General features: G+C 35.9%; 4 protein-coding genes across 7 annotated transcripts in view; all 4 read left to right on the forward strand.

The window, feature by feature from the left end:
• The window catches only part of epha6 (eph receptor A6), a 175,690-nt gene extending 171,613 nt beyond the window's left edge, over window positions 1-4,077 (forward strand). For both annotated transcript variants that reach the window (XM_067405288.1, XM_067405289.1), the window contains exons 15-18: window positions 651-844; window positions 1,069-1,218; window positions 3,582-3,690; window positions 3,952-4,077. In XM_067405288.1, coding sequence (XP_067261389.1) covers window positions 651-844; window positions 1,069-1,218; window positions 3,582-3,690; window positions 3,952-3,987 — 489 coding nt within the window. In that variant the 3' untranslated portion in view covers window positions 3,988-4,077. The remainder of the gene's footprint in view (window positions 1-650; window positions 845-1,068; window positions 1,219-3,581; window positions 3,691-3,951) is intronic.
• A 3,131-nt stretch (window positions 4,078-7,208) lies between these two features.
• On the forward strand, window positions 7,209-15,330 carry arl6 (ADP-ribosylation factor-like 6). 3 transcript variants are annotated; one of them, XM_067405294.1, is made up of 9 exons: window positions 7,236-7,251; window positions 7,340-7,380; window positions 9,932-10,077; window positions 10,195-10,256; window positions 10,383-10,451; window positions 10,987-11,081; window positions 11,195-11,324; window positions 13,243-13,298; window positions 13,910-15,330. In XM_067405294.1, the coding sequence occupies exons 3-9, from the start codon at window positions 9,955-9,957 to the stop codon at window positions 13,933-13,935; spliced, it is 561 nt and encodes a 186-aa protein (XP_067261395.1). In that variant the 5' UTR covers window positions 7,236-7,251; window positions 7,340-7,380; window positions 9,932-9,954; the 3' UTR covers window positions 13,936-15,330. The 3 variants fall into 3 exon arrangements, with proteins under 3 accessions (XP_067261394.1, XP_067261395.1, XP_067261393.1); XM_067405293.1 differs by lacking the exon at window positions 7,340-7,380 and having other exon boundaries at window positions 7,209-7,251; XM_067405292.1 differs by having other exon boundaries at window positions 7,248-7,380.
• A 5,221-nt stretch (window positions 15,331-20,551) lies between these two features.
• On the forward strand, window positions 20,552-36,006 carry slc5a7a (solute carrier family 5 member 7a). Its single transcript, XM_067405290.1, has 9 exons — window positions 20,552-21,085; window positions 21,337-21,587; window positions 22,144-22,257; window positions 22,370-22,525; window positions 22,693-22,841; window positions 23,289-23,438; window positions 23,785-23,938; window positions 32,180-32,397; window positions 33,992-36,006. The coding sequence occupies exons 2-9, from the start codon at window positions 21,404-21,406 to the stop codon at window positions 34,643-34,645; spliced, it is 1,779 nt and encodes a 592-aa protein (XP_067261391.1). The 5' UTR covers window positions 20,552-21,085; window positions 21,337-21,403; the 3' UTR covers window positions 34,646-36,006.
• A 22,974-nt stretch (window positions 36,007-58,980) lies between these two features.
• Window positions 58,981-59,963, forward strand: kctd12.2 (potassium channel tetramerisation domain containing 12.2). Its single transcript, XM_067403849.1, has one exon. It carries the CDS (start codon window positions 59,029-59,031, stop codon window positions 59,842-59,844), a length of 816 nt encoding a protein of 271 aa, XP_067259950.1. The 5' UTR covers window positions 58,981-59,028; the 3' UTR covers window positions 59,845-59,963.
• The last annotated feature ends 12,126 nt before the right edge of the window (window positions 59,964-72,089 follow it).

The raw sequence follows: 72,089 nt of genomic DNA on the forward strand, positions 1-72,089 counted from the left end.
ATCCTAGGTGTATATAACACTCTGAGATATATTTAAAATATCCTTAGTCCTCCAAGGTTTATAATGTTTGTGAAAGTCAAAAATAATGCATCCATGCATTAAAAAAAAAGTAATCTATATGACTCCAGGGTGTTAATAAAGGTCTTCTGAAGCGAAGCAATGCGTTTTTGTAAGAAAAATATCCATATTTAAAACTTTATTCAAATAACTAGCTTCTGGTGGACGACCGTACTCATGGATGCATTATTTTTGTCTTCGAAACGCAGCCCCCCATTCACAACCATTATCATGGGATAATTTTCATTTTTGTTTGAACTGTCCCTTTAATTTCCCAGAATGCTGTTTGCCAAGTTAAATTTCTCTGAAACTGTAATGCTATTTGTTTTAATTCCAATTTTAAATCATCTTCTAACTCAATTATATTCTGTTAAATTATAAAATGTGGAACCTTGTTATAAAAGTTTCCTTGGTATGCCTTTAGTTTATTCATTACTGTTCTCGCTAATTAATTAATACACCCAAACATTGGGGGATCCAGTAATTGGCTAAAGTATTTCAAACTGTACCACTGATGGCATCCCTAAAATTGCATTTATAAAATGGTCTTGTAGAATTTGAATCACAGTAAGGTTCTGTGTGTCTTTCTGCAGGTAATTCTGTCTATAGAGGAGGGCTACAGGCTCCCTGCACCCATGGGCTGCCCCGTGGCCCTGCACCAGCTCATGCTTCTCTGCTGGCAGAAGGAACGCAGTCGACGTCCACGGTTTAGCGATGTAGTCAGCTTCCTGGACAAGCTCATCCGCAATCCCAGCAGCCTGCTCACACTGGTGGAGGATGTAAATAGGTACAATCACAACAACAATATAAAATCTACATTTTACTTAATTGCTTACTAGAATCAGAATGAGTGCCTGTATTGAAATTACCAATGTAAACTGAAATTGTTAGTATTTATGTACAGAAAACTGTCTCTTGCCTGGTGGGAAATGCCTATAAATGAATTTCAGAAATTTCTTGTGTGCCAAATTGTTGTTGTTTCAAATACAGAATGTGTTGTTGTTTAAACAGCTTCCCAGAATCCCCTGAGGATATGCCAGACTACCCTCTTTTCATATCCATCGGTGATTGGTTGGATTCCATTAAAATGAGTCAATACAAGAACAACTTCATAGCAGCAGGGTACACAACCCTGGATTCCATATCCACCATGAGTATTGAGTGAGTGGAGTCAAAACTACTGCATGAACTTCTGTTCATTGCTTTTTTTACCCTCCATTTAGGTACTGTGTGATCACCCTCAGCAGTGGGTTCAAATTCATTTTAGTTAAAATAATCTAGGGTGTGTGGGCTTTTTATATCTGCTGTTTGAAATAATAGTCATTAAAATATTTTAATAGTCTTAATTTAAAAAATGCAGGTTTATTGAACCTTTAGACAAAATAAAAAAGAAAATATGTTTGCATATATGTTTTATGTTTTATATCATACCTCAGGCTTTTATGGCCCATACAGTATGATATAGTGAGAATACGGAACTCATACTTGAGGAAGAAAAGAGGTCCAAATGGAGCAAAATTATCATTGTATTATAACACTGCTTTTAACCCCAGGTAAAGGAACTTTTCACACTTGTAATTTAGAAGCGGGGTTAGCACCACTTTTTACCCAGGGTTATAAAACCCTGCTCCAGAACAAGGTTAGCACCACTTTTGTGGTGTTAACCCCGCATTTTGGTGCCAAATTTGTACAGTGTAAAACAATGTGGTGTTAGAATGTCACAACTAGATGATTAGCAACCGATAACAATTGCGTACTCATATTTGCCTGCTTTGGACAGTTACGGAAACTCTGCACACTGTATATAAACAAATTCAGCGTTTACGAAGAAAAATGTCAAATGCTGACAGAAAAGGCAGTAATTTGAGATAAGAAGAGACCGTATCATTCTTACCTTTATAGTCCGAAATGTCCAATCAGTATAAACTCAATACTACAGGATGCGCAATGCTAGAGCTACTGTATGTAAACAAGTCGCGTGCTGCGTTTATCCAATCAATGATATTGACACCGCAAATATGCTAATATACCCAGAGTTTAGAAATGAACAATGTGAAACATAATCTTGTGAATACCCAGGATTACCCCGTAGCACTGTGAAACTTGAAGCAAGATATCCCAGGATTCCGTTTACCCGAGGTCTAAAATGACCCAGGGTTAACTATTTCAAGTGTGAAAAGCCCATATCTCCCAATGACATGTCTTAATAAGATGATATTCAAGTCCTTAGTTTTATGTTCAAACAAAGCTCTGTAGTTTTGTTATGGGGGGCACAACATATAATGCAATGCAATACAAGAATGATTGAGAGATGTGCAAATAAATGTCCTCAAAAGCCTAATGCATTATCTTTGATGCATACATTTAATCAGTCTTATGAGCCTTAGAAATACATGTATTAAATGACGCAGTAGGGTTTTATAGGATTAAAATAATAGTATATATAATAATTTATTTACAATGAATTATTAAAATAATAATGTGAATGGTTAACCGGAAAATAACCTAACACAAGCTAATTTTCATTAGTTCTTTCCATATTTCCACATTTTACTCACCCTTAAGTTCTTTCTTCTGTTGAACATAAAAGAAGAAATTGTGAAGAATGTTGGAAACGCAACAGTTGCTCGTCCCCAAAGAGTGGTGCAGGTATGATGTCACTTTGTAGGCCAATCAGCAGTTAGCATCACCTTGGTTCCCTCGACAAAAACCCAGTAGGATTTTTCCATAGGCTTTTGGATTATCGCAAAAAAATGATGACGTTCGGCGTGATGGCATTTAATGTTCTTGACAGCTGCTGTAGTCCCATTTTAGCCACTTGTTAGCAACTGCCTTTTTCAAGACACATAACAGCTTAAAACAGTTACGTTAATACTGATGTATTTTATGTTGTAGAATAAAACATGAAAGTGTCTTGAGCTTGTGTTAACCACAGACCTTATTTCAGCCATTTAACCAAAATCCTGTTAAAAATAAATAAATAAAATACTTTTGGACGATGGAATCAGAAGTGCTAACTCATTTCCATGTTTTTCCATGACAAATTGATGTCATAACTGCACCACTCTATTGACTTCCACAGTAAAGAAAAAAATATGAATATATATAAATGTATATATATATATATATATATATATATATATATATATATATATATATATATATATATATATATATATATATATATATATATATATATATATAAATGTAATACATGGGAAAAAAGTTAATGGGGACCAGAATATGGTCCCACATTCTTCAGAATAACTTCCTTTGTGTTCAGCACAGGAAAGAAATTAATACCAGGTTTGAAACAACTTAAGAGTGAGTAAATGATGACAGAAGTTTTTAGGTGAACTATCCCTTTGATCTCCCTTTCTTCTCACTAGAATTCACAAATTTGAAATTTAAAAAATGTTTGTTGGTTTTAAATGGCTTAAATTACACCTTTTATAATCACCTCATGAACTTGCCAATTATGTAGCCCAGTTTGAAATGTCTCCCACCCTTTGTTTTCTAAACAGTGATGTAAGAAGAATCGGCGTGTCTCTGATTGGCCACCAGAGGAGGATAGTGAGCAGCATACAAGCACTACGACTGCAGTTCCTCCACGTTCAACAGAGTGGCTTCCATGTATGAAAGTACACATATACACTTACACATACACATACACTCATTCAAACGCTAGACCCCCAAAACACATGCGCACACACACACCTCAGAGGTCTGGACTGACTGACTGTCACGAGAAGTGCTCCACAGCGTCAGTTTCTATCAAAATCCAATGAAGATTTCCAGTTGAAACACATACATGAGAAAGCAATCTCAAAGACCCTGAAGAAACATGCTAAATGTCATGAATTGTTTGTCTTCTTGATGAACTGTGTGTAACAGGAAAATTGGACCATTTACCCAGAGGAACCACAGTAAACAATGGAACAATGGCACCATTCTATTGTTATGAAGATGTCATCTGTCAATCATCCTGCAAGTTCTGTGATTGACTGGACTCCAAATCTGAGAACTTTGAATAGTATATTTGCTATTTTAATGTATTAAATTATGTGTCTTAAGAGATTTTTCTGGTTTATTCATCAAGCTTCTTCCTGAGCCTCTAAAACGAGACTGTGGATCCTGTTGAATGTCTTCAGCTATAAATGGCTATTATACATTGTTTATCACATCTGATATTTATCCTGATATTTATATGTACATGTGACTTTGTTTCTTTTTTCGTTGCCTTTTGTTTAGTTCTTTTTCTAAGCAATATGTGCAGTCTTTAGATAACCAAGAAAAGAGCCAAGGTAGGGAGTTGAGAGCTTTATCTTGCTCTGTTTAAAAAAAAAAGAAAAAAAAAAAAATGCCACACAAACCATTGACTTCCTCAGGCTGTCAGCGAGGTGGTAAAAGTCTGACCTTTCAGAAGACTGTAAGCCATTTTCTTACTCCTGTGCACCACAGTCAAATTGAACAAACTTATACAAATCCACTCAGACCGAGATTTGAGAACTGCACACATTTGTTCAGTCTGCTATGGTGTACAGTATCTATAGACACCTCTGATATTTTATCAGTTTGCCTTGCGACTATGAAACATTGAGGTAACAGGTTGCAGTAAAATGTTCTCATATAGAGAGCATGACAATATAGCACTCTGCATGTTGGCAAGTATTTTTTTCCCAACGCAGCAGGCCTACATACACACATAACTTCAATGGCAACACATTTGCAGTCTCCTTCGCTTCCACCAGACAAACAAACGCACAATACTCTATCATGTTCATTAGCTGACATACAGTATGCCCCCATTCTTTGGCTGGCTCTTTGTACCTGAACACATGTTCGGGACACTGAGGCCACTTGACAAACTTCAAGTTGCAATGTGCAAATGTCAAAAGCGCAAGAGAACAGAGTGCTTACTTCAAGCAGGGCAAGGGAAATCTCTGGGTAATCAGGTCATAATGTATTGTTCATAGTAAACTAATTGTACATTATTTTTTATAATTTATAAAGAGTACAGAGAGATAAAGGTGATATAGGTTGAATGTTTGTAAAAATAAATGATAACAGATATTTTTGTGTTTTTATGAGTCTATCACAATCAAAACATTATTAAAATATGGACTGCGGGTTTGCTTTCCGGTAGCAATTCAAAAAGATTCCGTTTGTTAACATTAGTTGACTACATTAGTTAACATGAACTAATAATGAACAGTACTTCAACAGCATTTAATAATATTAGTTCATGTTAATGTAGACATTTAATACATTTTAAAACTCAAATGTTGGAATGCACTATGAACAAACAATGAACAATAGTATTTTATTTATTAACATCAATAAAGGTTCATCAATTCTGTAAAACACATATTGCTCATTGTAAATTCAGCTAATGCATTAAATAATGTTAACAAATGAGACTATATTGTAAAGTGTTACCAGTATCACAATACAAAATCATAAAGATGCTATACAAGTTAGTTGGTAATGTGTACCAAGAAGCAAACATCTAATACAGTTTCCATTTGGACATTTAAGCCTACAAAGATTTTCTCTTTCCATTGTTGTAAATATTTGTTACGTGCCCAATCTGACAGAGCAAATGGCCCAGGTTATAACAACAGATTTTACTGTCTTCAACAGCAGCCGTTTCAAAATATCTGCTGAAACTCAATTGAGACACAAAATAATGAGTGCACTGGTTTTCAAAAACGTATTCTCTCTCTACCCCTTTCAGTTAGCCCAACTATTTTGTGGGCTGTTATAAAATAATGATATGAGATTATCATGAATAAAACGCACACCATGAAAAAAGAAATCTTTAATTTATTTATATTAATAACAATAATAATAAATATATTAATGCAAATCAAAATATTAACTTGTAATATTGTATTCCTAAATGTTTCCTGTTAAGAATGCATGGGGTAATGGGCTTCATGCAAGGGAATGCAAAATCTGATCAAATGACTACTGTACTTTTGGCAACAAGTATTGTTTCGGTATTATTATTATTTTTTTTTTAATAAACCAAACTTAACATTTTAACACAACTCTCAGAAGATTAGCCCTGTAGACTTAGAATTTTGGGGAAAAAACAAACTATATTAAAACACTTGTTTATGTTTAATTTGTCTATAATGCCCAACCGGATATACAATACAGCATAAGTATTGTAATTTTCTTTTAAAGGGATAGTTCACCCAAAAATGAAAAGTCTGTCATCATTTATGCACCCTCAGGTTGTTCCAAACCTGTATATTTTTTTTTTTTTTTTTTTTTTTTTTTTTTTTTTAATGTTGAACACAAAGGAACATATTTTGAAGAATGTGTTAAACTGAACAGTTCTGGGGCACCATTGACTTCCATAGTATTTTTTTCCCTACTATGGAAGTCAATGGTGCCCCAAAGCAGCCCGGTTACAAACTTTCTTCAAAATATGTTCAACAGAACAAATACATTTTCACAGGTTTGGAACACCTTGAGGGTGAGTAAATTATGACAGAATTTGCATTTTTTGGGTGAACTTTAAAGTCATGAACATTATGAATTTCCCTTCCATTATATTTGCTTAGGCTCATTTAAACAGCTCATATTTTATGCATCCTAAATGCAATTAAATACTATTTTCAAACTTAAACATGTTTTTCAACTCTGTCTTGAGTTACAATTGAATTGTTGGGTGCACATAGCAGACAAAAATATAAATATAGTTTATGTTCACTCTATCCTAGTTTAAAAAGTAAATTATTTTTTGTAATAGAAAACCTGGGTATTGGACAAGGGTAAAACAAAATCATAAAAGGCATTTTTAGTACAACTACTCATAGTATAGAAAGAAAAGAAAGAAAGAAAGAAAGAAAGAAAGAAAGAAAGAAAGAAAGAAAGAAAGAAAGAAAGAAAGAAAGAAAGAAAGAAAGAAAGAAAGAAAGAAAGAAAGAAAGAAAGAAAGAAAGAAAGAAAGAAAGAAAGAAAGAAAGAAAGAAAGGTCTTATATATTTTTTTAATAGAAATAACCCCCTGCTGCGTGGAAAATAAAAGTGCTAAAAGATCAAGAAACCTAGGTATATATTTAACACAAAGCTACTGTTCTGACACTGTCCATCGGATGGCGCTATTAAGTAAACATTGAGTCCAGCCAAAAAGCGTCATCGGTCTCCTAGCAGCGGCGTGTGAGAGTTTCCACGACTCCAGGTTAGTGTTTACGTCTCTCCATCTGCACTGGACATAACATCAATCAGATGAGTGAGACTTTTGTATGCGAAATTACTTTTTAACCAAGACGCAGTCAACATACGACTTGAGCCGAGCCGGAGGAGAAAAGTAAGCAGCTCTTTCCATGTAACTTACAGCCGACTGATAGAGCAGGTTAGCCAGCCAGACAGCTAGTCGTCATCCGCAGCGGATATGTAAACAATAACCTTAAATTATAAGAAAATATGTCAACCTTGTGTTGTGTTTATGTGTATTTTTTTCAGTGTTTAACGGAACAGACGTCAGAAGACAGAAATGTTTGAATTATTTTAGCATACTCGTACATGTGAAGCGCTAGCCCGTGTGCTAATGAGCTCAGAGGATTACAGGCTCTTGTCGTAGATTACGCTTTTACTCTTGTCCGTTCATGTGTTTCTGACATAACGTTACGACACTGTGAGAGATACGGATAAATACGTTAAACAGTGTCAGTTTCGCTGCTGTCATTTGACCGATTGATTGATTGATTGATTGATGAATGGATGCTTGTTTAACGCTATGTTATGCGACTGAAATGTCGTTTTCATTTAGCCTGACACAACAGGTGGTTGTTTTCTTTAGAGCCAAGATACGGGCATACAAATAACGTTACCCCGAATTTACAAATTCGAGTAATATCTCCACGTAAATAATTGGGTTCATGTACTATAGATTTTAGTGCATGTTGCTAGCTGTGTGTGTCTGCTCGCAGCTCAAGTTAATTCACTTAAATCCGATTATTAAAAAAGAAGCAAATAAGCTTATTTTCTTATCAGACCTCTGGCCCCTGAGAGCCAATACTACTCTACCATCTCCATCAAATTTGTGAACACTTTCAGATTATAACAGCCTTTATTATTAAAACAATAAATCACTGTTATTGTTAAATTGTTTACAAGTAGGTCTATACTGTATAAAAAAAAGCCATTCTTTTCATCAAATAATCGTGGGTGAATGATTTCTGAGGGATCATGAAACTGGAGTAATGATGCTGAAAATTAAGCTTTGCCATCACAGGAATAAATTACATTTTAAAATATTTTAAATAGAAAAACAGTTTTAATTTAATTTTTAAAATGAATGCTCTACAGTCTTTGTAAGCATAAAAGAATGGTAACACTTTACAATAAGGTTCATTAGTAAACTACATTAGGTAACATGAACTAATAATGAACTGCACTAATATAGCTTTTATTATGTTAATTTCAACATTTACCAATATATTATTCAAACCAAGAGTTGTATTTGTTACTATTGGTTAATGAATTGTGAACAAACTATGTATTTTTATTAACTAACAAATGTTATTAACAAATACAGTAAAAAAATGTATTGCTCATGGTTAGATCATGTTAGTTAATACATAACAAATTAATCTTATTGTAAAGTGTTAATTAATAGCATAATAGTCTCCCAGCTACATTATATATATATATATATATATATATATATATATATATATATATATATATATATATATATATATATATACACACACAGTACAGTCCAAAAGTTTGGACCCACTAAGATTTTTAATGTTTTTAAAAGAAGTTTCGTCTGCTCACCAAGGCTACATTTATTTAATTAAAAATACAGTAAAAACAGTAATATTGGGAAATATTATTACAATTTAAAATAACTGTTTTCTATTTGAATATATTTTACAAAGTAATTTATTCTCGTGATGGCAAAGCTGAATTTTCAGCATCGTTACTCCAGTCTTCAGTGTCACATGATCCTTCAGAAATCATTCTATTATGCTGATTTGCTGCTCAAGAAACATTTAATGTGTACAGTTGTACAAAATATTTGTGTACAATATTTTTTTTCAGGATTATTTGATGAATAGAAAGTTCAAAAGAACAGTGTTATCTGAAATCTAATCTTTTGTAACATTATAAATGTCTTTACTGCCACTTTTGATTGATTTAATGCATCCTTGCTGAATAAAAGTATTCATTTCTTTCATTTCTTTTCAAAAAAATAAAAATAAAAATTCTTACTGACCCCAAACGTTTGAGCGGTAGTGTATAATGCTACAGAAGCTTTGTATTTCAGATAAGTGCTTTTCTTTTGAACTTTCTATTCATCAAGGAATCCTTAAAAAAAAGTACACAACTGTTTTCAACATTGAAAATAATCATAAATGTTTATTGAGCAGAAAATCAGCATATTAGAATGATTTCTGAAGGATCATGTGACACTGAAGACTGGAGTAACGATGCTGAAAATTCAGCTTTGCATCACAGGAATAAATTACTTTGTCAAATATATTTAAATAGTACACAGTTATTTTAAATTGTAATAATATTTCCCAATATTACTGTTTTTTACTGTATTTTTAATTAAATAAATGTAGCCTTGGTGAGCAGACGAAACTTCTTTTAAAAACATTAAAAATCTTAGTGGTTCCAAACTTTTGGACTGTATATATATATATATATATATATATAATTTTTTTATTTATTTATTTATTTATTTATTTTTTCTTTCATTTGAGCAACTGAGATCTTGCCACAGCAGTTGTTGTAGACTGTGAAAAAAAAAGAGATGTTTCTGTTGTCCCAAGTGTTTATCGGCCTCTGGATGCATCTAATGAATGCATCTAATCAAGCTTGTCTTTGATGTGGTCTCTTTCCAGAAGCGCCCCATCCAACTAGGCAAATGGGGCTTTTTGACAAGCTTGCAGGGTGGCTGGGTCTGAAGAAAAAGGAAGTGAACGTGCTGTGTTTAGGTCTGGACAACAGTGGAAAAACTACCATCATCAACCAGCTAAAGCCATCCAATGTATGTTACTGTCCTGTCTGTACACCCAATGTTTTTGTATTTTCCTTTCTCTTCTTTGTTTTCTGTTTTGTGTGTGAGCTCACAGTTGTGATATAGCTTATTTTTTTACCCTTGCAGGCTCAGGCTCAAGACATTGTCCCAACCATAGGCTTCAGCATAGAAAAGTTTAGGACCTCAAGGTGAATATTTTAAAAAGCTAGCTATATATTGTGTTTGGGGTTAGTCTCTGAAAACCAGTTGTCTTTTTTTTTCTTTTTTTTTTTTTTAAATCTTACTAACACAGTAACTCCCTCCTCTCCCCAAAGTCTTTCTTTCACAGTGTTTGACATGTCAGGGCAGGGAAGATACAGAAATCTGTGGGAACACTATTACAAGTGAGTTTCTCCTATTCAAGCTTATTTTATTATATTTACTGAGCTAAAGGAGTATGGAAGCTTGTTTCTGCCATGAAATAAAAAATAAAAAAAAAGGTATTTGGGACTTTGTATCTTACAATTCTCACAATTGCAACTTATGAAGTCAGAATTGCATGATATAAAGTGAGATATAAACTCGCAATGGCGCAATGTCCAATTGTGAGGGAAAAAAGAGGGAAATGCAAGTTTATATCTCATAATTCTGACTTTATAATTTGCAATTGCATTTTATAAAATAAGAATTGTGAGATATAAACTCACAATTCTGAGAAAAAAAGTCAGTTGCAATTCTGACTTTATAGGAAGCAATTGTGAGTTTATATCTTACAATTCTGAGGGGGGAAAAAATAGAATTGTGAGATATTAGAGTCAGAATTACTTTTTAATTTTTTTATTTAGTGGTCGGAAACAAGCTTCCATAATGGAGTGCCATCGCCCACTTTGGAATCGAGCTGTGTGTGGTTTGTGTTTATCAGTGTTATGTTGTTTTCAGGGAGGGTCAGGCCATCATTTTTGTGATTGACAGTGGAGATAAACTAAGAATGGTGGTGGCAAAAGAGGAATTGGACACCCTTTTGAATCACCCTGGTATATCTTTCTTTCCTTCAGTCTGTTGCATTCATCTACATTTTAGTCCTCTTTTTCAAATCTGAATTATAAGCACCCTAATACCCATATATGTTTTTTCTGGGTGTATGCAGATATTAAGCACAGAAGAATACCTATACTTTTTTTCGCCAACAAGATGGACCTCAGGGATGCTTTGTCAGCAGTAAAGGTCTCTCAGCTCTTGTGTCTGGAAAACATTAAAGACAAGCCATGGCATATCTGGTAAAAAAACTACATTTTTTTCAGTACAAATTTTCTGCTTGCATTGAAATAATTTATAGGTCCAAAGCTCTGTTCTGACAGGATTTGTTTTCTAAACAGTATTTGAATTAGGGCTGTCAATCGATTAATCGCGTACAAAATAAAAGTTTGAGTTTGTATAATATATGTGTGAGTAATGTGTGTAATTAATATGTATATATAAATACACACAAATTAATGTATAAGAGAAATATGTTATTTATGTACAAACAATTTATTTACATATATACATAACATATATTACATATACATAAATACATATACTTTAAATATTTCTCAATGTGTTTGTATTTTTATATATACATAATAATTACACACAGAACACCCACATATATTAGGCAAACTCAAACATTTATTTTGTATGCGATTAATCGTGATTAATCGCCGTTTGACAGCCCATCTGTAGTTCAGAGGGTCCATTTGTTTGAATGGGGGTGAAATGGAAGGTCATGTGAAATAAACAAGGTTTATATAAGTGAAATGATTCTAACATTATGTATGTAATTAAGGGAACTCTTTAATTACATTACACAATTAAGGGACTCTAATCATTGATTTAATTTTCTTTGTACATTGGATGGGAAGTCAGAAGTACATAAATCACCAAGCTAATGCACCAGGCAGCACATTAAGAGATTTAGCTTTAGTTACAGTATTCAATAAATGTCAAAATAAATGAGGAAAGGTCTAGCATACCACAGTGACAAGCATTCCTATCCGGACAGAATTAGATTTCTCAGAGGAACCCTGAGCTAACCTGGATAGGCAATTTGCTTTTTAATTTTTACAAAGGTTGCATGAGGTTTTTACAGACGTGTTCAATTCAGATGGGCATAACACAATCACAAAGTACATCTGTGATCTCCTCAGGGTAAACCTGCCCCATCCGAATAGAGCTGTGTGTGTGTGTGTGTGTGTGTGTGTGTGTGCGCGCCTGTGTGCATGTTTTTGTGACATATCAGGACACAAATTTGTATAATGACATGGGTATGATATAAGTATTACAAGGAGAGGGTGACTTATGAGGACATTACCCCATGTCCCCATTTTTCAAAAGGCCTATAAATCATACAGAATGAGTTTTTGTGAGAAAGTACAAATGTTTCCTGTGATGGGTATGTTTAGGTGTAGGGTTGGTGTAGGGCGATAGAAAATACGGTTTGTAAAAACCGTTACGCCTATGAAATGCCCCCACAATTCACAAAAACAAATGTGTGTGTGCGGTCCTGGTAAAGATGGAAATATAATCGAAATCCATGTGGTGACTTTTTTGGTCCCAATAAGGAAAACGGCTTATAAATTATACTAAGTGATGTTTTTTGAAAATGTAAAAAAGTTACTATTCACTCCCATTATAAAGCTTTGAAAAACCAGGATATTTTTTAATATATCTCTGATTGTGTTTGACTAAAAGAAAATGTCATATACATCTAGGATGGCTTAAGGGTGAGTAAATTATGGGATACTTTTCATTTTTGAGTAAACTAACCCTTTAAACCCTAAAAAAAAAAAAATCATACTGACCCCTAAATTATGAATGGTATTGCGTGTATATATATATATATATATATATATATATATATATATATATATATATATTTATTTATATATATATATGAAGACTTAAGATGCAAAAACCTCTAAGTGACATCTGAAATTTTAGAAGAAAACTGAGCATTTTTATCAAGCTTGTATGTTTAGGGTCAGTAATTTCACTCTAATGGCAATGAAAAGGACTTATTAATTGCCATTAGAATGAAGCTTGATAAAAATGCTCATTTTAGAAGAAAATTTCAAATGGCACTTAGAGGCTTTTGCATCTGAAGTCTTCATATATATTATAAGTATACATAAAATTAATATTAAATTAATTTTACAGTGCTAGCGATGCAGTGAAAGGAGAAGGTCTTCAGGAGGGTGTAGACTGGCTGCAAGGTAAATACACATTCCATGGTTTGTCTGATTTTCTGTTTGTCTTTAAATTGTTTGTTTGTTCAGAGATAAGCTCAAATGCTGTTTAAGAAGGGTTTCAAAAGAACTGTGCCATTTAAAACATTCAATGCCATTTCTATTCTTGTGTTCCGTTTCATCCATAGAACAAATTGCACAGTAAGTACTGCAGTTGAAATTACCAGATGTGTTGTGATTCTTAGTTAATTGTTCAGTTACGTTTAACTGGTAGAACTCACTTTTGGGCTGTATTTATTCTTGTAGCTTTTTACATTTCATTTTGGCCTTTTGGGAGAAATTCAAAGGCAAATAATCCTTTAAAATGTATATCTCAAAGATGGAATACAGCCCAAATTGATGCTAAACTATTTCAGACCCCCTCTCCTTCTTGTTGTTTGAGGTGCATTAGAATATTCTGTCAAGTCAGTAATGATTAAATGAAGTTCACAAACGTCTGTTCTCCTCTACCCAGTTGTTCATCCCAATCAATCCAGCAATTCAGGGTCTTACCTTTATTTGAAACTTTATATATTTAACTTTATATATAAAGTTAAATCATTCTTCTGTTTTTTTTTTTTTTCCCCTCTCATTTACAGATCAAATCAGAGCGATGAAAACGTAAAACCCTCCTGAAAAATAAACAATGGCGGAGCCAGACAAAACAGATCTTCACACAATAACGGTGTCTGTGCTGACTTTAAAATCAGTTCGAGTGGTAGAGTAATAAACTGTTTGGCTTTGATTCTGGCCATGTTTGCACTAGGTTTGAACATCTGTTTCTGTTGCTCAGTGGCCGGTTGCATAAACTGCTTTGACTAGTCTTGCAAGTTAGTCATCTTTTTTTTTCTTCAAAAGTCAGTAACTTTTTTTACTCAACTTTTAATAGTCAGTTACATAATTGTGTAGATTGGTCTAATTTGAATCCAAAAAGTAGGGCTGATTATCCCCTAACTAACTGCTAGTGAGTCAGACTAGTTCTTAAGACACAATCTAAACATAGTAGCTCTACCTTTATGCAACTGGCCACTGATCGAGACTTTGATCGATCACTGTCAGTCGAGACTTTTCTTTTGAAATCTCGCCACAAACATTATTCGGACAGTTGTTTTCTTTTAAAACCTATTAGCACAACGATTGATTGGCAGGTTCCCTGTTGTACAGGATGCATAAAAACTCTTTAGAATCTACACTAAAAATGCAATGTGGCCATATGCATTTCTGACTACCTCCAAATTAGCGATCAAATCACAAAACATTTTGACCCCACTTATACCTGCATTTAGTGCTGACCACTTCTGATCACCTGAGCTATGATGTTAATATCAGGTGCAAAATGGTCTGTGACATTTCGTCTAGTATTTGGTCATTGTACCTTCTTGATGAATTTACTTTCAGAAATATTCCACAACAATAAATATACTATATACATTAAATTTGTCACAGTACAACATTTTAAACTATAAATTTTTACACTACTCCTCTTGGCTGCCAATGCTGTAGAATATTTCTGTTGAGAAACTTACTGTTTCTCAGACAGCAAAGCATAGTAGCTAATATTTTATGTATGTTTATCAATAGATAGAAATCATTCCTGAGCAGTGTTTGTCATTGCTCTGTAATGTAAAATTGGTCAAAGCTTGTTACTGTAGTAATGTAGGAATGTACTGACTATTTTGCTATGATTCACTTTTTCATGCATTCCATGCATGTTGCCTCTGAAACCGTATAAAAAGGACAGTGTTTTTTTTTTTTTTGTTTTTTTCAAAAAGTATATGACACCTCAGACCGTCACAAAGGAAACATTTCCTTATTTTCCATAAACGTTTTGTTTTAAAAGTATATGTAAAGAAATTGTTGCTGCATTTTTTTTTTTCTTGTGTTTTGTCTAGATGGTACATTTTTACCAAATTATTTATTTTCTAAACATTTGAATGATATTTAGCAATGTTTTTTCCTTGCTGTTTTTATTCATCATCAAGGGATCTTGTAATAGAATGTTTAAAGAATAAACAGAAACTCTGGGGCTTAGTCTCTGTATGAAGGGAGTCTCTCTCTGTCTATATAATCTCTCTCTCTCTCTTTCTCTATCTTTTATATTTATTATATATATATATATATATATATATATATATATATATATATATATATATATATATATATATATATATATATATATATATATATATATATATATATATATTACACACACATAGATTTGTTTTGCTATCTTAGTGAGGACATTTCATAGGCATAATGGTTTTTATACTGTACAAACTGTACATTGTATCCCTCTACACTATACCCCTACTCCTAAACCTACCCATCACAGAAAACATTCTGCATTTTTACATTGTTTAGTATATTTTTTAAAGCTATTTTAAATATGATGACTCATGAAATGTCCTCATATTTCATGTTTACATCGTAATGCAGTGTAATACCCAACATTATACAAATTTGTGTCCTCATAAATCACAAAACTGCGCGCGCACACACACTCACTCACACTGCCGTTCAAAAGTTAGGGATTGGTAAGATTTTTAATGTTTTTAAAATAAGTCTCTTAAGCTTAGCAAGGCTGCTTTTATTTTATTTAATTTAAAAACTGAAAAATAATAATAATATTGTGAAATATTATTACAATTTAAAATAACTGTTTTCTTTGTGAATATATTGAAAAATGTAATTTATTCCTGTGATCAAATCTGAATTTTCAGCATCGTTACTCCAGTCTTCAGTGTCACATGATCCTTCAGAAATCATTCTAATATGCTGATCTGCTGCTCAACAAACATTTATTATTATTATCAATGTTTTTCACGATTATTTTATGAGTAGAAAGCATTTATTTGAAATAGAATCTTTTGTAACATTATAAATGTCTTTACTGCCGCTTTTGATCAATTCCATGCATCCTTGCTGAATAAAAGTATTACTTTCTTCAATTTCCTTAAAAAATAAATTCTTACTGACCCCTAACTTTTTAATGGTAGTGAATAATATTACAAAAGCTTTCTGTTTTCAATAAATGCTGTTCTTCTGAACTTTCTATTTATTTCAATTATTTCTTTAATCAAATAAATGCAGCCTTGGTGAGCATTAGAGACTTTTTTTAAAAATAGTAAAAATCTTACTGATCCCAAACTTTTGAATGGCAGTGTATATAAATTATTATTAGTATTATTAGTATTTGTTCAGTAGTCAACTGACCAGTCAATGCCAGAGCGTGGCACAGAGCTCTTTGAATCTGAGCCGTGTGAGGGACAGCTGTTATGAGGTGGCTGAACCATGTCCATGCAATGCCCTTGCTCATTAAGACCACAGCATCAGCTCGGTCATGTAGGCTACTGAAATCTCATCTAATCAGAGGGCCATCTGCCGTTTTTATGGAATCACACACATTTATGTCTTTCCCAGTCACTGAAGTGCCAAGACATTGCTGTGCTGTCATTGGAGACTTCAGCTGGAGTTTCATCTCATTTAATTATGTTTATGTAAATGATTTATTTAAGTGTTACCAACCGCATGATTGCGAGTGTGATATTGCTGTGGCTCTGTATACAAAAAGATAATGAGCAGCTTACTTTTTAGACACAATATTAGCAGTTACTTTGGCTTCTCTTTTTGACAGAAAAACAGACAAAGCAGGGTCAACACTGCACATCACAGTGTTTCCTTTCTGAATGAGTCAGTTGAAGGAATGATTCAATGATGCTCACATTGTCGCCACCTACTGGTGTAACCATGTCAACTGCAGAAACGGCTTTGAAAAATCCTCACCACTAATGTACAGAGTGACAGCCTGTCCGAACGCCACAAACACAGAAAAGCGAAGTGATATAAACTCAAATTTCCAGTGCTGTATATACAGTATCATCACTCTTGGAACACCACTTAAACACCTGAAATAACTTTAAATTATTACGCCTAATTATAGGCCATAGAGTGCCGCAGGGATGACGCTTTTATAGGCAAAACCCGGAAGCGAGTTAGCATTTTAGGACTTCTGGTTCCAACGCTGTAAAGTCTATGGGTTTTTTTAATGGGTTTTTGCTAAATCGCCTGAAATAAGGTCTGTGGTTAACAAAACCTCTAAATACTTTCACGTTTTGATCAATGACATAAAACATGCCATTTATAAGCCAATTGTGATTTTTTTTTTTACTTTACTGTGTCTTAAAATCAGCGGTTGTTAACAAATTGCTAAAAGGGACTACTTCCTTTGGCGGGGACTTTAGACGTCATCATTAAAAACGGGACATTTGGACAGCATTTCTCATGAAAAAGTTGATAAGTACTCATACACGACGCAGATCATAATCAGTGAACATGTTTTTAAATAGAGTTGTTTTCTAAATAAAGTTTGAGGACGCTTGGTGGTGACGTTGATCCGCGACCATGGTGTGCTGTAGTCCGTTTATAGCCTACTGTTAGCTTTTTATATCTGATGACTTTATTTAGGCTTCAAAATCTATAAATGTTGTGTTAACTTGTAAAGATTGTCGTGATAGACAAAACGTGTAAGTGTCATAACCCTTTGTTAAACACAGAGCTTATTTTCTGCGATTTTCCAAAAGTCTATGGGAAAATGGCTTTTAGGTTGGCCTACAAAAAACACGTCATCCCTGGGGTACTCTATTACATGTTGTATCTAAAAAAAATAAAAATAAAGCGTAATCATAGGACAACCACTTTTGGTGCTATGTGGCACCATATCTTCAAAGGTGCTCTACAGCACCATTGTCAAATGATGCTATGTAGAACCCATAAGAGGTGCATATCACATTTTATTTCTTCATCAAAAATGGTGCTAAACAGCACCAACAGTGGTTCTTTGGCTCATGAAGAACCTTTAAACGGGCTTAACAGGTTCTTTGTACAGCAGTGGTGATATATAGCACCTTAACCACCCCAAAGAACCACTGAAGAACCGCTGAAGAACCATACAGGGGCTTAACCGGTTCTGTAGCGGATCTGGCATCTTTTTTTTTTTTTTGTACCTATTGTAAAATGCCAGTAAAAAGAAAGCAGCTCTTTAAGTTTATGTTTAACGTATGTTTGTTGAGTCCAGGTTGAATTCGTATGAGCGGAGGAGAGTCTTCCTAGCAAACAATATTTACAAAAGTAGATCCCAAACACCATAGCTGTCTGTGTGCACTGCAAAGTCCATGTTGCATAGTTCATAATTAATTCTAAGTTCATTAAAAAAAAATTGAAAATTGAAAATGATGTCATTTATTCACTCTCATGCCATCCCAAACCTGTATGGCTTTCTTTCTCTATCTCTTTAATCTAACTGCAAAGGGAAAATGCTGCATCTGGTGCCAGTGAAGTGTAGGGACAACACCAGAGACAGATCCCCGAGACGAAGTGACAGCAGATATAAACCAAAGTGGAGACTCTGCTCTGACTCCGAGCTTCCGTGCGCAGTGTCAGAGCTTCTCGTTTAGCCATGCGTAACAGACGTGACGCTGATGCGGGACCCTGTAGCTTACAAGTGCCCATTGCATGCCAGTTACCATCTCTCTTGGCACATACCGAGTTTTTCTGCTTCAGCAACAGTCCCTTAACAGAAGTAAGCTATAGTTTCTTTTTCGTCGAACTTTCCACTGAACGATAGCCATATTACAGACGGACAAATGAAATTAGCACCCGCTCACGTTGCAGCTACATTCTCCCGCTAGGTGGCAGCAGCAGTCTACTCTGTAATTCACTTTTGAAAGCCACAACAGGTAGGTGAACAGGCGATGAAATACACACAATATTAATTAATTTACCTTCTTAGATTATTTTTCTTTTAAACTATTTAGTTTATGTTTCCTTCACAAATGTAGGCCTATCACCCGAGTCGCATTTCGTAGATAATACCATTTATCAGTTCACTGCACGTTGTTGTAGCTATAGACCTAGGTGTAGCCTGCATTTTAACGTTTAAAAACACCCTTGCTTTGCTGTTCGTTATCATTATTGCTGACAGTTTTGTCAAATCTGCTGTTCATTTGTCCATGAAAAACTACATGTTCATCTCTCGGTGACACACTTCAAAGAACACGAAACAGATGTGAAGTAAGCTCATTAGCTGAGCAAAATCTGCGCGCCATGACTGTTCCATGCACCAAGGGATCTAGAAGAAAACATCAAGATACAACTGTTTATTTCAAGTGATTCCAGATAAACATTTTAAGAAACTGAAATTTAAAGCCTATAGGCATCCTCCTTATCTGACTTTTTAACTTGTCTCTTCGGACAAGTAACTTTTTCTGAAAAATGCCATTACTTTTTTTAGAACCTGTGCCACATTTGCTGTTGAAAAGGGATCTTGACCAGGCCTTTTCTAAACTACAAAGAACTTCAACATCTGTACAGGAAGTATACCGTCTGCTTATAATTGGGACTCACTTGGCAAGCTGTCAAAATGTTACCAGTTAAATTAGTCGACTTCTCTGATAGCCTATAGGTAGAAGCTATCTGGCTTGGTTTTTCCATTAAATTGGCTCGTTTGGAGAGTCGCATTCTCTCTCTCTCTTATTTCTCATGGAAATTAATAAGACTTTATTTAGAATAGCCTGCTGTCAAACGTACAATTAGCGTCGAAAAAGTCTCAAATTTCTGGAGTTTTATCCGCGGAATGCATGACCAAACTGGATACTACCACAAAAACGTGAATGTTAATAGAAATCTTGTAGCTATATATGACTTAAAAGGGTGATTTTGAAGTCCTGTAGGCTACTCAAAGTTTCATTCGTTCATTTTATGCAGGCTGTGTTTTTCTTTTGCCATTTTTACTCCATTTTTCCTCGGAATATTCTCTCTTCCTTGATGGAACAATGCATTAAAGCTAGCTAACATTAGCATCATTTTAAGCCACTCGGAAAGCGGCCAACAGCGTAAAATTTATCCACTGGGTGGCAGAATGTCAGAATTTTAGTTCTTTGCCAATTTTAATTAAAAGAACCCAGAAAAACAGAGCATTCCTACAAAAAAAGAGTAAAACAGTCCTAAATGCTAAGTCTTTTAATAATTTGAATAGGCTACCTAAATTTTATTAATTCGTTGATTGGTTAATCTCTAGGCCCTACTTGCAAAATTCTCTACGAAACAAAATTAACAAAAATGCAGTTGTATTAAACGCTTTAGCATGTGTAGTCTAAAGAGAACATGTGAAAATACAGCAGAAAAAGGCTACACTATTAGGCGCGCTGTTGTGTTGGATTACAGTCGTGTTCAGCGTTAATTAGTGTACCAGTGCTATTCAGTTTAAGTATACACAAGCCTCTTGACTTGTTTATTTTGTCTTCTCAATACACTTGAATTTGGGTGGCGTCTGAAAGCCCTTTTCTGAGTGTGAGCTGGTTGGGTCCTCAGCACTCTGGACAGCGCCTGACTTCTGCTTGCTCCGCTGCTGAGAGAGAGTGCACTTATACTCAAACAGGCTGCCATAAAATACCAGTCAAGAAAAACATGAATGGAACCGATATATTTCACTACACTTGATTTACAGCGGTTTCCCCCCCGTCTCGCGATTTTCAGTTGACTTGATAACCTCCAGTGACGCGCGGCTCATTTGCACGATCTGACATCTTTATTCATAAATAGCCCCCATTCACATCTCTCTGACGTTCATCGACCCTCTGACGAAACCTGCTCTTATAAGATTCACAGTAAGTTTGGCTCACTCTGAAATGTGCTGTAGTGCTCCTCTCCTGAGGCGACAGTTGGGCTCTTTTCGCACTGTTGGTGGCAGTTGAGTGGCTGGTGGCTTATTCACAAAGGTGAGGCACTTTTCATATGATTTTCAATTATTAAAGTAGTTGTCTTTTATTTCCCCGACCTAAACAAGTAACATGAAATCCTTTAATTGAGCATGAAAAGCTTGGAGTGACTGAATAACCTGCTGATTTAGACTACGCATTTCAAATCTGTCTGAATCCTGCATCTTCTTTGTTTTGAGAAGCAAAATAGACTGTTTGATTAGGCTATATATATAGTTTAATTCTCCTTGTTTTCTTACATACCTCTTTAGGTCTCTTTTCCTTAGGTCTCAATGTATTTCGGTTCTTTAGAGATACAACGACTTTAGCAGAGAGAAGATGAACATCCATGTGGAGGGGTTGGTGGCGATTGTCATCTTCTACCTGCTGATCCTTGTAGTGGGAATCTGGGCAGCATGGAAAAACAAGAATTCCGGAGTGGTGGAGGGAACTGATCGCAGTGAGACTATTATGGTCGGCGGAAGGGACATTGGATTATTTGTCGGCGCATTTACCATGACTGGTGAGTTTCAGAGAGAAATTAATAGAAAAGCCTTTACTGTAGGCTTATGTGATAGGCTATAAAATGAATGCCGTTTAATGTTTAAATTCTTTAGAGATGACAAGCAAATAATATATAATGTTTACAAAAGTTTTCTGGATGTCTTTCTACATTAAAGTAGACGAAATAAAGACGGGCGTTTCCTTTTACTTTATTTTTTTAATAAAATCGTTTGTTTTATGATTTGTTTTTGTTTTTTGTTTTTTCAGTTAAATAATAATGGTTCTGTTTGGGTCTGTTTTATAACCTTTCAATTAAATATAAAAATAAATATTCCATTGAGCATGTATTGTGTAGTGTTACTATTAATGTGATCAAATATGGTATCTCCACATATACAACCATTTGCATTTAGGCTATGTAGGCTATATGTGTGTGTGTGTGTGTGTGTGTGTGTATATATATATATATATATATATATATATATATAGAGAGAGAGAGAGAGAGAGAGAGAGAGAGAGAGAGAGAACAATATTCTTTCAAGACCAGTCCATTTTAAAATCCACTTTCATTCCAGCGACTTGGGTCGGAGGGGGTTATATCAACGGCACAGCAGAGAATGTATATCTTCCCGGGTACGGCTTGGCATGGGCACAGGCTCCCTTTGGATACGCGCTCAGCCTTGTATTGGGTATGTTGTGTACATATGCAGATTTGATAAATGGTGAAAGGCATTTTTCAGTGTTTAGAAATAGTAACATATCTGTCAATCATATCATTTCTATGAATTGATTCATGTCAAGGTGGCCTTTTCTTTGCTAAACCCATGCGCTCCCGGGGTTACGTCACCATGCTTGACCCCTTCCAGCAACTGTATGGAAAAAGGATGGGTGGTCTGCTATTCATCCCTGCTCTAATGGGGGAAATGTTCTGGTCAGCCGCCATCTTATCTGCCCTTGGTAAGAAAAGGAGGGAAATTATATCTTAGACAGACCTTTTCTCAAACAATCAGTACCTTTTGCAAGCTCTTCCATCATTTTAATAGGACAAATTCTACAAATACATTTTAAATACTGCAGTAAAGGTTGCTTAAACGTAATGAAAGATATCTTTCTTTATGTCACAGGGGCCACACTGAGTGTGATCATTGACATCGACATCAATATGTCTGTGATTATTTCGGCTCTTATTGCCATTTTCTACACGCTGGTGGGAGGACTCTACTCAGTGGCCTACACTGATGTTGTCCAGCTCTTCTGCATTTTTTTAGGACTGGTAAGGATTCACAGAGCCACATGATGAAGTCATCGCGGTGATGTCATTTACTTCAGGACTGCATGTCTTCAGCAGCATATAACACAGTGATTGATCAAAGGGGCTGTCAGCTGTGCAGTTTTAGGAGGAACGACTCATCAATCACCCTTCGTAGATACAACTTATTGGAATAAATACATTTATTTATCATTGCGTCATTTATTTAATAACATTTCTAATATAACATTAGCAACTAAATAGCAATTGCATGGCTGTGTAAATTAAAATTAAATGATTTAATAATTTTTATTAAAATAAAAATACATATATTACATTTCACAACACTTAAAAATGTATAATGCATAAAAGCTAATCTATTTACTAGCTTCACTAAGTTAAATATGATGTGTTACAATGTCATAAATAGTCTATTACATGGTAATAGAGTGGGAAATGTTCTCTCCATAGTGGGTGAGCGTCCCTTTTGCACTATCAAACCCAGCTGTGTCTGACATCGGAGTGACAGCAGTGAAGCAGCTCCATGCTAATCAGACTGCATGGCTTGGGAAGATAGAAAGCCCTGACAAATGGATGTGGGCTGACAACTTCTGCCTTCTGGTGAGTGGACAACTCACTGTAGCATGATGGAATGGAGACACAATAATTTTGCCAATGGAGGATTGTTGATTCTGAAGGGCCAAACCTAATTTCTCACTTTATTGAACAATGCAATCATTCGTAGGGAGGAAAACTAAATAAGGCCAAAAAAAATGGAGAAAGAGAGAGAGAGTGGATAAAGTGTAATACTGACCCAGCTATGTCACTCTTCTCTTGTAGGTTGGCTTATTTAGATTAGCTTTAATGTTTATAGTGTAATTTTTCCCTAATTTATAACACTCTTGATGTAATGCATCTGTATCATGATGTCTGGTGTCTGTATTTACAATGACATTTCTGTTTTTAGATGTTGGGGGGGATTCCCTGGCAGGTGTATTTTCAAAGGGTTCTTTCTGCCTCTTCAGCTACCTATGCTCAAGTCCTCTCATTCCTGGCTGCCTTTGGATGTATCATCATGGCTATTCCCTCCGTCCTGATCGGAGCAATAGGGGCTTCCACAGGTAAGACAAACCTCCATCAGAAACCTGATATTTTATCAACAATATCATGATTGAATGAGAGTGGAATGATTAACAGGCGCAAATGTGTGGGTAAATAAATACATCTATACATATATACAATACATATATGAAGTAATGTGCCTTCATAATGTTTAAACAACATTAAACCTAACAGTTTGTTTCCGGAAGTAAAAATTCCATTAATTTTCTCCATAAAAAAAATTATTTTGAACAATTACTTATAAACCTTTAAAGACAGACCTACTGTGAGCTACGAGGTTGCTAATCCATGGTATTTGCTTCTGCTGAAGCCGTCAGCCTGCATTATTTGAGCTTTATTTGAGCAATACACTCCAAAATAGCTCTTTAGCTCCACCCACTCCCATGAAGCACTGCAAATGATGTAATTGGGCTGATCTCCCTATACACTTTCAAAATACTGAAATGTTTGTTTTATATATATATATATATATATATATATATATATATATATATATATATATATATGTGTGTGTGTGTGTGTGTGTGTACATATTTATGCATATTTTGCAATAAACTTAAAATATACTGTTTTTATACATATAATCAACATTTGTAAATGCGTAGTATATACAATATTTCACAGAAGTGAGTATACACCCCTCACACTTTTGTAAATATTTTATTATATATTTTCTTGTGACAACACTGAAGAAATGTCACTTTGCTGCAGTGTAAAGTAGTGAGTGTACAGCTTGTATAACAGTGTAAATTTGCTGTCCCCTCAAAATAACTCAACACAGCCATTAATGTCTAAACCGCTGGCCACAAAAGTGAAAATGTCCAAATTGGGCCCAAAGTGTCAATATTTTGTGTGGCCACCATTATTTTCCAGCGCTGCCTTAACCCTCTTGGGCATGGAGTTCACCACTGGAGTCCTCTTCCACTCCTTCATGAGGACATCACGTAGCTGGTGGATGTTAGAGACCTTGCGCTCCTCCACCTTTCGTTTGAGGATGCCCCACAGATACTCAATGGGGTTTAGGTCTGGAGACATGCTTGGCCAGTCCATCACCTTCACCCTCAGCTTCTTTAGCAAGGCAGTGGTCGTCTTGGAGGTGTGTTTGGGGTCGTTATCATGTTGGAATACTGCCCTGTGGCCCAGTCTCCAAAGGGAGGGGATCATGCTCTGCTCATTCATGGTTCCCTCAATGAACTGTAGCTCCCCAGTGCCGGCAGCACTCATGCAGCCCCAGACCATGACACTCCCACCACCACGCTTGACTGTAGGCAAGATACACTTGTCTTTGTACTCCTCACCTGGTTGCCTGGTTGAACCAAATAAGTTTAGGTTATGGTTCCAGTAATCCATGTCCTTAGTCTGTTTGTCTTCAGCAAACTGTTTGCAGGCTTTCTTGTGCATCTTCTTTAGAAGAGGCTTTCTTCTGGGACGACAGCCATGCAAACCAATTTGATGCAGTGTGCGGCGTATGGTCTGAGCACTGACAGGCTGACCCCCACCACCACCCCTTCAACCTCTGCAGCAATGCTGGAAGTACATCTATTTCCCAAACACAACCTCTGGATATGACGCTGAGCACGTGCTCTCAACTTCTTTGGTCGACCATGGCGAGGCCTGTTCTGAGTGGAACCTGTCCTGTTAAACCGCTGTATGGTCTTGGCCACCGTGCTGCAGCTCAGTTTCAGGGTCTTGGCAATCTTCTTATAGCCTACGACATCTTTATGTAGAGCAGCAATTCTTTTTAGCAGATCCTCAGAAAGTTCTTTGCAATGAGGTGCCATGTTGAACTTCCAGTGACCAGTATGAGAGAGTGAGAGCGATTAACAACAAATTTAACACACCTGCTCCCCATTCACACCTGAGACCTTGTAACACTAATGAGTCACATGACACCGGGGAGAGAAAATGGGTTATTGGGCTCAATTTGGTCATTTCCACTTAGGGGTGTACTCACTTTTATGGCCAGCGGACAATAATGGCTGTGTGCAGGTGCGGATTAATGCACAGGCTTGCCTAGGCTGCAGCCTAGGGGCCCCACGTGTGCAGGGGCCCCGGATAGGCTAGACTATTATTTTTTTATCATTTTAAATTTACTTCAGCGCAAACAAAAAAAACCCCTCATTGGCCCATAAGAGACAAAAACAAAACAAAAAAAAAAGCAGGTGATTGGATAGATGTGACATTTGGCTCAAATCTGTCCAATCAGCTGCTGATCAAATCATGTCAATCATTTTAATTTACATCACTGCTATTGCTAGACAGCATTGCGGCAAAATGTCCGAAAGAAATTACGACAGTGAAGCACAAAAAAATGAACAACGTGAACAATATATACTGAAAAAAATCCTAAAATTGGCTTCATACTTCAAGGCATTGGATACATCAAGACAGAAGTGGCGAAGTTACGCAGTTCATGAGGGAGAGATCATTAACGGCAGGAAATTCAAACATTCGCCTATCATTCATCAACCTCAAATATGGTTTATCACTTGAAACATGTAAGTAGTAGCAACTTAACAAGTCCGCTAATGTTAGCCTAATCCTGGATAAATGTGCGCTATTATTAGGTGCTAATCCATGTTTGATTGCGCTTATTACTGCATGACATGAAGGCGCCTGTGCAATCACTTGAAATAGGCTAGGGGAGAGTGGGTTAAGATGAGCCAGTGAGTAAGTTGACCCACCCCCTGTATCTTGGCAACCATACCATTTTATTGTCATGTGACCATATATTTCAGAACCACCCATCATTTCTCCCAGACTGTGAAATGTAGAAGCACATGGAAGGAGTGGAAGTCACAACAGTTTTTGGCTTGTCAAAGTAAAATTTGAACAAAACAGATGGAATGGCTGTTTCATCAAAGTAAATTTGTCCAGGTCTAAAATATTTATGATGCATATTGGTGATTTAGCAACGTATAAAACCATACAAGTCATTTAGCTAAATATTATTCTGAATTGGTAAGCTAGCTAGCTTTTCCTAAAATGGCAGCTATATGGGGCAAAGTGAGCCAAATGTTGTGGGGTAAATTGAGCCAGCGTTTTAAAGGTGCCCAAGAACGTTCTTTCACAAGATGTAATATAAGTCTAAGGTGTCTCCTGAATGTGTCTGTGAAGTTTCAGCTCAAAATACTACCCCATAGATTTTTTTTAAATTAATTTTTTTAACTGCCTATTTTGGGGCATCATTAACAATGCACTGATTTACACTCGGCGCCGCCCCCTTAAATCGCGTGCTGTCTGCCACACCAGTTGTCGAGTATATTACAGCGCATTTACAAAGTTCACACAGCTAATATAACCCTTAAATGGATCTTTACAAGATGTCCGTCATGCATTCTGCATGCATGCTTCGAATTATGTGAGTAAAGTATTTATTTGGATGTTAAAGTTTTATTCTGAGTGAATTTGAGGCTGTCCTCCGTGGCTAACCGCTAATGCTACACTGTTGGAGAGATTTATAAAGAATGAAGTTGTGTTTATGAATTATACAGACTGCAAGTGTTTAAAAAATGAAAATAGCGACGGCTCTTGTCTCCGTGAATACAGTAAGAAACGATGATAACTTTAACCACATTTAACAGTACATTAGCAACATGCTAACAAAACTTTTAGAAAGACAATTTACAAATATCAGTAAAAATATCATGCTATCATGGATTATGTCAGTTATTATTGCTCCATCTGCCATTTTTCGCTATTGTTCTTGCTTACCTAGTCTGATGATTCGGCTGTGTGCAGCTCCAGACGTTAACTGGCTGCCCTTGTCTAATTACATAACAGTCGTGTTATATTGAGATTCACCTGTTCTTCGGAGGTCGTTTAAACAAATGAGATTTATATAAGAAGGAGGAAACAATGGTGTTTGATACTCACTGTATGTCTTTTCCATGTACTGAACTCTTGTTATTTAACTATGCCAAGATAAATTACATTTTTGAATCAAGGGCACCTTTAACTTACCCCACCAAAAGGCATTGAATTTAAGTTAAATTTGAAGTATAAACTGATGTCATTTCAATGTAATATTACGCAACTGGTTTAGTTTATCTTTATTTTCGAGTTTATTTGATTGGAATAGTGTACAAGTACACCAAAACCTTCTCTGATACAAACCAGAGGATGTTTAATCAAATATATCTTTCCACCTGTAGTCTCTAATGGCTTAACATGGTCGACATTGCAGAAAAACTACCATGTCAAGAACCTTTTGACTAAAATGTTTATTAGTTTCAGTGACATTTATTCATTCTTATTTAGTTTTTATTTAATTTTACTCTACAAACTCTCTGTTTAGTCTGTTTATGGGAAGGTTACAACTTTGATGTTCAACATATTGTTTCAAAAATGCAAACAATTAAAGATACTGAAATTTCAACTTCATTTGGTTGGTTTTATGTTGTTTAATTTAGCTTTAAAAAATAAATATTTGTAAAATAGTTTTTAAATAGGTACATTATCTTAAAAAATTCACATGGGTTTGATTCAGATTCAGTTAGATGGTCAGTTTTCACCCACCTACTGACTTGGCTCAACTTACCCCTAACCTGGGGTAAATTAAGCCAGAGGAACACTTTTTTTTACAAGAAACCATATTTTTAGAACCCTTTGTCATAGATGTATTCTGATCATTTAAAAATTATAGGAAACATCCTGAAATTACTTTAAATACTTTCATTGTACTTCTGCCTCATTTTCCCTTATCTTGAGGACCACATAAGTAAAAAATGGCCCATCTTACCCCACTCTCCCCTTCTCCGTCATTTTGGTCATACAGATAAGAAAACTCTAAAGGGTCTACTTTCATTTATGTGAACTCACAATAACAGAAAACGTTGTGCTTTTGTAAAATGAAAACAACCAGGATGCGCGTTCTGTCGTCTCTGTGAACTTGAGCACGTAACAAACATGAACTGTACTTCCCTCACAGACATGAGAAATATATCTATATAAAAATTGAAATGTCTAATTTTATTCAAACCAATTCAAATGGAAAATACATAATCTCAGATTATGTAATCTGTATGAAACCTGCATATAGGCGCGTCCACTACTGCGGATATATGACGAATCAGCATCGTAGTCTTCATCTTTGTAGCCGAAAACAGAAAACATCAATAAACTATTAAGATGTTTAGAAAGTCTCCTTGCTGTTTTTTCACTACACATTCATGATCATTACGTTTGCCAGTGCGATGTGGCAAGTTTTATGCATGCGCTTGAGCGCTGATTAGGCTATGTATTATATATTGGTTTATCATATGATTTATTATGATTTTCAATTTCCCATTTTACCTATGCGGTGTGGTGGTAATTTTCTTACTGTGGTGGTCCACCACTTGAAGGAATGTAGAAGAAAAACTGTAGTATTGTCTCAATGTGTGTGTGTATGCCACTTAACCTTAATATTTGTGTGTGGAAACACTTTGGGGGGGTGGGGGTGGGGTGTATATATATATATATATATATATATATAATATATATATATGTGTGTGTGTGTGTGTAAGCAATAAGGTTCTCGAGGCTAGTGCTGTATCGTGAATAAGTCACGGCTGAAGGGCGTTGTTAGGCACGATGCGAAGTGGAGCCCCTTCAGCCATGACTTACTCACAATACAGCACTAGCCTCGAGAACCTTATCGCTTTTATAAAACAGTTACCACACAATACAAATATTAAAGCCAAAAATACATAACAATGCAACTTTCATGAAGTAAATTCTTACTAAAAGCCTTCCTTCCACCGGAAAAAATAGTCCCTGACCAAGTTACATTATTAAGCCATTAGATGGTGGCAAAGACTGTCTTTATGAGTGTCTCAGTCAGTAGCGAAGACTTTTACATTGAAAAGACTGAATTGTTGTGAACATGGAACAAGACACAACTGACAAATGCTTAGACTAGTGCTGTCAGTCACGGGAAAACCCTTTAACTGTTAAAAGGACAAGATAATACATCTGACATTTAAACAGTTTTTTATTATGAACATAGGACTGACCTGAAGGAAAATGCTAAATCAGAATGCAGGTAATAAACTTGTTCACTCGATCTTTTTATCACAATACTCTTTTACATAATACAGTAAGCTTCAATGAACAATATCAACTGAGAACATACAGTTAACTTTGCTAAGAGTGGTTGCTGAGGGTGTTGTGTAGTGATACACAGAACTGTTGTGTGAAGTAGTCATAGCCGTGCTTTATCGTGAATACACAGCTATTGACCAATCAGAATCAAGGACAGGAACTAATATATATATATATATATATATATATATATATATATATATATATATATATATATATATATATCTTATAACAGATCACTCTAAATTGCAATGTTGACATGCATTTTCTGTAAAAGCAGCTTTATCTATATATATATATATATATATATATATATATATATATATATATATATATATCTTATAACAGATCACTCTAAATTGCAATGTTGACATGCATTTTCTGTAAAGCTGCTTTGAAACGATATGTATTGTGAAACGCGATATACAAATAAATGTGAATTTAATTATATTTCTCCATTGTTTTTAATTTTACTATGCTGTTTGCAATGCTTTATGGGATTGTAGTTATTTCGCTCACTAAAACCGTTGAGTACACAGTCTTGTACCTTTGTCTTTTTGTCAAATTTTCAAAACCCCATAGCTGATTGGCTTGGTTCATGGCTTATAACTCTTTAACAAAGACTATTTTAAAATCCCTATGGGAAAAAAGAAAAAGAAAAAAAAAAGAAAAAAAAAATCCTTCCAAAACCAGTGCTGCTGAAAAAGGGGCTTTGTTCAACTTTGTTCCATGCTGACTTTAAAAAAGTTAATTTATTGCATATATAGTTTTGCATTAAAGGGATAGTTTACCCAAAAATGATCAGATGAACACAATCAAAGATATATTTAAAAATATCCTTAGTTCTCCAAGGTTTATAATACAGTAGTAGTGAGTCAAATAGTTTATTTGACTTTAAAAAGTTTTTAAATATGGATATTATTCTTACAAAATCACATCTTCAGAAGGCCTTTATTAACCCCCTGGAGCTGTATGGATTACTTTGATTATGGATGGATGCGGGCCCCCATTCACAACCATTATAAACCTTGGAGGACTAAGGATATTTTCAAAAATATCTCAGATTGTGTGATGTACACCTAAGATGGCTTGAGGGTGAGTAAATCATGGGATAATTTTCATTTTCTGGGTGAACTAACCCTTTTAATAAACAACAGATGCAAACAAATTCACCCCAGCAGTTTAATTAGTCTGATTTACAGGCTGTATCCACTTACAGATCGCTAGACTGTGACTTTGGAGTGCAAAAAAAAAAAAAAAAAAAAAAAAGAAGAAGAAAAAAGGGAAGGCTCACTATTTAAGTTAAACAAGCTTCTTAATATGGCTTCAACATTCAACTTTTTAGATCTAAGTCAGAAATCTTTCCTAAAACAGATAATACAAAAGTGCTGTTAATTACACTCTAATTCTGTTGTTTTTTCTCCTCCATAACATGCCACATACCCTTGCCCTGAATAATTATTCACAGCTCATCCAAATTAAAAATGTGCATCAAAGCACTTTTCATATTGTTTCCTGCATATAATGTTTCCTTGTCCTAAAGCCCTTTTCCCTTTGAGCATGTACTGTATTTAGTACATACAGTCAGTAATTCTAATTATATAATCACTTTTTTCTCTTTATTGGGGGGAACAGTCTGATTTGCTGTGGTGTGTTGTGGAAGGTGTTCCCCAGGCTGTATCAGCCCCGGGTGGAAACCATGTTCCCTTCAGATCACTAAAGAAACGAGTAAATAACAACAGCTGGTCTCCCTCATACATTATTAACAGATTATCCGTTTAACGATGTGAACCCTGTAAATATTACATCTGAGGGAGGCACACAGCACCCAGATTTAATCAACAGACTTTCAGCATCAAAGACACAGCCAGTCACTTAAATTACTTAACTTATTGGGAATAGCAGTCTAATCAAGCACAAGGCATGTTGCTTTTGGATTGGAAGTAAAAAGAATTTGAAATAGAACCTTATGAATAATATTTAGTTTCCTTTAATATGTATTCACCTCATGTATGATGCAATATATTTATATTTATATATATATATATATATATATATATATATATATATATATATATATATATATATATATATATATATAAAATATATAGTGTTTTTTACACAAAGTATGCAGTAAGTACGTTCTACCTCCACAGACTGGAACATGACAACGTATGGGCCAATTCCTCCCATGCAGAGGGACCAGTCCGACATGATCTTACCGATCGTGCTACAGCACCTGTGCCCAGCCTATATCTCCTTTTTTGGTCTGGGGGCAGTTTCTGCTGCAGTGATGTCATCCGCTGACTCATCCATCCTATCGGCCAGCTCCATGTTCGCTAGGAACATCTACCAGCTCGCTTTCCGGCAATCGGTGAGAGCCAGTCTAATTTAATTCACTGCAAAGTCATTCACTGCAAAAATGGCTTAGTATTTTTGTCTTGATTTCCAGTACAAATATCTAAATATTTTTAAATCAAGATGTTTGAAGCAAAATGATCAAAATTAAGTAAGTTTATACTTAAGAAAAAAATCTGCCAAAAAAACTTATTAATTAAAGTTTTTTTTTTTTTTTTTTTTCATTTAATTTTGATAATTTTTTAGAGGACAACACTTTATATCTTAAGTTATTTTGCTTCTTAAGCAAACTTATCTTTAGGGCATTATATACTTTAATAAAAAGAAACTTTCCGTATTGATTTTTCAAAGGTGTTTTACCCATATTTTGATTTACGCATTGCATTGTGTTGTGTTTTAGGATTAAAGAAAATCAGAAAAACTTAACGGATAATGTCCTGACAGAAAACTACAAGTATCTTTTCCATTTTGTAGGGTTTTTTTTTTTTCTTTTCTCTTCTCACAGTGTTGATTTAAAGGATTAGTTCACTTTAAAATGAAAATTACCCCAAGTTTACTCACCCTCAAGCCATCCTAGGTGTATATGACTTTCTTCTTTCTGATGAACACAATCAGAGTAATATTAATAAATATCCTTACGCATCCAAGCGTTATAATGGCAGTGAATGGGAAACGAGTATGAAGCTCAAGAAAGTGCATCCATCCATCATAAACATACTCCACATGGCTCTTAATAAAGACCTCCTGAAGCGAAGCGATGCATTTATGTAAAAAAAAAAGTTAAGTAAAATATCTAGCTTCCACCAGACCGCCTTCCATATTCAACTTAGGAAGAAAGTGTAATGCCTCTCGCAGTTCAAAACGCTTACACTATGTCCCACGCCTTCCATTTTCAACTTACGAAAAATGTTTACTTACAAACGCTTTTATCATAATTTTTTATCATTTAAACGCATAGCTTCACTTCAGAAGGCCTTTATTAACCACCCAGAGCCACGTGGAGTATGTTTTTGATGGATAGATGCACTTTCTTGAGCTTCATACTCATGGTTTCCAATTCACTGCCATTATAAAGCTTGGACGCATCAGGATATGTATTAATTTTACTCCAATTGTGTTCATCAGAAAGAAGAAATTCATATACACCTAGGGTAGCTTGAGGGTGAGTAAAGCTTGGGGTAATTTTTCATTTTAAAATGAACTAATCCTTAAGAATATTTAAATATTTATACTGGAAAACATGACCAAAATACTGAGAAAAAAATCATTCTCTAATGATTTCTCTAAAAATGATAAATATGCATACTTGCTAATGCAGTAATAAAATAATTAAAAGGAATGTTCACTCAATAATAATAATAATAATAATAATCGGTCATCATTTACCATGTCTTTCAAAATCTGAATGACTCATTCTTGTGCAAGACACAAAAGAAGATATTTTGCATAATGTCTCATCTGTTGAAAATAAAACTGTATGAAAAAAGCACCAATATCAAATGATTAAAAACTGCATATTAATCAACTTAATCAAACAGAAATGCCTAGTTTTCTCAGTAATCATTTTATTTCCTCTCTAACTCTCATCTCATCTTTGTACTGACCTCAAGGCTTCCGACCGTGAGATTGTGTGGGTCATGCGGATCACTATTTTTGTGTTCGGGGCTCTTGCGACAGCCATGGCTCTCCTGACTGGGACCGTCTACGGTTTATGGTACCTGAGCTCTGACCTGGTCTACGTCATCATCTTCCCCCAACTCATCTGTGTTCTTTTTGTCCGTGGCACGAACACCTATGGCGCAGTGGCTGGATACGTTTTTGGAATGATCCTGCGCATTGGCGGAGGGGAACCTTATCTCAAACTGCCTCCCTTTATCTACTACCCTGGATGGACCATTGAGGAGAAGGTCCATCATGTGACCAATGAGGTGGAATACCTGGTGTTGCAAAGGTTTCCCTTTAAGACAGTTTCCATGCTGGCCTCGTTCCTAAGCAACATAGCCGTCTCACACCTGTTTAAGTACCTGTTTGAGAGTGGCACTTTGTCGGCTAAATATGATTTCTTGGATGCGGTTGTGGCCAAGCACAGTGCTGAAATAATGGACAAGACCACACTGGTGAACAAGAACATCATTGGACTGAATGAAATGGCCCCGGTCAAGCCAAGACTTAGTGTTACATTAGCAGCTACCTTCACCAGGAAAGAAACCCTGACCGAAGAGGAAGACTCCAGCCCAGAGTCACCAAGTCATGAGATCAAGTAGAGGCTTTATGCCCAATCCTGAGACTCTCTAGTGGCTCCATAATGTGAAGAATGGTGCTTCACTCAATAAGTAAAGAAATATCAGATTTTAATTACATAATTAATTCACTCCACATCATTTTCTGGAATTTCCATCACTTCTTTCAGAAGGGAACTGGATAGCAACTGAAACTCTATTAAAAATGGCAAAGAGAGAAGAAAACAGCAGAGATTTGTGTGGTTTGAGTAATATTAGGAAAAAAAACTGACTTGATGGTGTTACTTACCTTGAGAAGCTCTTCGACTCCTGTTGGTATGTACGATCCTTAGTGACTCCCCTTTCCCTTCTAAAGAAAATGTTGAGATACTGTGATAATCCTGGAGAAATAATAATATTAAAGGGACTGTTCACCCAAAAATGTTCTGTCATCATTTACTCAACCTCATGTGGTCAAACAATTAAAGTCAGTGGGCTGTTTTGGACCCTATTGACTTTTGTATGGAAAAAAAGCATTCTTCAAAGTATCTTTTTTGTTTTCCAGCATTGAAAATGATGACAAAATTTTCATTTTTGGGAGAAATATTCCTTTAATTCCACTGAATCTGGACACAGATCAGTCCAGATTTTAAAAAAAGAAAGAAAATGTAACAGTGATTATAGTATATCAAATTATAGCTATATATGAATAGATAATAGGTGTAAATTCATGCGTCATGCCATTATGTACGTCAAACTCCCATGATAGATATTAATACAGATTATCCTATCGTCCTATCATAAAAGTCAAATGTAGCTAAACAGTTATATGCTGTTCCATAAATACGTAATTATATAACAAGTGATGTGCTTCCCATCTACAAAATACCTTTAACAACTGTGACATAAGTGCACATGTGGCAAATGTATTTTTCATGTTCATAGTGCAATATTAAGGTGAGCGGGAAAACAAAGAACATGGAAATATATATATATATATAATCTTAAATCGCCTTAATTAGCTACAGTACATTGATTAAATGGGGGTGATTGGACATTATGCAAACCCGGTTGGTCACTTTGTTGTACTTGAAAATGAATGTAGCTGCAAATGATTCACCAGATGTAATAATAACCTGTTCGGGTCTGTGCTGTGTTATATTTTGTGATTTGATGTCAAAAGAAGTCATTGTACCTGGTTCCAGGATGAGCCAGCTGCTGTGTTATTTTGTTGGCTTTAGCAATACAGAAATTTGTGTGATGTGTGTATTTATATTCCAATGAATATAACTGTCTAGTATTCCACTCATGTAAAGTATCACTTTACCGTTCTATATATAAGTACATATATATTTATTTGGATCGGTTGGAGCCAGCTACACAAATCTATATTTATTTATGAATTAATTGTGGCCTACAGATTAAACATAGGATTATTAAAAGATAATAAATTTTATTGTTAAAACTTTCATCGTTGTGTATTATTACTAGGCAAGTAATCCAGTCCACGAAAAACTCTGAGTTTTCTGTTTAAATTCATCAAACTTGACAAAGTGTGTTTAAATGCATTGTGTTTATTCCCGTTTGTCACGCCAAACCCATTTTCTAAGTCTAATGCCTTTTCGAAAGCCAAAACGGTCTGCGGACTGCTGTAGGATCGGCGGGCAGTTACGAAAACGTGACAATTTATGGCATTAACTCTCTTCAACTTCCAATGTCACCGTTAAGAGACGGCATTCTAAAAATAGCCAGTACGTTATTTACATTACTCTAAGTGCTCTGCTGGTCTTAGTAGGGCGGGGCAGGGGTAGTTGGGTGAATAAGGAGGAGGGAAGTAAAGGCGGGGGTTGGGCCGGGTCTCTTATGCGTCTTTTCATATACTGCGTCAATGTCCTGGGGGTGGGCGATGACGCTGTTTTCGCCCCACCCAACCGTGTCCCGAGCTTGTCCTCCATTTTGTCCTTGCTGTCCAAAATTTAATCCCATTACATCGTCAAGGCTGGATATGCCAGAGATCCCATTCACAAAAGAACAGCGAAGAGCACTTGTGGTGATTAATAATCACCGCAATGGGGCGGTACTGTTAGCTTAGCCAAAAGTCAAGCCATTTTTATCCTTCCTGATGAGGTGTTTGTGGCCATCTAAGGTGTCTGGAAAAACCTCAAAGACTGCTTACTCGCCAAAAGATACAGTCATGGTTAGCAGTTTAGTTATATCCTGATGTCTTCTGGAAGAGGAAATACTCATCAGGGATATTAATTTTTAAATTGCTAGCTTACTTCATATGTGGGCAGTCTCTGGTTTTCTTGGTGATCACGTCTCCCCTCACAAATCCGTAATGAAATGCTTGAGGTTCAAGAATCTCAGCTGAAATATGGTGCATCTAATTGAATCAGCCTAAGTGAGGGACATTTGTCCTCTCTCATGCTTCAATCGATCAAATCTCCCACAACGACTGTTAGAAGCACAGCCTGTGACTGAAGCTAGCAGGCAGCATTCATTTGTATTCACGCCCGTCATTATTTATTTGAACAATTTCCTTTTCTGCAAAGCTGTAACGGATACAGATCATGTTGTACCAACTGCACCCAGTGAGAATTTCCTTTCTATTCTTTGTTAAGTGGCTACATAGTCCCCAGTGTGCTGTAGAAGACAGTCTTAGGACATGCCTTCTCTGCAGCCTCAGCTGTACTTCTCTTAATGCCAGGGTCTTCATGTATCTGTCAAGAAATCATCTCCCTATTGAAGGAGGCAGGTGTAATTAGATTGGCTCTCATTAAACCTAGGGGAATAATTGGGCATGCTGGGAAATATAGTTTTGGGCCTTACCAGAAGATGTAATGAGAAAGATAAGAGACTACAGATGAGGTAAAATATTATCTGCAAAGAATTACTTACTTTTTGACTTTCCTGAAAAGCAATAGAATATTTTGAGCACTGAAAGAAAATGTATTGTATTTTGTATTTAAGTGACAATAAAAGACTTGGTAACGCTTTATTGTACAATGACCTTGTTACATGTTACAAGTACTTACTATATTAATAACAGTAAGTTATGCATAATTACAAGCAACTGACTTTATACCCCAAGTACTAATATTGCTCATTACTTTTGTGTAATTACAATTTAACAAGAACACCTTAAAATAAATTGTAATCAAAGATTCTTCTTTGTTTTGTTTAATTTATTTTTTTTTTTTATGAAATCCAAGGGGTTTTTTTTATCCCCCACTAGAAAGGTCCACAAAAGTAGTAAAGACATTGTTAAAATCAATGTGACTTCAGTGGTTCAACCTTAATGTTATGAAGAGACTAGAATACTTTTTGTGTGCAAAAACAAAATAATGGCTTTATTCAACAGTTTCTTCTCTATCCTGTCAGTCTCGTACACAATTGACGCAGTGCAGCGCTTCTGTGTTTACATCCAAACGGCGGCTCAGTATTGGCCGACGCTGTTCACGTGAGCACCACGACGCATGTGTTCGGACATAAACGTATTTTTGTTTTGTTTTTGCGCAAAAAAAACAAAACATTTCATAACATTAAAGGTGATAAAGAGGATCTTTTCGTCGACTGAGAAACCAAATACTGTTACTGAGTTTTTGAACTCATAATCTGCAGTTGTTACTCCCGTCTCCTGACAAAAACATCGCATGCGGCGCCTGTGGAGTGTGGAAAGTTACTGGAGCACGCAGCCGCGCTCTTCTCTCACAAGGAACGTCATGGCAGTGATTGACAAGCCAGAGGGCCAATAGTTTATGCGATGATCGCGTAAACGATTGGCTGATGTTTTTAAGGCCCTACCTCGTGCACAGATGATGTATATTAATATTATTACTTTCAGTGCACCTAATAAAGTCTTTTATCAGTTAGTAAAGACAGTTTCAAGTAATATTGCAAAAATGTATAAAACAGAACATCCTCTTTAGCACCTTTAAAGGATTAGTTCACTTTCAAATAAAAAATTCCTGATAATTTACTCACCCCCATGTCATCCAAGATGTCCATGTCCTTCAAAGGGCTTTAAATGATACCAGACAAGGAATAAGGGTCTTCAACTTATGGAAAAAACAGAACTTCCGCCGCGTTCATTCCATAAGTTGAATAGGGAAGGTGTAGGACATACAGCGTAAGCTTTATGAAGAATACTGAAGGCGGTCTGGCGGAAGCACTTGCAAGGCGATCATTTGTGTTTATAAAGCATATACATTTTTTTTTTATTTTTAGAAAATGACAGATCGTTTTGCTAGATAAGACCCTTATTCCTGGTCTGGTATCATTTAAATCCCTTTAAAGCTGCACTGAAACTGTCATTTTGACCTTCAACAGTTTGGGGCCAACTGAAGTCCACTATAAGGAGAATAATTCTGAAACGTTTTCATCACAAACCTTAATTTCTTTTCTACTGAAGAAAGAAGGACATGGACATCTTGGATGACATGGGGGTGAGTAAATTTTCAGGAAATTTTTTATTTTAAAGTGAACTAATCCTTTAAGGTTGAACGACTGTAGTTGATTATTTTAATGATGTCTTTACTTTTCTGGACCTTGGATGTTACTTTCTATTGGGGAATAAAAAAAAATAAAAAAATAAAAAACTTGGATTTCATCAAAAATATCTTAATTTGTGTTCCAAAGATGAACAAAGGTCTTTGACATGAAGGCGAAATGAAGGTGAGTAATTAATGACAAAAAGTGACAATAAAAAAGCTAAATATTTTATGAAATGTAAGATTAAAGTTCACATCACTCATTCATGAAACTTTCATAAATATCAGACAAATTAGAGTCATTTGTGCATAAAAATTGACCTTTCCGCAAACTTTATAATTATTTTTTTTATTATTATTATGGTGAATAGTGTTATCAAAGTGTGTCTTCAGCTTGCCTTAACAAAATGCTTAGGTGCTTTATTTACACGGTTGGGAACAGATTTAATTTTTTTTCATTAATTTAAAAATTACTCAGAAAGGCTTTACAAACTATTTACACACACACACACACAAAAAAAAAAAAAAATATTATGTAATATTATTTGTATATTTTTCTAATACTAAAATTTCTGCATAAAGTTTACCCTAAATTAGGGATGGGGTGGCACTGAAAAAAAAAAAAAAATACACCAATGGAAAAGGAAAAATAAATATAAATATTTGGACATCTGCTTGTTGAGAATGTTTGAAAATAATTTGTAATTGGCCATAAAGCAGTGCCGTGACTGTTTGCAGAGTGGTTTCTCATCACAGTATTTTCTCCCTGAAGATCTAGAATGTCATCATAACACGTTTTATATGGGTGCGTCCTGTTCTCACAGACCAAACATCCTTCTTTTTCCCACTCACTCTTTCTCTTTTTTGACAGCAAAGTCATCGGTGTTGACAAGGAACCATTTTTTGACATGGGGTGACTAGAACAAGTGACCTTGAGGGCACATCAGTATCAGACATGACTGTCAGCGATAGAAGCATCTGCTTCGTGTCCTGCTGGCCATATACTGCACCATTTAAAAAAAAACAGGCTTGATTTAGCAAGTGGATTAGATCTTGTAAAGTCAATCTCAATCATTAGCTTTCCAATAGTCTTGGTCACTTAGCTGGTGCATTCAGATCAGTTCAAACAGGTTGATGTCCCTAAAAAGCTGGTGTATGTGACTGTTTTGAAGGATCAATATTTGAAAAAACGGCTATGAATTTAAAGGACCCAAAGGAGGAATACAGACATTAAAGTGTATTACTCCTCAGGGATCACTTTATTGACTTACACTTCCTCTCTCTTCCTCCATGTCTCTCCTCTCTCATATCTCTGCCAACCAAACTATTGTATGATAAAACCAGTCACAACCTCTTCCGCTGTCATTCTGATGATGCAGTTACTCAGTCACGTACGCTTTTCACCACAGTCCTCCCTGCGGACAATCACATGGGACTGTCCTACATGACTTGTGTTATATAAAACACCAACAACAAAAAAAAAAAAATCACAGACACTCTTTCACAAACCGTGCAAATCCTTGGGAAGATTTCCAAAGGGGAAAGCATGGATATTGTAAAAAATAATATACAATCTTAGAAAAAAAAGGTATATATAGAACCCTAGGGTTCTTGACTTTTAAAGAACGCTTTATGCCAAAAAGGCTCTATACTAGAAGAAATGTCTTAATGATTGCATAATACTTTCATGTTTGAAGGGTTATGTCATTTTTTTTTTCTAGTGATAAAGCTGCTAAATTGATAAAAAATTTAATCAAAATTAAAAAATTAGATAAAACAAAATTAATTAATTAATTAAAACTAATGATCCCATGCTGGGAACCCCTAAAAGACTCTATTTATAAAGCATCTGACTGAATCATTTAAGGTTTTATATAGCCATTTTTCAAGAGAGCTTTTCAAGTCAAACAGGTCTGGAACGACATGAGGGTGAGTAAATGAAGACAATTTTAGTTTTTAGATAAACAATTTCTTTAAAACAGCACACACAAATATACTTTCATTAGATCCTTTATCCGGCATCTATTAACTTGGCGAATGACAATTATGGGCAACAATGGGTAGATATTGATAATAGTGTGTAATTTATTATATTTATTGATTTTTTTTTTTTAATAGTCTCATAGTTATTTTTAGTTCATTTGTGTTATTTATGGCATTTAAATCATATTTAAGTGCATAACATGATGATAACCCAAATTGTTATGATGCAGCAGATTCCTTCCATCTCTGACGTGAAAGTGTTTTATCTCATCTCTTTCTTTTACTCTCAGCCAGCAGGGCGACTCAGGACTATTTATGTGTTCCTTAAGTGATGGCCTCTGTAATGTAATTGCTGGACATCTAATTGAAAAATGGAGGCAGCCAAAGAGAGAGAAGGGGCGGAGGGGAGGGAGGGAAAACAAAGAAAGAAAGGGATGAGGGGATGGAGGGATAAGAGAGAGGGACTAATGTAGAAAGACAGAACGAGACAGCAAGTTAGACAAACGAATATGAAGGCACGTGCACGCACACACCACCGACTCTATTTCTCTCAGTAAGTCTCAGTGGTTCTAGATTAGATGAGTGGGCCTTTATCTCATCCCCTTTAGCCAAGCCAATAATTGCAGTGTGTGAGACATACAGCGCGACACAGTCCCAGCAGTACATGGCAAAGAAATGAGACAGGGTCAATTCCACAGTGCTCAGAAATGGCCTCAGAGAAACAGAATCTGACATTAGATCTATAAGAGCCATTTTGTATAGCTGAATGAACCTGATTTATCAAAATCTTGTATACTTGTTAAACTCTTTATTAATGACACTGAGATGGCATGTTTGATTTAATGTCACATCCCTTATTATAGCCTAATTCTTATTTTTATATATATATGACCCGTGCTGGCAAAATGAGTCAGAACGCGCACAAGCTAATTTCGAGCAAAAGAAGTGAAAAATATCAATTTTTTTCAGAATTGAGGTTTTCACAAAAACGAGTTCATTAAGCCCTCGTCTAGCAATCTTAATGCTCCTAATAGCAATTAAACATCTAAAAGTATATTTATTTGTATGTTTTCTGAGAGGAGTAGGCTATACCTTTCTTTTGTCCATGAAAAATGCCATCTGCTCGCTTCTCGATGGCATGGCGCTTCCCTCAACAGTTTGGTATCGTTTTAAAGCGCAGCATTCCAACTTTGTGAATATTCATAGCAAATTCTCAATGGCATGAGTCTGAACCAATGAAATGTGATTTTCAAGCTCAAGCTGACGTAAATAAAGTGATCTTCACGCTGACTGACACTTTGGAAGTATGCGCACAGAGACACCTCAGACAGTGCGTGATCCCGATATACACATACACAGAATTACAATAATAAAAAAAAAAAAAAAAAAAATCGATCTTGGCGAGTATTCATGCAAACATTATCTGTTATGTCTTAAGTGAACGTTTGGTTAACTGTTGAAGAAAAACATCTGATTTGTGTGATACAGTAGGTCTTAATTTATAGGCTGTCTGTTTCATTAATGTTAATCAAACAATTGTGGAATCGTGAAAAAATTGTTGAATATATATATATCCCTTAAATGCATACCTCGGCGTCATTCACTACCCTCCTCCTCATTCATTTTTTAAAGTTAGACATCTTGGTATTCCTCAATCAATTCATTATAAAGAATATAACAAGCAAAAAAAAATCATAAAATTATTATTACTATTTTTGTATTATGTTTTTTGTAAAACTTGTATAGGGTCACTAACGACCCGAGGTATGTATGAGTGTACATATATTTTTTTCTGCACAACAATAATTAAATCTTAGATGACGGAATAAGTGGAATTTACCTTTATTCCACAAGGTGGCAGTGTCTGATACACAATGCTGAAGTGACGACTCTTTCAGACAGAAAACGAAAGAATAAGAAAAACATGAAATGGCTCAGTAATTTACTGCAGAGCAAGTACTGAACGCAATCAAATATGACTGTAACTGTCACTGGATGGAACTGGTGAAGCTGTTAGCGATCGAAATATTGATTTTGAAGATGCTGAAAATTATAGTTTAGAGAATACATTTGAGATCACAAATGTGCTCCTTTTCGTGACCTCAAACATAAAACTGGCCCATTATTTGCTGAATTTACTGGGAAATGAGCTCTGACGAGGACAGTGATGATGGCATAAAACATCTGCTCAAACTGAGCCCTTTCAAGCTCCAAAAGGTAACAAAATATGATTTATTTTATTCTTCTGTAATTGATACTTTAATATCAGAGGAGTTTTATATTATCATAACAGGTAGAGATCCTTCCGTGTTAGATATAGATCCGGGTCGATAAAGACCCGAATATGTAAGAATGATTGGCGAAACAGTCATGCATTTAAGGGTTAAAGATGTTTGACTTGGTTTGTGCCAAATTTGGTGGTATTACCAGGGATTTTAAGGTATGGTTGCTAGGTGATTTTGTTTTAGAACCTTCAGAAAACTTGAACTCAATTTTTTCTCAAAATTGACTCTATATCAACTTCAAACAACCACTTTATTAAGTACACCAAGTACTGTGATGGGCATCCTTTCACCTTCAGAACTGCCTTAATTCTTCGTGGCATAGATTCAACAAGGTGTTGGAAACATTCCTCAGAGATTTTGGTCCATATTGTCATGATAGCATCGCTCAATTGCTGCAGATTTGTCGGCTGCGAATCTCCCGTTGAACCACATCCCAAAGGCGCTCTATTGAATTGAGATCTGGTGACTGTGGAGGCCATTTGAGTATACTGAACTCATGATCAAGAAAACAGTTTGAGATGATTTGAGATTTGTGACACGGCACGTTATCCTGCTGGAAGTAGCTATTAGAAGATGAAGATGGACATGGTCAGAAACAATACTCAGGTAAGCTGTGGCATTTAAACAGTGCTTAATTGGGGCCCAAAGTGCACCCCAAAGGGCCCCTACTACACCCCCAGCACCAGCCTGAACTGCTGATATCCATGCTTTCATGTTGTTTATGCCAAATTCTGACCCTACCAGCAGAAGAAATCAAGGTTTGTCAGACCAGGCAACAATTTTTCTATTCTTCTGTCCAATTTTGGTGAGCCCATGCAAACTGTAGCCTCAGTTTCCTGTTCTTAGCTGACAGTTAGTGGCACTCAGGGTGGTCTTCTGCTGCTGTAGCCAGGCACGTGCACAGGTAGGGCTCAACCTGTGCAGAGCACATGCCCTTTTTGTCCTTACACTCCGAAGTGCCCTTTTTTTTTGGAGGTGTTTTATTTTATTTATTTATTTTCTTGAATAAATCAATGAATTTTCTTGAAAGAAAAATCAATAAATTTACAAATATATTTAGCCTAATAAAGGTATTAAAAAGAGCTTGTGACAAAATCAAAATCTTTTTGGATCCGCTCAAACTGTCAGTCAAACCTCTTAACTCCGCCCCCTGAGTGCAGCGAACTGGAGTTCCACAGCAGTCAGAGCAGCTGAACGTCTTGCTACGGTAAATAAATATCTTGTTGTTTGAATAAGTAGGCTACAACGTTGTCTTTACGAAAGAAACATTAGTATGTCTATAAAGTTTCATATTTTATGCATTTGAGGCCTGAGACCGGCGGCTAGCATTTGCCATCTAAGTCATAGCCAATACCAATAGCCTACAAATAGCCTGTGCATAATTGAGATTTTGGCCAAACGTATTTTACCACAGGAAAAATTAAGCGCTCATAACCTATTGATGACGACGTAACACGTAACGTTAGCCTAATGTGATGCCATCGTTTTAATGACGGACAAATTGCACATTTGCACATATTCGCTGGTCAAAAACCCGGCGTAACTGCATTTGAGTTTGACAAAAAAGCGACTGAATGATCCCCGTCGTCAGCTAGGTAAAATATATTTCTAAGGAATTTCTTTTTTTGATTTATGATGGCTATCTGCATACACTTAATTCATTGACATTTAATCGTATTATATATGGTCACACAGTATGGTTAATGTTTACGATATTAATATGTATTTGCTCGCTAGATAATGTTTTTAATCTAGTATTGTATACTCCCCGCTCTTCACATGTATAAACATAGTAAAACATGGTTTTACTACAGTAATGTTGTAGGAACTAAAACACATTACAGAATCATCAGGTCACTGTGCTTCTGTATATTTTATAATGCAGAATGTAATGTGTGTGTATTAATGTGTTGAGAGGGACATCCCTGGATCACAGTGAAGTCAAACATCTTCAAACACATGGCTCACAGAAGATTGCTGTTGTAATTATTTTTAAAGAAGCCCTGAAACCCTGTGTATATATATATATATATATATATATATATATATATATATATATATATCGTGCCCTTTTTTTTCAGTTTCATCACATGCCCCTCAAAAGGTCTGTGCACGGCCCTGGCTGTAGCCCATCTTCTTCAAGGTTTGATGTGTTGTTTGTTCGAGGTGGTCTGTACTACTGTAATCTGAGGGAAATTATGTTTGGATATCAGTTCCATTAACACAAATATATTTGAATAATCCAGCTGGAAGCCAATTATATAGCTCAAAAAAGGATCAAAATGTGATTTCCAGCAAGATTATATTTGAGCTAGAGGAACTGATATCCAACCATTAATTCCCGTTCATCTGTTATATCAGCCCTGTCGGCTGTCTTTGAATGGAGCTAAATCTTTAAGACTGCAAGTCTCTTTCATAAGATGAAATGTCCTGCGAGGCCAGTACTGCCTCTTGCTCATGCACACACACACACACACACACACACACACACACACACACACACACACACACACACACACACACACACACACACACATTGCTTAATTCAATAGTAGCAGTACTCTTGCCATATTCTTGTGAGATCCCTGTTCTGGGACCACAAAGAAAGCCCCTAAGGGCAACAAGCAGTGTCCATGTGTCGCTATTCAACACTCTGTAGCATATCACTCAAAAGGGAGGGGGTGGGACGTATGAGGATATTCCAGTCAAATGTAACCAACAAGCTTTTGTGCTGTTTGAATGCTACAAACTTTGACCACTGTAGAACGGTCAAGACCTTCTACCAGTGATTGGCACTTTCTACTCAAAAGACACTGTAGGCAGGCTTCCATAATATTTACAACCAGCAAAACTTATTTCTAAAATTGCTAACGTACCTTGACGTTGTTGTTTTTTTTTTTTTCAGGAGTAGGGGAAATGACGTACTGAGATAGAACACTTAATGAGAACATCCTTAGGGTTATCTCCCTTCATTGGCATGCTAGCCCACTCTCTCGGGGCAGAGAAAGCGTCTTGGAGTGTGTATGAATGTGCGTATGTGTGTACAGAAGCTTTTTACTGAGCTGTACGCAGGCCAGCAGATCCATTAGCACTGATTGAAAAGTGAAGGGGTACAGCTGTAACCCTGAGAGAAGGTGAACTGCTCAACCATTAACAATGTCTATGAGAATGAAGACATTGGGCATGGGAAAAGATGGAGGAAGCAGGAAGTCAGGGTTCAAATGTGCTAAAGGTCAAGACTAGCTGAAATGTTACATTAGATAAATTGTTTAAGTATTGATCTTTATTGATGGAACGTTGGGAATATTATGGAACATTTCATGTATATTTATCATTATATCTTCATGTATTGTATGGCTTTAATTTCTGTTAGTAGCATCTCTGATTTCAGGCAGAATTACTGTACACAATGATTGCGTCGCCAATAAAGATCGACTCCCCTCAGCTCCCTTGGGCATGAGGAATGACATCTTCTAAATATAGCTCAAATACTTGCACCACTCATTGCCATCAGTCTCACTGTGATTACCCCGTTCTAAAGGGGAGGATTTAAAGACATCTAATGTTAGACACAATCAGATGTTGTTCATTTAAAGGGATAATCCAAAAACAAACAGTATTGTCATCATTTACTCATCCACATGTTGTTTCAAAACTGTACACTTTTCTCTCTTCCATAGACTAAATTAGAAGTCAGGACGCATGTTCCTGCTGCTCTTTTCCATAAAATGAAGTGAATTGTAACCTGGAACTGTCAATGCAAAAATGATAACAAACACCATAAATGTATCATAAAACTATGACTCTCGCACTATATTCCAAGTCTTCTGAAGCCATATCACTTAACTTGATCTTAAATGAAGGCAAGACACCCCAGGTGAAAAGGATAAAAAAAATATCTATTTACAATAAGGTCCCATTTGTTAATATTAGTTATATACACAAAAAAAAAAAAATACTTCTAAAGCATTTATCAATCTTAGTTGATGTTAATATTAGTTAATGAACCTGAACTGACATGAGCTAACAATGAACAGCTGTAATAAATGTATTGCTCATTGGTATTAATGTAAGTTAATGTATTAACTTACTAATGGAACATTATTGTATTAAAGGTGCTAAAGAGGATCTTTTCGTTGACTGAGAAACCAAAGACTGTTAGTGAGGTTTTGAAATGAGCGCATGCGTAAGAACAGCCCCCTCCTCCACAGCTCGCTTCAATGGGAACGCCTCCCAAAACTTGTGCACGAGTATAGGAACACGAGTGTTTACCACCGGCATTCGCTGTGTCGTGTTAGTGGATTCATTATGTCGGACTCACCGCAGGTAACTCAATCTGCAGTTGTTACTCCTGTCTCCTGACAAAAACATTGCATGCGGCGTGGAAAGTTACTGGAGCGTGCAGCCGCGCTCGTCTCGCACAAGGAACGTCACGGCAGTGATTGACAAGCCAGAGGGCCAATCATTTACGTGATGATCGCGTAAACGATTGGCTGATGTTTTTAAGGCCCTACCTCGTGCACAGATGATGTATATTAATATTATTCCTTTCAGTGCACCTAATAAATAGTCTTTTATCAGTTAGTAAAGACAGTTTCAAGACATATTGCAAAAATGTATAAAACAAAACATCCTCTTTAGCACCTTTAACTATTATCACCATACTGAATTCCTTTTTTTTTTTTGTATTTCAAGGTTTTTTTTTTTTTTTTTCAAAAACTGTTATGTTTAAATATACAAATTAGGCATTATATTATTAAATATGCGCTAATTTGCAAAAATTCCAGAACAGAAATCTGAACATTAGAAAAAGCCAGGTTCAAAATTCATGTTGTATATCGTTGAGATATTAGAGTCAGAAGGGATTTTTTATTTTTTATCTCTTTTTATCATCCCATAAACCAGAAAAAGCTGTCAATAGCCAGAAGAATTAATAAATAAATAAATACAAATCACAATTTTCTTTAAGAGTAAAATGTATAAAATCAGGCAAATGATATACGAACAAACCCCTCTGTAAAACCTTCAGAATATAGATACCGTAGGAATAAAACTGGGAAGTTTGGAGAATGTAAGCGCTGCTAAATTTGAGATTTCGTCAGTGCAGGAGAAAAAAAAAAGTAATTCGAAATCTACAGACGCAAACAGATAAAGTGTAATAACATAAATACTTAAAGGGATAGTTCACCCAAAACTGAAAATTATCCCAAGATTTATTCACCCTCAAGGCCTTCTGAAGCAGTTTTGTAAGAAAAAATATCTATATTTAAAACTTTATAAAACTTTATAAAACTTTATGCCGGCGGACGACAGTATACAGAATGCGCAACTTGACTTGCGGCAAATGAGTAACCCTCTGACGCGATGCATGAAGCAGGATGTAGGAGCATTGTAAGCTTAGACACCTTTTCTCCAACATTTCTCTTTAAAAATGATCATTTTAGACTTATAATCCGTGCCGGTGAATTGTTTTGCTCTATCCTCTGCTCCTCCGTGTTCGTCAGTAGTTGTGCGTCAGGTCAAAGGATACTCTTCTGCCACAAATCAACTTGTGCATTCTGCATACGGTCGTCAAATTTATATGGATATTTTTCTTACATAAATGCATCGCTTTTTTTCAGAAGGCCTTTATTAAAGGATTAGTTCACTTTTAAATAAACTTTTCCTGATAATTTACTCACCCCCATGTCATCCAAGATGTCCATGTCTTTCTTTCTTCAGTCGAAAAGAAATTAAGGTTTTTGATGAAAACATTCCAGGATTATTCTCCTTAGACTTGAATGGGCACCAAACGGTTGAAGGTCATAATTAGTTTAACTGCAGCTTCAAATTGTTCAAAACAATCCCAGATGAGAAATAAGGGTCTTATCTAGTGAAACCATCGCTCATTTTCTGAAAAAAATTGAAAATTATATAAGTTTTAACCAGAAATGTTCATCTTGAACTAGCTCTCTTCTTCTCTATTATAATTCCAGCAGTGTAGACACTGCTAAGCGTAATACTGCCCTCCACAGGCCAAAGTTTGAACTCATTTTTATATGCAATATGCTAGTTCAATAGTATATAACAATTAGTTCAAACTTTGACCTGTGGAGGGCAGTAATACACTTAGCAGTGTCTACACTGCTGGAATTCTAATAGAGAAGAAGAAGAGAGGTAGTTCAAGATGAGCATTTAAGGTTAAAACTTAAATAATTTTCAATTTTTTTCAGAAAATGAGCGATGGTTTCACTAGATAAGACCCTTATTTCTCATCTGGGATCATCTAGAACAATTTGAAGCTGCAATGAAACTAATTTTGACCCTCAACCGTTTGGTGCCCATTAAAGTCTAATATAAGGAGAATAATCCTGGAATGTTTTCATCAAAAACTTTAATTTCTTTTCGACTGAAGAAAGAAAGACATGGACATCTTGGATGACATGGGGGTGACTAAATTATCAGGAAAAGTTTATTTAAAAGTGAACTAATCCTTTAACCCACTGGAGTCATATGGATTACATTTTTTGCATTATGTATGTATTATTTTTTACTTCAAAATGCGGATCCCCCATTCACTGCCATAAACCTTGAAGGACTAAGGATATTTTTAAATATATCTCTGATTGTGTTCATCTGAAAGAAGATAGTCATATACACCTTGGATTGCTTGAGGGTGAGTAAATCATATGATCATGTTCATTTTTGGTTGAACTATGCATTTTAAAGTGTATTTTTGGATGTTTTCTTTCCACTAGTCTGAAACAACACATTAGGAAATGCCAAATAACCCAAAATCTCAAAACTGACCAGTGCATGAAAAAACAATGTTTTTGCCTAGTCTTGCCTTTAAGTCATTATTCACTGGAAATCTTTGGCTAAACCAGGCTTCCAAAGTCATGAATCTGAATATGCACAAATGGACATTTGGTACATTGTTACTGGCTATCAAAAACAAAAAGACGTTTGGTATCTTTGTTGTCAAACCTGGCATGAGAAGTCTTCGCATATACACAAAAGTGAAAGATTTGAGAGCTGTAGAGGAGGAAAAGATGATTAAAAAATAACACACATTTTGTGAATTCTCATTTGCAAAATTCATCCATGCAATTGAGAATTTCAAAAGAAGATATTTTGGGCAATATAAATATATTTAGATTTAATGTAATTTAAAGTAAATTATATAATGTAATGTAAATTATATTTTTTCACACTTTTTTAATATATTTAAAAACATATCTAGTACTTTAAATATCTCAGAAGAAAGAAAACATTTTGGGTGTAATATGGGTCATTTTTCAGTGAACTATTCTTTAAAGATTATCTTTAAGATTAGCTTTAGAGGAACTATAAGGTTTCTGCTGTTTTTTGTGTGTTGTTGTTTTAATCACTGTGTTGCTTCAGCAATTTAGACTCTGAAATGCCAAGATTCTCCTGAGAAGTGATGGAAGCTAATGTTGTGTGACTAACATCTCCCAGAGAGAGAAAAGGAAGGTATGAAAACACAACCTAATATACTGCAGGAAAGCGACTGAAAGCTAAAAGCCATATTTTAAGCTTCACGAGGGACTTTCTTGTCACCTTTTCTCAAATCTGACAGTTTGTGTAACGGAAAACACATTTATAATGTGGTTTGCTTTTCGTTGAGATCCTACCTCAGGGTGTACTTGCTTATTAGTCATGAGACTATACATCAAATTATGTTCTCTTCTTTTATGCTGTGCTCTCAACCAGCCGAAGCAAAACTAAATGGTATACTGGCAAAGACATAACTTAGCCCAACCAAAACACAAACACACACACACTATTGACTTAATGAGGACTCATTTACCTTCACGCCACTGCAGCAGACAGATAGAGGAGATGCAAAAGAGGAAAGACAGATAAAGAACTGAAAATGTCAAGACTGATTAGACTTTCATATGTCTGCAGTAACACATCTTGACTGAGACTCTCTGTGCTGAAATTAACAGGCATCTTCAAATGGCAGACATCAGGGGGAAAGGCTCTTTTCTCAAAGGTCAGAGGTCAATATGACTTAAAGCCAACAACAAAGGCTGAAGACACTGTCAGATTAAAATAGTACGATGATATTTGTAACCGAGTGAGCTGTAACTCAAAGGGGTTCACCGAACTTCAGTTCTTTTCTTGGCTTGTAGTGAGGCTTCATTTGACAAGCACACACAGCTGATCAATGCTGCCCTCTGGTTTATGAGCATAGAATATAAAAGGATGATATTTCACACATACACTGGCATGGCGAACATACTTAAATCTTCCATATAAAACCAGGATAGGTCCAGCTGAGCCCTTCTTAGTATTTTATGGCTTCAGATACTGTCAAAACAATAGAATAGAATAGAATAGAATAGAATAGAATAGAATAGAATAGAATAGAATAGAATAGAAAATATTATGAAATATTCAGAATATCATTGAATATGACAAATGCACGTCACAATCTGTGGTTTCTCAAGCCTTGGAACATGTAAACATCATGACTGTTTCTGTCTTAAGAAGCACACCATGACACAAGGCAGTGATTGCTTATGCATGACAAGGCTAGACAGGAAATAACAAACAAATTTATGGGATTTTTTGCATTTAAATGACAAGGGTTTGACTGGGAAAAACAAACCGTGACGAGCAGAGAGGAAAAGACTGACATGTTGATATATCAGGGCAAAGAGTTCCATTAAAATTCAGCCCACAGTCCTATGTGTCACCTGACAAAAGGGTTTGATAGACAGTTTAGAGAAAGAGGGCATTCTGGGAGTTTTTATAAGACTGCTTTGCTGATCTCCAGTAGGTTGCTGCTGACCAGGCAGAGAGCACTCTGTACCTTTTTTTTTTTTTTTTTTGCAGGCAAATATCAAATAATGTGAATATTTGATTTAAAACATGGGTTCCACATTATTTTACAGTGCCGTAGTTACATTGTAATTACACAAATAAGTACTGAGTAGTATAAATTAACTACATGTACTTACTATAGAGTTACAGTTAGGGTTTGGTTTAGGGTTAGTTACTAGTAATTATGCATGATTATATATATATATATACACAGTGGGGAAAATAATTATTTGATCCCCTGCTGATTTTGTAAGTTTGCCCACTTACAAAGAAATGAGGAGTCTATATTTTTTATGGTCGGTTTATTTTAATGGATAGAGACAGAATATCAACCAAAAAATCCAGAAAAAAACACATTATATAAAGGTTATAAATTGATTTGCATTCGATCAAGTGAAATAAGTATTTGATCCCCAACCAACCTGCAAGAATTCTGTCTCCTACAGATGTGTTTATGTGCCCATGTCAAACACAGATTAGTCCTGTCACTTTAAGAAAGTCCTCCTAATGTTAGCTTGTTACAAGTATAAAAGACGCCTGTCCAAAGAATCTGTATCTTCCATTTAAACCCAAAGAGCTGTCAAAGGATGACAGAGACAAGATTGTAGACCTGCACAAGGCTGGAATGGGCTACAAGACCATCAGCAAGAAGCTTGGTGAGGAGGAGACAACTGTTGGTGCGATTACTTGGAAATGGAAGAAATACAAAATAACCATCAATCGCCCTCTGGAGCTCCATGCAAGATCTCGCCTCATGGGGTAAGGATGATGATGAGAAAGGTGAGGGATCAGCCCAGAACTACAGCTTGTAGAGCTTGTAAATAATCTCAAGGCAGTTGGGACCACATTCACCAAGAAAACCATTGGTAACACACTACGACACAATAGATGGAAATCCTGCAGTGCCGGCAAGGTCCCTTTGCTCGAAAAGGCACATGTACAGGCCGTCTGAAGTTTGCCAATGAACATCTAAATGATTCAGAGAAGGCTTGGGAGAAAGTGCTGTGGTCAGATGAGACCAAAATTGAGCTCTTTGGCATCAACTAGACTCGAAATGCTGACTATGACCCCAAGAACACCATCCCTACAGTTAAGCACGGAGAAACATGGAAACATTATGCTTTGGGGCTGTTTCTCTGCTAAGGACGACTTCACCGCATTGAGGTGCTGATGAACAGGACCATATTTCCATAAAATCTTGGACAAGAACCTCCTTCCCTCAGCCAGAACACTGAAGATGGGTCGTGGATGGGTCTTCCAGCATGACAATGACCCATATTATTCCACCAAACCAAGGCATCAAAAGAGTAGCTCAAGAAGAAGCACATTAAGGTCATGGGGTGGCCTAGCCAGTACCCAGACCTTAATTCTATAGAAAATCTGTGGAGTGGAGCCAAGCGATAGCCAAGAAACCTTAAATATTTAGAGAAGATCTGTAAAGAGGAGTGGACCAAAATCCCTCCTGAGATGTGTGCAAACCTGAAACGTCTTACTTCTGTGCTTGCCAACAAAAGTTTGTCCACCAAGTACTAAGTCATGTTTTGCTTGGGGATCAAATAATTATTTGACTCACTGAAATGCAAATCAGTTTATAACTCTGGATTTTTTGTTTGATATTCTCTATCCATTAAAATAAATCTAAAAATTATAGAACCTACCATAGAAATGTATATGTGGGCAAACTAACAAAATCAGCAGGGGATCAAATAATTATTTTCCCCACTGTATTAGTTTTTTTTTAAGGGCTATTAGTTAAAGACTACTAAATGTTATGTCTAACACTCTGACTCTAAGACTCCAAATCATTGTGTTCCTTTTATTTTGCATTGTTTCGGTTAAAATAAACTCCAGAATCCATCATTGACTAAACTGTATGAAAAGCCAGATTGGTAGAAGGTGATTCATTGACTTATCATTATGTTTACAAATGAGGCTGTCAGTCTGTATGGAACAAACCAGCTGCTGAGAAATGAAATCAATTAGAAAACAGTACAGGAGTCTTGCGGCTCATTTGATGAATTGCCCTAATTATATATATTGCATATAATACTTCAGTATACGGACCTTCTTTAAAAAAGGTAACTTGTCAGTACACTTGTTGTGTCAATATGATTACATTAGAAAGCCATACATAATTAAATTCCAGTCAAAATAACTGACCATCAGGTTTTAGCTGTTAAACTTTTAAAATATTAAGGTCTGTCACCAAGCTTAAATGATTTAATCATATGAGTAATGTACCACTATATCAAATAGCTAATCTGAAGATGACCTTCATTATTTCCGGCTAACTGAACAGCTTTTTTCCCCTCCACTCCAATACAGGAAATGATGTGAAGGCGGAACATGGGGAAATTTAAAGTTTAAGTGCTACATGCTCAATCTATCCACCTTACCGGACACTATTCAGTGAACAAAAAACATGACTGTGATATTCATCTACACTGATGCCCAATTATCTGATTCTCCCAACAGTGCCTGACCTTTCCTAATAGACAGAAAGACATTGGATCAATACTGCAACTCACACACAGATGCCCTGGTAACATGCTTCATGAAATTACTCCACTCTTGAGTCAGTCTCACCAGAATGACACCATGCATATCTGAGATGAAGGCAGCTGTCTAATTAAGTGTGCTTTCTTCAGACATCTCAGGGTTACATGCTCCATTTTGAACCGTCGGTGGTTAAATTCTGACACGGTGTGTGGAGTCTCAAAATTGCCTCGCTGAATCAAAAAAGATCTGCAAGTGAGCAATGATGTGTTTGCGCAAGTGATAGAAAGAGGACAGAAATGTAGCTAAATGTACTTTACAGTGCACGTGAGACCAGTGTTAACATGTGCATCGCAATGTACCACATCAGCCACAAGGGGGTGAACTTGTACTGGTTTACCTTGCATGATCCATGAGACTGTCAATTAATAAAAAATAACAAAACAGAGACAAAAACCAAGTGTACCTTAACAGCAAATACAAGTTACAAGTCACCAATTCCAATATAACTTAAGTAAAATACTTAAGTATTGTTAAAAATCAGATAGGCCTACTGTAAGACTTTTACTCATTTTGCTGAATGTAGGCTGGATGTAGGCTACTAGACTTCAACACCTAAGAGACATGCCAGCAAAAAACAAGAATCTGTTGATGTTGGAGGAGAGCATTCACATGTTTATTTTCAAAAATCAAAATAGAACTAAACACCTCAAAATTGCGATGAATCAATGTTGACACAACAGCCTCTTAAACGTCTACAATCACAGTCTCTCTCGGTTAAGCTCAAGTGCTTTAAAAGGGTAAACCAATATCCTTCAAAAAGTTCTCTTTAATATGACAGTTGAATAAAAAAATGTTAAGTAAAATTAAATACTCAAAGCCTGCATTCGCATTCGTTAAAAGTAGCTTTGTTGACGACTGTGGGTGAGTAAGGGCAAAACGCAAAAGCCTTCAATGCCCTGTAGATGGCGATATCACCTAAATAAACTGCTGCAGAAAAAATTAAATGCCATTCAAAATGTAACTGGAAACTGCATCACTCATTACAAATGTACTGTAGTAAAGAGCACATACTTGTTCAAAAATGCAGTCAAGTAGAGAGTAAAAAGTATCTTTAATACAAAGTAGCAAAAAAGATGAATAGTAACATTACATTTACACCACTGATAAAAAAAAGCTACAAACTGCAACATGTCAGAATTGCTTCATATGTTCTGCTCACTGAAATCTCAATTTGTTTTGACAATTGTTACTGAAAGGAAGAAAATATTCTGCCATTTTGAGATATTTTTCTAATGAATTGGTAGAAAATGAAAATGAAGAGGATAAAGTAGGCTGTAACAGAAAAAAAAAAAAATCCAGAGCACATAATAACCTATTAGTTTTTGAGTAGCCTAACTAAACCTGACAGTTTCTGTTCTTCATTTACATGCAAAATTGAAAATGAAAATATGTCTAAATAAAATAAAAAGGCTTTTTTTTTTCTTTTAGTCATGCTTAAAGGCATAAACTGTAGCAAACTGAGAAGAAAGGAAATGGTTTATAAACAAAAAGTGGTTTCCCATCTGCCCACAGTCATAAGAGCGTCTCAGTGGTCTTATGATGGAGGACTATTCCCACACTCCAGCACACTGAATGGGCCTTCTGGGAAATTTAAGAGGAGGTTTTGTATTTTTGTTTTTAGGAGTCAATGATGTGTGTGGACCGTTCTCTAGACAGCATTTTGTTTATAAAATGTTTTGCTTACAGGAGACAATATGGCTAAGCATCATATGTGTTGTATTTCCTGAATCTGAGATTTTTTTCCCCCTGAGATTTTAGAGCTTTGATCCAATGTGCTACATTACTGCCCGGGTTCACAGACAAGGCTTAAACTAGTCCCAGACTAAAATGCATGTTTGAGCTGTTTTAACTAAAAGCAACTTGCACTGACATATCTTAAAATATGTCAGTGCCATTGTTTTGTCTCAAGATGTACACCAGTAATGTTTTTTTCTTAGGCGTGTTTATAAAAGCTACTTAAATGTCCTAATTGAACTAAAGCCTAATCCTGGTTTAAACCCTGTCTGTGAAGCCAGGCCTATGGATTGCATCTGTGTACACTGTATGTGTTTTTGTTGTTACATTTTAAAATGTTTTATTTTTAAAATATGATGTAGCCTACATACGTGTATATTATTTTAAGCTTTCGGTTACGTTTTCCTTTATAAAATTTCAAAATCTCAATCAGATGTGAGCTAAAAATGAAGATAGTCTACAACAGTATAGTAGGCCTAAATTAAAAACTTGATAAAAGAAGACAAACGTCAATACTGATACTTAAGTTAATAAGGATGGTGAATAAGAGTCCAATAAAAAAGTCTATAAAACACAAGCTGGGCATTATTTACGATGCAGCACCCTTGAGAAAAATAAACTATCTGGGGCCTTTGTTTAAAAAGGGAGCTCCCCCTACTGGACAGTAAAACATTTTTACCTCTACAGGTTTTACATGTCTTGTATGACTGTTAGAAGTAACATTTCAGAACTGTAACTTTGTTTTCGCATTTTTTATTACACAATCTAATTTATGCTACTATTATTTCATAATGTCTGTTACTAAACGAGAATATAACGATGTGCTTAATTCAGTATTTTCAATGTCGGATGCAGTTTGCATAATCCATGAACTGCTTCTTCTTGCCCACTAGATGTCGTTAGAAGAAATGTTGTTATAGACATTGAGCTACCTGTTTCCACTATCTAGAAGAATTAGCTACGTAAACAGCAAAATTATATCAACCAAAGTTCTACTTTTTTAGTTAATGATAAATGAAGAGTTAAAGAGTTAAAGGAAATAGAGTATTTCCTCCTTTTGTCACAGCCAGTTGCACATAGGCCTGTGTGGCCTTACCCTATTTGTTATTAGGCCTATTATTATTTTACATTATATTTTCTTTTCTTAAGTTGATTATGTTTAAAACAGCAAAAGTAACTAAAACCGTAGTTATATGCATATTGCTGAAATGGACCAGAAAACCAATTGGCAAAGAAAACAACAACAACAAAAAAAACAAACAAACAAAAAAAAAAACATGCGTTTCTGGCTTTTTATTTTTTATTTTTTTTTATTTTACTGGTTCAAAGGTTAGTATATGTAGTGAATTAGTATATGTAGTGAATGTTTAATGGAAATACAAACTAATATCCGGAAAATAAATTCCAATGTTGTTCACAATAATGCATCTATGTGTGCATTAAGTACACACTTTATTTGGTAACACTTTAATTTACAGTGCCGTTACTACACGTGCTTATAGTAGGCTAATAACAGTAAATTATGCATAATTACAAGTAACTAACCCTACAAACTGTAACTGTAACTCTATAGTACGTACATGTAGTTAATTAATAGTACTCAGTACTTATTTGAGTAATTGCAATGTAACTACAGTCCAGTAAAATAAAGTGTAACCCTTTATTTTAGTGTCCTTGTTACACATACATGTACTTATACACTATATTTGGTAACACTTTATTTTACAGTGCCATTGTTAAGAATGTTACATGTAGTTACTATAGTAATAACAGTAAATTATGCATAGTTGCATGCAACTAACCCTAAACCAAACCAAACCAAACCAAACCCTAATCTTTCATCAGTAGCCTACTCAAACATAATTACACTGTAACAAAGACACCTTAATATAAAGTGTAACCCTTTATTTTAAGGTGTCCGTGTTACAGTGTAATTATACATTTCAGCAAGCTACTGAGTAATAATAATTAACTACACGTAGTCTACTTACTATGGGGTATAGTTATTACTGCAGCAACTAGCTTACATGTGACACGTGATGACACTGTAAAATAGTGTTACCGTAACAAGAGTAAATTATGCAACTAGCCCTAATTATAACATTATAATAAGTGCATGTTGTTAGTTGGGCTAATATTTCTCTTTGCTTATCTTAAAATCTTAACATAAGAATTTTAGATTTGTGACGCTGAATCCACTTAAAAGATCAGATATTAGCCTCTCTTGGTACAGTAAATTCCCTGATCTTTGGAACTTCCTAAAAGCATACTGGATTAGTGTTTTCACTAATGCCAGCATGTATGCAAAAAGGAGACAGTATGCTCTAAAAATATTTCATCACAAAGCAAATAAAATAAATAATTAAGAACATTTCTAGCAGCTTTTTTTTTTTTTTTTACATTCTGGTAGTAAAGAGTTAATACAGCCGTCAGATTCCTCCTCCTACGTAACTGTGTTTAGCCTACATAAACAAAGCTGAAATATTTCTTTCCACTCTTCTTCAGTCCCGTGATTGCACCGGAGGTCTCGCGCAGTTGTGCAGAGATGGATAAAAGTCGCGCGGACGCTTCACAGCGATTCTCCGAAATTATTGAGCTCAATGTCGGAGGGCAAGTTTACGTTACGCGGCACTCAACTTTACTCTCCGTGCCCAATTCTTTGCTCTGGACCATGTTCAGTCAGAAGAAACCCGCGGAACTTACCACCGACAGCAAAGGACGCTTCTTTTTGGACAGGGACGGCTTTTTGTTCAGATATATTTTGGATTACTTGCGGGACCAGACTCTGGTTTTGCCCGATTACTTCAAAGAGAAGGCGAGCCTTCTTAAAGAGGCAGAATATTTTCAACTTCAAGAGCTGGCGAGACGCCTGAGACCGGCGGTCAGTAAAGAGAACTCTATCACCGAGGAGGTGTGCCAGAGCGACCCGGAGGAGGCTGCGCTCGCCGCCACGAGTATCACCAGCACCGGCCCTCGCTCACCGCTCACTCTGGACGCGAAAAAAACCGGCTACATAACCATCGGGTACAGGGGCTCCTACACCATAGGACGAGACATCCAACAGGACGCCAAATTTCGACGGGTGGCGAGAATCACCGTGTGCGGCAAAACGTCTCTCGCCAAAGAAGTTTTCGGGGAGACTCTGAACGAGAGCAGAGATCCCGACAGACTCCCAGAGAGATACACGTCTCGGTATTACCTGAAGTATAATTTCCTGGAGCAAGCCTTTGACAGGCTGGCGGAGGTGGGCTTCCACATGGTTGCTTGTAGCTCCACGGGCACCTGCGCGTACGCGAGTAACGACCCAAACGAGGACAAAATCTGGACGAGTTACACCGAGTACGTTTTTTGCAGGGAGTGAAGGGGACTCACTTTTGGGAACTGTTATTCAAACACTTTTCTCGGACACTCACCTTTCCATTCCTTGCGCACCACGAATGTGTAGTTTTGTGCAACAATGTCATATGTAAATAAAAAATAGGGACGCTGGGCAGACGTATTGTGCATATTTGTGTGTAAGTAATAAATTAACAACAGCGGATCTCCAAAATCTGTCGTCTGTTCCCAGAATGCAAACAGCCACTGATGGCATTTCCCAGTATTTAACTACAATAGGTTTGGACTGTATGAAGCACAAAATGTAGCCTACTTTCAGTGATATGACCTTTTGAAATCAAATCAACCTTTATACTCAAGTTATTAATATTTTGTGATATTAAAAGTTCATTACATTCCTGCATTTATAAATTTCCCTCTGATTATATGGGATTATTAACAGTTTTGTTTTGATGTCTGTCAGCTTCACACACATAATAAACTAATCATGAAAGACATATTTGAATGCAGACTCTGAATAATGGTACATTTTATTTTGATTTGCGTGGCACACTGTATAATTAAAATACAAACAGTTTCCAGTTAAATGTGTCCCACATCAAATTTGCATGGAAGAACAAGCTACAGTACTTGCAACTAGTGAAAAACAAGCTGTGCTAGATCAAACCACAGTTGATATCCTGTCAGAGATTGCGTGAAATGATAGAATAAAGATTAAAAAAAGCACAGGAACTGTGCTGTGTGCTAACTAAACACCTTTGGTGGTGGTGCGAGAGTTGATTTAGTGCAGGCTCCAAAAAGGAGATGTGAATGGAGAAGAGACACTGTCTGGCCTGAGGAAACAGATGGACTACTAGGAGACAGTGAACAGGAACTAGCCCTGTGTCTGCCCTGTGTACACACACCATGTAAAGGGTATTATGTAAAATACACTTTTCCTTCTTTGTGTTACATAGATACAATCAAAAACATGCAAATATCAGTGGTCTAAATATCACACACGTAAACATGCTTGTCAGGTATTATGTACAGTTTATTACTGACAATGTTGGACCACCTGGAGAGTGTCAGTATTACAGAGACAGGAACAAATTCTCTCTTCAGAGGAAGTTGTATCAAGAGGAAGAGAGAAAGCAGATAACCAGAAAAAATACACAGAACAGAAAACAAAGAGCCCTCACTTTAACACTGTGTGTCAGTGTTAATGAGTGAAAGAGCTACAGGCAAAAAAAAAAAAAATAATAATAAATATACTTATTTACATTACAAACAACTGCATTTTTACATTCCAGCACTTTCCAACTGGAATGTAAAAAATGTTGGCAACAATATATATATATATATATATATATATATATATATATATATATATATATATATATATATATATATATATATATATATATATAGTACTTGTATCAGTAAAGTGCTTTATATACTGTATAAATGTATATGAAGCACTTAGCAATTACCAAAATTGTTTACTAATACAAGATTGCAGCACTGTCTTTCAAAATTTTAACTGTTACTTATGCTGCAAGGACAGAAGACTTTAAATGTTGTTTCATGATACTTTTTGCACTTTAAATTCATGGTTCCTTTTTGTTGCATTCCACCCACACACACACACACACACACAAGGGACACATATCATGACATTTTATCTGTTCCTCAAAACACACAAATGTACTTCCCTCGGTTTAAACTAGAGTGAAAATAGATCTTACCATACTTCTAAACACAGAAGTAAAAACAGCCTGCTTTGGTATAATGGTTACACTAAAGCCAGAGTTACCAATGTATTTGGAAAGTCTAGATTTATGTGGTCAAGAAAAGATTACGATGTTGAAGTTTTTCATTGCACACACTGGAAGTACAAGCATACTCATAATAGGCTAAGAATCTTGGAAGAACATTACTATGCACCTTTTAGTTATAACAAAAGGTTCCTGTTTCATGCAAAAGGTGTTTTCCACATGTAATGTTACAATAAAGTACAACTGCCCTTGTCAGAAGACAAAGATAGAAAAGGGATGCTTCCAAACTCATTTTCAGAGTTTTAAAAAACAGTATCCGAGGGTCTCTCTTATTGCTTGTAATAATTTAGATGAACACTCTGTCTCTCTCTGCCAGACCGGAGACATACACTATGGAGGAGACAGCAGATGGTCCTGGTTAATGCATTCCTTAGCTGGAAGACACTATTTGTTCACTTGAATTCTTTTAGACATATGTATTCATTCATTCTTTCAGTCATCCAAAATTAACACTAAAGATGGGGGTTTATGAAGATAGACAGACAGATTATAGACAGACGGACGGACGGATAGATAGAGACAAAAATGCACTTCCTCCTTCACTGCCACAAATACATACCTATAAGAGATCTTTACTTAAACAAGTGAAAAAAAAAAAAAAAACTCAACAAAGAACTTTACAGCCATGACTGAAGTAGAACAAATAAAGATAATATTAGGAGAGGGACAGACAGCAGCAGTGGCTGTGAGATATGTGTGGATGTACCACAGCCTGAGAGACAGCAGGTGAATGTTTGTAATGTGTGTGTATGTGTCTGACCTCAGTGTGTTTCTGTCTGTGTTTTTTTCTTCTATTATACTGATGTTTTTATTATTGTTTTATGTATGTATTCCGAGCTTTGGCAATACAAGTGCTGGTCATATCATCAAATAGTTGATTTATTTCACCAATTCCATTCAAAAAGTGAAACTTGTATACTATATTCATTCATTACACACAGAATGATATATTTCAAATGTTTATTTCTTTTAATTTTGATGATTATAACTTTCAACTAAGAAAAATCCCAAATTCAGTATCTCAGAAAATTAGAATATTGTGAAAAGGTTCAATATTGAAGACACCTGGTGCCACACTCTAATCAGCTAATTAACTCAAAACACCTGCACAGGCCTTTAAATGGTCTCTCAGTCTAGTTCTGTAGGCTACACAATCATGGGGAAGACTGCTGACTTGACAGTTGTCCAAAAGACGACCATTGACACCTTGCACAAGGAGGGCAAGACACAAAAGGTCATTGCAAAAGAGGCTGGCTGTTCACAGAGCTCTGTGTCCAAGCACAATAGTAGAGAGGCGAAGGGAAGTTTTTATGTGGTAGAAAAAAAGTGTACAAGCAATAGGGATAACCGCACCCTGGAGAGGATTGTGAAACAAAACCCATTCAAAAAATGTGGGGAAGATTCACAAAGAGTGGATTGCAGCTGGAGTCAGTGCTTCAAGAACCACTACGCACAGACGTATGCAAGACATGGGTTTCAGCTGTCGCATTCCTTGTGTCAAGCCACTCTTGAACAACAGACAGCGTCAGAAGCATTTCGCCTGGGCTAAAGACAAAAAGGACTGGACTGCTACTGAGTGGTCAAAAGTTATGTGGTAACACTTTAGAATACTGATCCTTCGTTAATGAATAACTACACAGGAACAAATGAATAATGCATTTTTAACACTCTAGTAACTACTATTAACTAACAATAAACTCTGATGAATGAATTAGTAAGTAATAGTGCTCAGTTGTAGGTGGTAGTTCACTATTAACTAATAAGTAACTACTGTTTTTTCATACCTCTAAGAGAACTACTAAGAACTACTATATACAGGTTCATAATTAACATGAATGATGCATAATGTATAATTAATTCTAGAGTAAAGGCCTTGGTAACCCACTAGTAATGACTGAAGTATTACTGAATACTTAAGAAAGAATTACTAATTATTTGGATCAGTATTCTAAAGTGAAAAACATGATAACTCTCTAGTAACTACTGTAGTCATTGTAAACTTTTGATGTTTTTGTATGTTTTTGTACAGTAATTCCTTATAATATATTTGGTAACACTTAAGTAATTACTAGTGGGTTACTATGATCTTCACTTTAGAATACTGATCCAAAAAAGAAGTAGCTACTTTAGAGTTATACAGTAACTCTTGAGTTATTACTATCCAATACTTTACAAATACCTCAAAAGTTTACAGTGACTTCAGTAGTTACTAGAGAGTTATCATGCTTTTCACTTTAGAATACTGATCCAAATAATTAGTAATTCCTTCTTAGGTATTTGGTAATACTTCACTCATTACTAGTGGTTTACCAAAGCCTTTACTCTAGAATTAATTATACATTATTCATTATTCACATTAATTACGAACCTGTATATAGTAGTTCTTAGTAGTTCTCTGGGAGGTATGAAAAAAACTGTAGTTACTGATTAGTTAATAGTGAACTACCACCTTTAACTGAGCACTATTACTTACTAATTCATTCATCAGAGTTACTTGTTAGTTAATAGTAGTTACTAGAGTGTTAATAATGCATTACTCATTTGTTCCTGTGTAGTTATTCATTAATGAAGGATCAGTATTCTAAAGTGTTACCAGTTATGTTCTCTGATGAAAGTAAATTTTGCATTTCCTTTCAGGGAAATCAGGGTCCCAGAGTCTGGAGGAAGAGAGGAGAGGCACACAATCCATGTTGCTTGAGGTCCAGTGTAAAGTTTCCACTGTCAGTGATGGTTTGGGGTGCCATGTCATCTGCTGGTGTTGGTCCACTGTGTTTTCTGGGGTCCAAGGTCAACGCAGCCGTATACCAGCAAGTTTTAGAGCACTTCATGCTTCCTGCTGCTGACCAACTTTATGGAGATGCAGATTTCATTTTCCAACAGGACAGGAAAATCTATGGGGTATTGTGAAGAGGAAGATAGGATATGCCAGACCCAACAATGCAGAAGAGCTGAAGGCCACTATCAGAGCAACCTGGGCTCTCATAACACCTGAGCAGTGCCACAGACTGATCGACTCCATGCCACGCCGCATTGCTGCAGTAATTCAGGTAAAAGGAGCCCCAACTAAGTATTGAGTGCTGTACATGCTCATACTTTTCACGTTCATACTTTTCAGTTGGCCAAGATTTCTAAAAATCATTTCTTTATATTGGTCTTAAGTAATATTCGAATTCTCTGAGATACTGAATTTTCCTTAGTTGTCAGTTATAATCATCAAAATGAAAAGAAATAAACATTTGAAATATATCAATCTGTGTGTAATGAATGAATATAATATACAAGTTTCACTTTTTGAATGGAATTAGTGAAATAAATCAACTTTTTGATGATATTTTAATTATATGACCAGCAGCTGTATTGTATTATTTACAGTCATGCCAATAAAGGAATTTTGAATTTGAATTTGAATTTGACAGACAGACAGACAGAGAGATTCAGAATTCATACAGGTTTGAAACAACTTGAGGGGGAGTAAATGATGACAGAATTTTTATTTTGGGGTGAATTATAATTTTAACATATAACATAGCTGAGAAGTTAGATTGATTGAAACATAATACATGAATAGACAGAGGAAAGTAATCATCAGAGAGACGTTTAAATGAATGACAGCACACACTACTTAATAGTTTTTCTCAGATTTGGAGGCTGCAGCAAATGTGGGATGGATGCTTGGAATTTATTGCCTTTTATCCTACTGTTGACCAAGACAAATATATAAATAAGCTCCTGTATATTAAATATTTGCACATACTGTTTATTTAGAGTAGGACCTGAGTGCATAGTTATGAACGGTCGAGAGAACCTTTCCAGCGTTTTGACATTTCTTCCTTGATCCTCTGTCATAAACCTCAGAGAGCCTCTATGTAAACCAACTCCATAGCGACAAGCCCAGATCAATATAATCGAATGTCCTGCTGCATGCTCAGGAGGTTCGTACCTTCATTTGGTTTGTTTAATAATCAACATAGGTCAGTGGCTAAATTAGGAATGCCTGTGTTGTGAATGATAAGGCTTTGGATATATCTTTAGAAGTTTGCCAGGATTAATGAGGGTTCTTTTAATGGGTAACTCCAGCTGACTCAGAAAAGAATGTGAAGGATGGTGAAGACTTCACGTCATCACCATGACAACCACTTTTAGTGTGTTTACAAAGTCGCTTTATGATTGCAGGTGCCAGCAGCACCTGTAAATGTCTATATTACAGACATTATTCAAATGAACTTTTGCTATACTTGCTGTGCGTGTCTACAGACCGTCATCTTCAAAAAAAAGGATGGTAATTGCGGTAGCCTGTGTAGGTACACGCATAGCATTAAACACCATTATACAGTACTCTTACAATGTTTACAGTCTATTTCATTCCCTCTCAAAGAGCTGATCTTGAGTCTGTAAAATTAGGCTTTCAGCCCCAGAGGCTCATTGGCCAGTAGTGTGCCATTTTGTTGGCAGCATGTGCATAGCACAGTGGTCACAAGGAGGCTTGGAAAATAGGGAATCTTTGGCTGTTCCCAGTGTGGGGGACATCCCAAAGCTTCTGGAGTGGAACATAGCCCAAGGTCTATACACTGGAGAAATTTAATTTAAGATAAAGTGCAGCACAAATCAAAGTCCACTAAATCCACCAGACTAAGGAAGAGGATTTGGAGGCTTGTTCTTACCTCTAACTAATAATTGCCTTTGGCTAAATGTGGTCAGCCTTCTTTTCATAGAACAGATTTGCTTTGAAATAGGGTGCGTTTATGTTATTACACAAAGATTATGGAGACTACAGGCAATAGAAAGAGGCTCCTTGTAAATCCACAGGGCATCAGGCATTTTTTTATTCCAGACTGTTTAAATGAGGTGGATTGGATGAATACATCTCACTGTGTTCAGCGGGAAAAGATCAATATTGGATTTTAATATAACATCTCTGAGCACATCAAAGAAAATCTATATGAGTCAAAGCCACTGTTATCCTCCATTGCCTTGTGGGTTTAATAAAGAGCAGATTTGATCTTTTCCTTCACATACGGTTAGGACAGAATGTGGTCTACTAAGCTGACATGAGATTTGTACCTGTCTTTAGTATGCATTTATCCATTATTGTGGAGGAATCTGACCTGGGATCGGTTATAAAAGACAAGGTGTTCACCCATCAGGGCAGAGAGTATCAGCTTGTTGCCATTTCCACTCTTCGCAGACCAGGTATGAGGATATAGCACTTAATATTGGAATTTTGACAGGGACCAGCCCCTAAACCATTCCCAAATGGGAATTTTTAGTTGGTGCTGGTGTCCTCTGTAAATGTCGCTGCTGCTGCTTTCCCTCTCACTGTGTCTTCTGCCAAGTCAAGCTTCCGCTCCGTGGAGGTCCGGTTAGTCTCACGCTGCTCTTTCTGAGCGTGGTAAAGGCCGTCGGCATCAATCAACGGCGGGGAACAAAAGCAGGAGCTCAGGCGCACACCTCCCAGCATCCTGCACCCCCGCTGGCTCTTACACAGGGCTCTTTTGGAGAAAAAGGAACCCCTGCAGACTGTAAAAAGGCCAGGAAATCTACTGTCCCAGCACTCAAGAGTGTTGATATCTAAAAAATAGAGACTTATGCACATACACACACACCCACGCCGCCTTACCTCAGTTGTTAGTAATACAAAATTCATGCATACACAGAGGGAGGTGACAGAGAAAGTAAGTGTATAATGATTATCAGTACACTTTCACAACACACATGCCATAAATCTTTCAAATAATTCATATTTTCTCATTCCCATTTTGTCAACAAAGAGAGACAAAATGGTGAAAAAACGATTCAGAAGCTAAATGTCAATTAATTTCAAGTAATAATTTTGTCAAGGAAATTTCCTCCTCATTTGTAAGCTTTTAACACTGAAGAAATGAATAGTAGTTCAATCAGAGATTGCACTGATTTTATTTCCCTTGTATATGCTTCCCCTGAGGTCAATTTTTAAGAAACATGGTATCACCTTCCATTGTTACGCTGATGACACCCAAATCTATCTGCCCCTGGGATCTGATCATTTGGGTTGGGATACTTTGGTGGCTTGTCTAGCAGATGTTATGGCCTGGATGTGCTTAAATTTTCTTCACTTCAATGAAAGCAAAACACACATTATAGTCTTTGAATCTTGGAAGCTGCTACTTCCCCTTGTCTAAATTTTGGTAATTTTTCTTCATGCATGAAACCACTAGTGAAGAACTTGGGTGTGTATTCTGATAATAGTCTAAAACTTGACAAACAGATTAATACGGTAGTCAAAACCAGTTTTTTTCCATCTTAGAGTCTTAGCTAAAGTAAAACAATTTCTTTCTTTTAAGGACTTTGAAAGGATCATCCATGCTTTTATTTCATCAAGGCTTGATTATTGTAATTCCCTTAATATGGGTATTAACCAAGCATCTCTTAACTGTCTCCAAATGGTACAAAACATTGCTGCTAGGCTCCTTACTGGCGTGCATAAACAAGAGCATATTACCCCAGTGCTGATATCTTTGAATTGGCTCCCAATTTGTTACAGAATTGATTTTAAAGTTTTGTTGCTGGTTTTTAAAGCTCTGACTTGTTTAGCTCCTGTATATATTACTGATTTACTATCTCTCCGTAATCCTGGAAGGTCTTTTGGGTCTTCCTAATGGTTTATTTTGTGCTGTAATTTATGTTGTACATGGTGTCAACAGCACCTTGGTCAACAATTTTTGTTTTTATTGGTGCTATATAAATAAAGCTGAGTTGAGAGAGTTGAGTTGAACTCTCAAAATAAATTTATATGTATGCATTTATCCAAAGTGACTTACAAAAAGAGGTGTCTGATATGAGTGAAGCCACCTGATCAGTCCATGCATAGTTCAGTCATGAAACTCTTCCAAGTAGATGATTGGTTCTTCCAAATCAGCAGCGTAGCCCATTAATCTCTCTTTCCTATAGGGGTGCAACAGTACACAAAAATGATGATTCGGTACGTACCTCGGTATTGAAGTCACGGTTCAGTACGAATTCGGTACAGCAGGAGGGAGGAAACTAATATATATATATACACACATATATATATATATATATATATATATATATATATATATATATATATATATATATATATATATATTTTTTTTTTTTTTTTTTTTAGTAAACAGTGGTTTACGGTACAAATTGTATCTCTGTCTTTAAATAAATTCAATTATAATTAACATTTTCTTAAGGATAAAAAAAGGAAAAAAAAATCTATCTCTGCTAATGCTTTACACTATATACAGCGAGCACTTTCTTGCACATTATTAAAGGTTACAGTTAACAACAGAACCCAAATTATTAAATTAAGTTGCTTTTTATTTTTAGATATGATAATCAATACTCACATAAAAATTGTATGCAAACATGTAAATTGCATATAAGACAGTTTTTGCAACAGTACACAAAAATGATGATTCGGTACGTACCTCGGTATTGAAGTCACGGTTCAGTACGAATTCGGTACAGCAGGAGGGAGGAAACTAATATATATATATACACACATATATATATATATATATTTTTTTTTTTTTTTTTTTTTTTTTTTTTTTTTTTTTTTTTTTAGTAAACAGTGGTTTACGGTACAAATTGTATCTCTGTCTTTAAATAAATTCAATTATAATTAACATTTTCTTAAGGATAAAAAAAGGAAAAAAAAATCTATCTCTGCTAATGCTTTACACTATATACAGCGAGCACTTTCTTGCACATTATTAAAGGTTACAGTTAACAACAGAACCCAAATTATTAAATTAAGTTGCTTTTTATTTTTAGATATGATAATCAATACTCACATAAAAATTGTATGCAAACATGTAAATTGCATATAAGACAGTTTTTGCATTAACTTCTAAATATGTTTCCACTTCAAATCGAAGTTAAAATATATTAATTTACACAGTGGCATCATAACTTGTTTTCATGACAGATTTATTTAAACATACATTTAACATATACATTAAATAATCAAGACAAAAAATATAAAATATAATGACTATATAGGCTAATACAGTGCATATATGTAGCGAAAGAGTTAATTTCTCTTGCGAACTAACAAGCTGTGGGCACTGATTGGCATTTCTGAGGTAAATGTTACTTGACATATTTACAAGCTGTTTCATTGATGTCTTTCTGCAAACACTGATTGAGTGATTACATGAGATAAATTTCAGTAAGTTGTACTGTATCTTTCAACATACCTTCAGATGTTCATTCATGTTTATTCTGTAACTAGTATTAAAGAGGAAAAGATTGTTCTTGCTCTCCGCGCTGCATGTACTGAGGTGCCTATACAGCAATCTGTCACGCCACATCAAAGAGTGTCAAAACGGAATTGTTTGAATTTGAGGGATGAGACTTACTTACACAGAGCTTATTGTGATTATTGGTGGTTAACCCTTAAATGCATACCTCGGGTCTTTAGTGACCCGGGATGTCATTCACTACCCTCCTCATCATTCATTTTTTAAAGTTAGACTTCAACCTTCTTGGTATTCCTTAATTGATTCATTATAAAGAATATAACATGAAAAAATTCATAAAATTATAAAAGAATGCCTATTTTTGAATTCATTTTTTGTAAAAATTGTATAGGGTCGCTAACGACCCGAGGTGTGTATCAGCGTAAGTATATTTTTTTCTGCACAACAATAATTTAATCTTAGATGACGGAATAAGTGCAATTCACCTTGATTCCACAAGGTGGCAGTGTCTGATACACAATGCTGAAGTGACGACTCTTTCAGACAGAAAACGAAATGATAAGAAAAACATGAAATGGCTCAGTGATTTACTGCAGAGCAAGTACTGAACGCAATCAAATATGACTGTAACTGTCACTGGATGGAACTGGTGAAGCTGTTAGCGATCAAAATATTGATTTTGAAGATGTTGAAAATTATATAGTTCTGAGAATATGTTTGAGATCAGAAATAGGCTCATATTTGCAACCTCAAACATAAAACTAGCCCATTATTTGCTGAATTTACTGGGAAATGAGCTCTGACGAGGACAGTGATGATGGCATAAAACATCTGCTCAAACTGAGCCCTTTCAAGCTCCAAAAGGTAACTGTCACAGACACGTCAGGTTCCAACCTCCACCAATCACAACGCACGCCATCTCCCGAGTACTGATCACCGCCACCTGCACCTCATTACCTCACTCATCATCACCAGTATAAAGCACACACACAGCACTACTTGTCCGGTCTTGTTCGCATATACCCAGTGTGATGCTTACCTCAAGGACTACTCTTCATATACTTACCTGTCTCCTTCCCATTATGTTCCTCGTCTGCTGTGTGTGTGTGTGTGTGTGTGTGTGTGTGTGTGTGTGTGTGTGTGTGTGTGTGTGTGTGTGTGTGTGTGTGTGTGTGTGTGTGTGTGTGTGTGTGTGTGTGTGTGTGTGTGTGTGTGTGTGTGTGTGTGTGTGTGTGTGTGTGTGTGTGTGTGTGTGTGTGTGTGTGTGTGTGTGTGTGTTTTTACACCAACTCCATTGTTCTCCAGTCTTCAGCATTACTCCAACTACAAAAGAAAGGACAGTAATTATCTCATTCATATCTACTCCACGAATTCCAAGTATCTATTCACTCACCTGTTTCATCCATTTGCTCTGCTGTGGTTAAATAAACTCTACATTACCTATTACGTCTGTGTCCGTCTCCAGTGTACTGTAACAGTAACAAAATATGATTTATTTTATCCTTCTGTAATTGCTACTCTAATATCAGAGGAGTTTTATATTATTGTGACAGGTAGAGATCCTTCCGTGTTAGATATAGATCCGGGTCGATAAAGACCCGAATATGTAAGAATGATTGGCGAAACAGTCATGCATTTAAGGGTTAATGGTGGTTAAAGTGGTTAATGGGCTACAACTCTGTGTGTACCGAACTGAAAGATGCGTACCGAAAATGTTCAGTATGAATACGTGTACCATTACACCCCTACTATCTACACAGCCTTATTTATTTCCATCCTGACCTGCCCAGTACTGTACACCATGAGAATTTTCTTTAGCCCTCCTCCTCCCCAGCACCACCTGTCTAGATATTACTGTAATAGCATTTTATTGATAAAAATGATTGATCTGCTGGCTTAAGGCCGGGACACACAAACCCAACGTCAAAGAACTAGCAGCAACAAAAGTCGACGGTGTTGTCACCTCACGTCGGCTGTGTCAGGTAAAAAAAGGTGTTTGAATACACCAAAAGAACTTCAGCCGACTGTCAAGTAGCATGCACGTTCTGCACCTGCATATAAAGGAAATAACTCTCTATTTAAGCAGATATATTTGTCTATATTCGTCATTCATAAAGGGAAAGTGAAACTAAGACTGCATGTATGCAATCCATAAAGAAAGCAACACTTGCTTACTGTTTTGAATAGCAATCATGCTGATCACGTTCTTAATTCCACTCTGCTCATGTTATTATGAAAATATT

The sequence above is a fragment of the Chanodichthys erythropterus genome, chromosome 12 (assembly GCF_024489055.1).
Source record: "Chanodichthys erythropterus isolate Z2021 chromosome 12, ASM2448905v1, whole genome shotgun sequence".
Lineage (NCBI taxonomy): Eukaryota > Metazoa > Chordata > Actinopteri > Cypriniformes > Xenocyprididae > Chanodichthys > Chanodichthys erythropterus.

What these genes read in the sequence shown, in the direction of transcription:
- slc5a7a (XM_067405290.1), top strand. Translation starts at nt 21,404, where the DNA reads ATGAACATCCATGTGGAGGGGTTGGTGGCGATTGTCATCTTCTACCTG. An exon ending in CGCGCTCAGCCTTGTATTGG is followed by an intron (nt 22,258 to 22,369) that starts GTATGTTGTGTA and finishes ATTCATGTCAAG; the next exon opens with GTGGCCTTTTCTTTGCTAAA. An exon ending in TCTGCATTTTTTTAGGACTG is followed by an intron (nt 22,842 to 23,288) that starts GTAAGGATTCAC and finishes TTCTCTCCATAG; the next exon opens with TGGGTGAGCGTCCCTTTTGC.
- kctd12.2 (XM_067403849.1), top strand. Translation starts at nt 59,029, where the DNA reads ATGGATAAAAGTCGCGCGGACGCTTCACAGCGATTCTCCGAAATTATT.
- arl6 (XM_067405293.1), top strand. Translation starts at nt 9,955, where the DNA reads ATGGGGCTTTTTGACAAGCTTGCAGGGTGGCTGGGTCTGAAGAAAAAG. An exon ending in GAAAAGTTTAGGACCTCAAG is followed by an intron (nt 10,257 to 10,382) that starts GTGAATATTTTA and finishes CTCTCCCCAAAG; the next exon opens with TCTTTCTTTCACAGTGTTTG. An exon ending in GGGTGTAGACTGGCTGCAAG is followed by an intron (nt 13,299 to 13,909) that starts GTAAATACACAT and finishes TCTCATTTACAG; the next exon opens with ATCAAATCAGAGCGATGAAA.